This window comes from Urocampus carinirostris, chromosome 11 (genome assembly GCF_059441175.1).
Source record: "Urocampus carinirostris isolate Australia breed hairy pipefish chromosome 11, RoL_Ucar_1.0, whole genome shotgun sequence".
NCBI classification, from domain to species: Eukaryota; Metazoa; Chordata; class Actinopteri; order Syngnathiformes; family Syngnathidae; genus Urocampus; species Urocampus carinirostris.
The window spans coordinates 14554855-14611259 of NC_142359.1; the positions used below are offsets into that span (position 1 = coordinate 14554855).

The window sequence follows — 56405 nt, forward strand, 5'->3', positions numbered from 1 at the left end:
TCTAAACTTAAAACTCACTTCTACTCCATTGCATACGAATAACCTACTCCTCTTGTCGGTTGAAAATAGTTTGTGTAATATAGTGTAACAATCTGTGAAGCCCTTTGAGACTCTTCGTGATTTAGGGCTATACAAATAAAAATGACTTGACTTGACTTTTTAGCAAGGCTGCCATTGATGGTTAGAAACGTCAGAGATCTGTTTTAGCTGGGCTGACATTGACTGCTATGGATGTCAAGCATCAATTCAAGCTAGGACGCCATTGGAAGCTATAAACGTCAAAGACCCATTTTAGCAAGGCTGCCATTGACGGTTAGAGACGTCAAAGATCCGTTTTAGCTGGACTGACATTGACTGCTATAGACGCCAAGCATCAGTTCAAGCTTGAACGCCATTAACAGCTATAGATGTCAAAGACTTATTTTAGCAAGGCTGCCATTGACGGTTAGAGACGTCAAAGATCCATTTTAGCTGGGCTGACATTGACTGCTATAGACGCCAAGCATCAGTTCAAGCTAGGCAGACATTGACAGCTATAGACGTCAAAGACCCGTTTTAGCAAGGCTGCCATTGACGGCCAGAGATGTCAGAGATCTGTTTTAGCTGGGCTGACATTGACTGCTATAGACGCTAAAGTAAGTATCTGTTCAAGCTAGGACAGCATTGACAGCTATAAAAGTAGCTATAGATGTCAAAGACCCATTTTAGCAAGGCTGCCATTGACAGAGATGTCAGAGATCTGTTTTAGCTGGGCTGACATAGGCTGCCATTGACGGTTAGAGACATCAAAGATCCGTTTTAGCTGGGCTGACCTTGAGTGCTATAGACGTCAAGTATCAGTTCAAGCTTGGCTGCCTTTGACAGTTAAGACGTCAAAGATCAGTTTTAGCTGGGCTGCCCATGACGACTATAGACGTCAGATATCCATTTGGACAGGGTTGCCATACACAACTATCGACCTCAAGCATCGATTCAAGCTAGGTTGCCATTGACGGGTACAGACGTCAAAGCGGTCATCTTGGGACCAAGATGTTGCAGGTTCAATTCCCTGCTCCTCTGAGTTAAATGTTGAAGTGTCCTTGGGCAAGACACTAAACCCCCATGGCTGCCTCTGGCTGTCGGTGTGAAGTAGATTGTCAAGCGCTTTGAAATTCTTCAGTGACTGATTAAAAGCGCTATACAAAACCAGTCCATTTACTAAAAAGTAATTTTGACTGGGTTGCCATTCACAGCTACAGACCTTGATCATCCATTCAAGCTAGGTTTTCATCGACGGCTATGGACGTCCAAGATCCATTTAGACCGGGTTGCTATAGCCGTCAAGCATCCATATAAGCCAGATTTCAGACGGCAAGTAATTATTCTATTGTGCTTCTCTCAGCGTTATCTCGCGGGCCAGATTAAAACCCCCGGCAGGCCTGACCCGGCCCACGGGCCGAATGTTTGACACCCCTGCTTTAAGATGTTCTCCAGTGCAGAAAAACGTATAAAAAAAAATAATGTACCGCATTTTTCTGACTATGAGGCGCACTGGAATATAAGACTCACTTTAGAATTTCCGGCAAATTTTTGTCTTATTAGTCCAGAAAATACGGTATATTAAAATATCTTGGGAGTGGAATAGTATCGGTGCCAGTCTTTGCATTCTTTCTATGTAGTTCTATGTACATATCAACAAACTTTTTTAATTTCTTTCATTTTTATTACAAACTCAGGGGATGCTTCAGTCTTGTATATAACTTCCATCACAGCCAACATTTTATAAGTGACACGAAAAAAATAGATATAAAAAAAATAATAAGATAAAAGTAATGAGGAAGTTCTTATTTGGAGATGTCAACATAACCACAATTTGTACAGAGAAACAAGCTTTTAGCAACGGGGAATAAAATGAAATGTGTTTGCATAAGTGTACACACCCTTGTAAGACACAGAATTAGCCAAACTCTTTACAAGTTGTTACATCAGAACACATTAGCCGCCGTTTTAATTGCTTCTAGTGATCACCGGTGAGGCGCAGGCAGGGGAGGCAGGTGAGGCTGTGACTCACATGTAATCATGGGAATATAACGTTAAAAATATTTCTGGCGGCATGGACTTTTTTTCACAATTGAGGATTACCTATACAGTGGTACCTCTACTTAAAAATATCTCTACATACAAAAGTTTCAGGTTACGAAGTACCTGAACAGGAAAATATCGCCTCAAGTTACAAAGGTGTTTCAAGATACAAAGTCGAAAATGCAGTACGTGCTGGCATTCGCCGCACCCAAGTTCTACCCGGCAATCCCGCCATGCTCTTCGTGTCCCCTTCCTGCTTTGTAAACAGACTCCTGTATGCTACTGCTATGAAGGGCTATTCTATAAAAGTGAACAAGAAGAAAAGAAGTGGACAAGGAGATGGAAGAGGAAGACACCTATTCTGGCCATTGAAACAAAGCAAGAGATAATAGAAACGTATGAAAACACAGCGCTGTGCAGCAGGAGTTCAGAGACGACAAGGGGGTGGATGCAACCATCATTCCATCAGCCCAAATTAAAATCTTTTTGGCAAATTTCCATGAAGTCTCAGAATTTGTGGAAAAGAATCACCCAGAAATAGTGTTGACCGGTCGGGCAATCGCTCATTATAACGTCTACCTCGCAAATTTCCAACGGATTGTCAAAAGCTGGCAAAAGCAGATGTCATTGGATCAGTTTTTCACAAAACGGCAGGCAAAAAACACTACTGAGGACCAGTAAACAAAGAGGCCAGTTAAAAGGTAAATTCATATTTGTAATATTTCCTTTATTATTTATTATGTGCCTCTCGTTCTATGTTAATCTAATTTTAATATGTATTTGTTTAATGTTCTGAGGCCCTTTTATGATTTATTAAAAAATATATACTTTATTGGGGCTTGGAACAAAGTAGCGCATGTACATTCAAAAGGTGTCTCAACCTACAAATGTTTTAGGTTACAAAGCTACTCCCAGAATGGATTAAATTCCTAAGTAGAGGTACCACTGTACTATATATTGATGCTTTTATTAAAAAGGAGCAGCGCATATACTTCGCTTTTAAGTTTAGAAAATAAACGTTTTTTCTATGCTACAGTTTATGTATTGTTTTCTTGCTCTGTTGGTCAAATAACGATTCATTTATTCGTAAATTGGACCGTGCCCTCCCCGGACACAAACCTCACAGCACGTCACCGATGATCACTATATCAAGTTCAGATGTTCCACTAGATTTTTCATGATCTTTCTTTAGCGGAGTTTAATATGCATGATAAAATAATAGTGGAACTGATGCACTGACATACAGTGTGACTACCATGTCCATAATAGCTACTGTGCAACAGATAGGTACCTTAAAACAAAGCACGTACACACACACTCAAAGTTTAACGAAACGTCATTTAACCAGAAACACAAATATAAACTCTAAGGGATAGCTTAAAGGGACAGCGTGTAATATTTAGTGCCTCCTCGTGGTCCAAAAAACTTTCAGATAAAAAAACATTGATTTGAAAAATACATGGACTATCGTACCAATGTTGTTTAAAGACAGTCCCGTTCCGTTTCATGACAATTTAGTGGTTAAATATTACACAATGTACCTTTAAGAGTAGACACACATCCATAAAAGGATTAAAAACCAAATTAATCATCATAAATTTACTCAATACTCGATCAAGGAGATGCTACTCACCCGTCATGCAGAACTGACCGTCACCTACTACAGCCATGCTAGTCACACTGTGCCCCAGTGCATCATTCCTGCCATATTTTAATTAAGCATATTATAGTATGTCACAAAAGTGAGTACCCCCATCACATTTCTGCATAGATTTCATAATGTTTAATTAAACAACACTGAAGAAACATCGCTTTGATACAATAAAAGGTAGTCTGTGTAAAGCTTATATGGCATTATAAATCTATTCCCCCCCCTCAAAACTTAAAATATAGCCATTAGCAGCTAAACCCCTGGTAACAAAAGTGAGTACACACTGAAGTGAAAGTTCCTGAAGTTCATTATTTTGTGTGGCTACCATTATTTTGCAGAACCACTTTAATCCTCCTAGCCATGGATTTCGCCAGAGCCTCACAAATTGCCACTGCAATGCTCTTCCACTCCTCCGTGAGCTTGGGGTACATTCAAGATCTTGTGCTTCTTCACCTGCCTCTTGAGGATGCCCCAAAGATGTTCTATTTGAATTAGATCTGGAGACATGCTTGGCCAGTTCATCCCCTTTACCCTTATCCCCTTTAGTAAACCGTTGGTCATCTTAGAGGTTTGTTTGGGGTCATTGTCAGGCTGGAACAAGTTTCTGGAGGGAGGGGATCATTCTCTGTTCCAGTATTTCACAGTACATCCTTGAGTTTGTGTTTTCCTGAATGAATTGCAACTCCCCAATTCTAGTTGAACTCATGTAGCCCCAAACCATGACATTCCCAACACCATGCTTGACATTAGGCACGACACAAACACGTTTGTACTTCTCACCTGGTTGCCACCACACATGCTTCACACTATCTGAGCCAAATAAATTCATCTTTGTCTCATCAAACCAGAGGATAAATTTCCAGTAAGTTGTGGTCTTTGTTGGCATACTTACTTTTATTGTGTCAAAGCGATGTTTCTTCAGTGATTTTCTATTAAACATTATAATTAAACCTCTGCAGAAATGTGGAGTGTACTCACATTTGTGACATACTGCACACTCCATTACATTTGTGTTACCAAATGTCTTGAACGGGAGTGTTTATACATTTGTTGTGGTTTTGTATATCATCTGCAAGCCTCAAATCTTAAAAGTAAGCATGAAAAGAAGAGACAGTGACTTCAGCACATACCCTGGAAACTTATTTGTTTGATCCTCGCTATTACATGTAATAAAAAGGAACAAATAGGAGGAAACATTTACAAAAATAACTCAAAAATATGTAGGAGGAGGGGTTGTTGGCTACTACTCATGCATTTGCAAAACCATCAGAGACATTCATAAGGAGCTTTGCTGTAAAAAGAGCGCTATCCAACTGTACACTGTGTTAATGATTGATGCACGCTGCCTGAAATTTGCATGCAGCTCTGAGCAGGAGTCTGCTGTTGGAATGAGGTGTGTTATTGCAAAGTGCCTAGCAAAGATATTGATACCCCCCCAAGTTCTTTATGTCCTCACACAAAACATTTTCTAAGAATCAACAACATGTGAGACACAATGGTATAGTGGAACCAAATTATTTAGATTACATTACATTTTGTATTATACTCACAATGAAAAAGAGAAACAAAATGTAGTTGTTGCAAATTATCTGAGCTCGAAGTTCCCTGATCAGTTTTGAACGATCCAATGTTGACCTAAATGACTAACAATGACAAACAGAATGCACCCGTGTGCGAGTAAGTCCCAGTTTAAAGTCACCTGAACAGACAGCATTATGACATGTAGGTCAGGGATAAAGTTGAATGAGATACAAGATTTCTCACCATTTCCACATCTCCCTTAGCACTGTGTAAGTAATTATTTCAAAATGGAGAGCGCTAAGAAACACAGCAGACCTACCTGGTTGTGCCTTTCAACCTTTCCCCCAAACAAGGAGAAAAGTAATCAGAGAAACAACCAAGAGACCCAAGATCACATTGGATGACCTGCTGGCATACACAGCTGAGGTGGGACAATCTGTGCATAACAACTGTTAGTCTTACTGTGCATAAATCTGCCCTTTAAGGAAAAGTGGCTAGAAGAAAGCCCTTTCTAAAAGAAGACCTTGAAAAAGCCCGTCTAGTGTTTGCAAGAAGCCACATGGAATACACAAATAATATGTTGAAAAAGGTGTTCTGGTCAGAAGAGAGAAAAAAAGAAACCATTTTGAGCTGAGTGAAAAGAATTACGTTTGGTGTAACACTGCACATCACCCTGAAAAAAACACCGCCACTGTCAAACATGGTGGTGGCAGCATCATGGTCTGGGGTTGCTTTTCTTCAGCAGCGACTGTGAAGACCTTTAGAGTTGATGGGAAGATATGTGCGGCCAAATACATGGTGATGCCGGCAGAAAATCTGTTGGAGTCTGCGAGAGATCCGAGAATGGGGCGCAGGTTTACCTTCCAAAAGAACAATAACCCAAAACATGAACATACAATGGAATGTGTTAAAACTAACAATATAAATTTGTAAGAATGGCCAAGCTAAGTCCAGACCTCAATTCTATCGAGCATTTGAGGAAACATCTGTAAAATGCTGTACACAAACGATCACCATCAAACCTTAAGGAGCTTAAGCTGTTTTGCAAAGAAGAATGGGCAAACATTTCTGTTTCAAGATGTGCAATCCCCAAAAGGACCTGTGAATGTGACCACAGAAAAAGGAGGTTATATGAAGTAGTACCGCCAATATATTTGCAACGCCTACTATCCAACCATTTATTTGTTAGCACAATATAAAATGTTGAATACATTTGGTTTAAATACACGATTATGTCTCACATGTTGATTCTTAGAAAAAAAAATCATCTGAGTTTATCTGAGTTTGAAGCCTGAAATACGGCAATATGTCAAAAAGTTCTTGGGGGGGGGGCAATACTTTTGGAAGGCACCGTATGTAAGACTCCATAAAGGAGCCTTATTGAGGAGTATCATGGTTTCAGACTTATTAGGTAAACTGCATGTGTGTGTGTGCATGTCTGTGTAAGGGCCACACTAAAAAGAAGCAAAAATATATATATTTATTACAAAAGAATGAAGTCATGATGTAATGTGTCATTTTACTCAATAAAGAGCCAAAATACTCAGAACAAAAACCTCATGAAAATAAACCAAAGTAAAATTGCGCGGATGATTAGGTCATGAATAATACAGAATAAACTTAAGGAAGAAGTTGGGTGAAACTTGTATTTTGGGGTGGACTAAAGTTAGATAAACTGATTCCTATTAGAGTGGGTAATGGTTATAGGAGAACAAACTAAAACTCTTATTAAGGGGAAAAAAGAGAAAATAGTTTTCATAAGGGATTACAATTTAATTTTCTTTGGTAGAAAAGTAATACATTTTAAGATGAAAAGTTTTTCAGTAAATTACAGACTCATTTTATTATTTTAAATATACAACTTAGATGAAAAACATGGGAATAGTAATATGAAAATCAATGATTTGAAGTAATTAAGAATACAATCAAATGTGTTTGTAGTAAATGTCAAAAATGATGAAAAATAATACATTTTGAGGATATAAATCAAGTAACACTAAAGCTGTTAAAAACGCTTTTGAGTTGTAAGCTTTAAATGTTGGTTCAATCAAAAATGAAAGAACCTTTCAGGTTAAAAATTTGAAAATTTGAGTAAACGCTTTAACATTTAACTTGGATAGCATCATACCTCTCAACCTCAGCCAATTTCTCCCTTTGATCATTCAACTCGGCATCTATTCACTCACAGCAAGACTGGCTATGTAGAATAAAAATAAAGATTATTTGTGTAAATACAAGTTTATGTTATTAATCAAATAACCAGCACAAACAATTCTTTCAACAACGTTCTTCTTACAGGATATTATTTGCTAGCGTAACGGGTCAATATTAGCAATCTACGTCGTCGGCTGCTCCTAGTGACCGAGACGATCTGGATAAAAGCCCAAATGGGCAAGATGACATCAGTCTAACAGAAAAAGAGTTTTTATACAGCATACAGAATTTGAAATGATTAGGGAAAATCGTATGAGATAAGGGGAATATAAAGTACATATTATTTGACAGTTATGCAGCATATAATTAAGAAAAAGATGGTAGTAAGAGCCTTACTTTTGCAGGATAAAAATCCCAAACTTGAGAGCAGGAAGTAAATCCTGAGAGAGTTTTGTCCTATTTTTACACAGTCAGCCTGATGAGGAAATTACATGTAGGTTTCAGGGGGGACTCTCGAGATCAAAATAAAAAATAACACCTTCACTCTTGTTTTGTTTCTTTCTTGTGTGGCTCGAATACTGGTTTGTGTTTGCGAGTGTCCACCGGGAGGGTTAACCTAGTCGTCAATACAGATGACCTCGCCGCCACGTTGCTCCCGTCTCAGATCTCCTTCCCGTTCTTTCTTGACCGACAATGGGGGAACGTTGAGGACTGGGGGAGAGAAGCATACGGGAGTTGGAATTCAGCAGCCGATACTTCATTCAAGTGATGACGAATGCCCTGTGAAGTCCCTTTAATTCAAGTCAAGTCATTATAGCCTTTAGACATTTTGTGAATAAGGGATAGACAAATACATGTGACTTGACTTGATACTGTATTCTGGTTATGTACAGTTTCTACTTTAGATGCTCTTGACTTAGTCATCCTGTTAATCTGTTAGTAATCAACACAAGGATACTGTTGGAAGTGTGAATTTCCCAACGGGGATGAATAAAGTATCTATCTATCTATCTAATAATATAGGTCTTTAACTCAAGTTCTAAAGTTTGTGGTCTGTGCAGCTCTTTGAGTCTTCTTGTGATTACCGTAAATTTCGGATTATAAGCCGCTACTTTTTTGCCAAACGTTCAACCCTGCGGCTCTTTCAGTGATGCGGCCAATTTATGTAATTTTTCTAACGGCCGCCAGCGGCGCTCGAGTACAAAAGGTAAGATTTAGACCGGTGGAAGATATGCGCCAAGGAAGACTGCAACTTCTTGGCTTATGCATACAGTGGAACCTCGGTTCTCAACCATAATCCGTTCCAGAACCCTGTTCGAAAACCGATTTGTTCGATCACCGAAATCATTTTTCCCATTAAAAATAATGTAAATCGTTTTAATCTGTTCCAACACCCTGAATGTTTACCTTGAATGTTTAACGTAAACATAAAGCTAACCCAGGCTAATCGTACGTTCGCGTTATCATAATCTTCCGTACGAAAGATTACGCTAACATGAACATGTAAAAAAAAAAAAGGCTAAAACACTTCGTACACCTATATTAAAAGCGAAAGCAAAACGAAACAAGTTATATTATTATTATCATTAAAGCTTTGAAAACTCTCTCGGTGTACCGCCTTTTTGTAAATATGTGTAACCATGTATAATATGTATTTGCAACTGTATATTTTTGTAATGTATTTATTTCAGACACTTATTCTGATATGTTTTGCACGGGCGAATAAAAAAGAAGGGGCGAAGACGGGAAGTGGGCACCGGTAAAGGTGAGTGTTTGTGGACGCGGCGGACAATAGTGGATATATATTCTTCCCACCCTTACCTTTGGAAATATACACTTTTTTCCTTGGATTACTTTCAACGGGACCCGGAATCTGCAGGTCTGCATCAAACCTTAAGTATCGGTAACATTTTCCGTTCATTTTGCCGGCTGTGATTTTTGGACTGTGTACTTTTATGAAGGACATTCAGTTTCAATCGCGGGACTTAAAGTCAGGTTTGGGTTAATTTTTGTGTTTCTGTTACATTTTTTTAATGTGGGCGCATGCGGCTTATATACAGGTGCGGCTTGTGTAAATACAAAATCGGTTTTCCTCTTAAAATGTGGTGGGTGCGGCTTATAATCAGGTGCGCTCTATAGTCCGGAATTTACGGTGAATAAACATGACATGACATGACATGTTGAATGTCGTGAAAAAAATGTCAGGTCTGGTCCATAGTCCAGAAAATGTTGCTGACCATTGCCGTAGCAGAGACCCCGATAGCACTCCGGTGGCCATAATGTCCGCACGCTTCCCACGTCGGCCGTCCACGCTCGGGGAGTGCGAGGTTCAGTTGAGAGCGCCTTTTCCAAACAAAAGCCAGGAATAGACGACGGGTGCGCTCGCACAGCGGCTCAAATGTCATAACAGCGCTTCCAGATCAGTCCTGCGATAAGGAGGCGAGACTAACTCCATTTGTGGCGTTTCGCCAACTTGGGGCCGTCGCCGGGAATGGAAAGAGAGAAGGGGGGAGAATCGCGCCAGAAGGAAAACAAACGGAGGTGACCAACGGGTGAAGGAGGACCACAAGGAGTGCTACTTGCCCGCCAGAGGGCACGCGATCAACTATGCCCCTCAAGAGGTTTCATTGTTTGGCGATCTTTGAGGGCCAAAAGATTGAAAAGGGTCCGGCTCACCCGGGACAAGAGTGAGGGTCAGGCGCTGAAGCAATGACTTGACGGATGGCCAGAGCAAAACTGAGCCACGGATTAAGGTCATTTGTCAAAAAGGGGGGTAGTAGAGTATTTTTCCGAACTTTGACACACAATTAGCTCAGGATTGTTCTGGAGTGACTCACAACTGCGCCAGATGAAGCAAGTCAGTCCCGATAGATAATAAAAAGCTCTCCTCGGTAGGTCCCGCCTGCTATCGGAGCAACAAAAACGTTGCCATCTTGGCCGATCCAGGCAGCGTCTCAGCTAGCCCGAGTGTAGCCGTGCCAAATTCTATTCTGGACCCGGCCTTTGTGTGTGTGCAACTTCAGAGCGGAGAGTGGCTCCAGCTGGGTTTTCATAAATCCGCACGCCGCTGGACTTTCTCAATCGAGAAGGAGAGCAGGAAATCAGAGGTTGGAAGTGATTTGCACGGGTGTCTGAGCGCCACTTTGACACGCGTCCATGACGCAGCAGCAGCAGAAGCAGAAGCAGCGGCAGCATTCTTTGGGCTTTTTGCTCTCCGCCAAATCCCTAGCAGGAAATCTGCTTCTTTAACAAATGAAAAAAAAATGAAAAAGTAGACGAGACACTGCCTGGTCTCCGGAATCACCGAAGGGCCGAAAATTAACAGGGAGAAACGGACGGTGCTAATGCAGAACGGGCCCGTATGTTCGATTATCCTTCACAACAGAAACAACAAGCACGAGGCTATTCTTTATAAAATGTAACCTAATGAAATGAAGGTTGCTTGGGCAAAATTGAGACGGCGTTCAAACTACAATTCAGGGGCCATTTGCAGCCAGTTCACCAAATTTTAGTGGCCCATGGCACATGCTAAGAATAACATACCGTTTGTCATGAGCCAGGAACATTTTTTAAAATGATGGATGCGATTGATGAAGGAATTTGGAACTTTGTTACTCTCTGCCGCCATCTCCTGGCTTAAAGTCATGATTGCAGCCTTCGTCAGCACATTCATGATGCGCGTGCAAGTACGCGCATTTCTTAGACGTACACGACTAAACTCTTTGGTTTTCATCTTTCTCGGGGGCTTGGATTGTTGATTGGACTGTACGTCAAAAAGGCCTCTAATTACTTTCACCATTTTCCTGCTAAACTTACAAATAAAAACAAAAAACTCTGCGGTGAAGAGAATGACATCACTCTTCAGCACTCCTCTCTGCCCCATTCCTCAAAACTAAGGTGTTCCACCCCGAACAGCACTGATGAAAGTATCATAAAATAAGTTAGGCGCAGTGGAAAATAAAGCATAATGGCTCTCAGTTGGAGATTGTTAACACATACTTAAATATATAATTTTGTAACTTTTAAGGACATCTGAAACTGCACACCCCAACTTTAAAAATGAAAAGTTTTAAATCCAAACCTTTATTTTTATAAATTGGACAGTTCTGGATAAAAAATGGGTAAGGATGTTGATGTTGTTTTTTGTTCTGTCCTGTACTGTTTTTTGATGACAAGCGCACTCGGAAATGACAAAGAACTTGTGTGTACCAGGTTGTCTTGCAGAATATACTTATCGCAATTATGGTGACTTCACAGATAAAGACAAAAAACGGAGCAGTGCATAGCACTGGCAAATGGACGGACCTCGATTCTTCGCATTTGCTTTATTTTAATGAACCAGATCCCAAACTAAATGCCATCCTGATGCTTTTTCTCCCAGCAACTTTTTAACAACCATATCTGATCAGAGCATGACAATGAAATTTTGGCTACAAGCCCGAGTCTTTGTTGTCGACGGAGCTCGGCGTTCCCGTACAACTTTGGTCCTTGTCATTTATGTGCTCAGTCAGCAGATCAGTGAAGTCGTTTGCGAGATTCTGTGTGGGCTCCAGACGGTACGCTTGTGCATGCGTGCGTGTCGAGACGGAGGAGTGGAAGACTGCGGAGGAATGAGGGAGTATCACGTCAAAGCGAGGGGAAAGCCTCCTTGAGTCTGCCGGTGGATGAAGAATTGATCCGAGGGGAACCGGGAAGGGGGGATAAAACCCGAAGGAAATCAGGACTTTATGACTGTTACTGTCTAAATTCTTGTCAATCTGCAATCGCGCCGACATCTAATCTGGTCTGGCGTCCATGTTTTTTTGGCACTTCCTGAACACAGGTGGTTGGTGCCTCTTTTCCACAACTTAATCACAGGCTTGCGGCCTCTCTCGCCTGGTATTCCCCAAGGTGCGGACCTGATAGTCTGTCATGGTTTTTTGGGGCGCCCGTTGCGCGGCAGGTTCTCCACAGTGTTACTGAACCGATACTTGACGATGATGCTGTGCACAGTGGACTTGGGCATGCGCAGCTCCAGGCCGATGGCCCCCTCCGACTTGCCGTCTTTCCACAGGTCTACCACCCGCTGCCGCTGCACCACATCATGCTCCTTGGTCTTCTGGCACACACCGGCTGGCCCCCCGCCGGCTCCCCACGTGGCTCCACTGGAGGCTTCTGTGGGGGCAGACAAGCAGCAGACTGTAGTGGAGGCTTGCAGGAGGGGGCACGATAATGTGACACTTTACTGGTCCCCCGCATGGGGGATTTAGTCGATCAGAAGGCGGCTACTGGAGCTGGCGGGGAGGGGGTCGATGATCCTGCAGGTGTTTTTAGCGCATTTCTCGGCTGGCGAGTCCAGTTCGTGAAGGAGAGATGGATTCATAGTCGACAGTGTGCGGTTCGAGACAGTCATGACAGTGTGCATAGTTTTGCCTTGCCACGACAGCCACAAGCAACAATACTCGAGTCAGAATATGTAAGGGATATTTAGCTTGGGGGCAAAACGCTGAACTTAATTTGAACTTTTTTAAGTTTCTTAATGTAAAAAATGTGGCAAATAGTTGAGCTATGATCATTTGTTTCGAAGCATGAGTCAAGATTTTGTACTTAATGCTGACCAGGTAAATATGTCATGACTGTGGCTTTCTGTGACTTTTCCAGCTTGTTAACCGAATACCCGCGAGAACATTTTCGAGAGAGCCCATTTTAATACAAGTCCTAACCATCCCAACGGTTCTTTTTAGAGTTGGCCCCAAAGGCCAGTCTAAAAGTTGGCTGTTGCAGCCGTCTGAAGATAGCTCGAAAAAATGGATGTCTACACCCTATGTCCCAAACTCATCGTGAGCTTGCAAAGTTGGTCACACACAAGAACGCCGATTTTAGGAGTTCAAGAGGTTCATGATCGCTCCTTCACTCATGTGGACCCCCTGAAAACCAGAACATCAGTTCCCAACAATCAAAATGGGAATAAATTTGACTTTTATGCAGTCGAGTGAGTGGGGGCTAAAGGGGGAGATCACATGGGAACATCTCGGTGGACAGGGCTATTATTGGAGCTCTGAGGTGGCCAAGTCTTTGGATTATGTTGTTTTGAACTCGGTCTATGTCGCCAGCCAGATCGTTCACTTACTCTCTGGTCAGGACCCCAATCAGGGGGCGGCAATGTGGCTTCGTATAGGGAGTAGCACGCAGACCCGAGATCCAGCAGGGCAACTCACGGCTATTTCCGTCACGCATTTACGCGAGCAGAGAGCCTCTGCGGTTGGCGTCCCTCTCAAAATACCTCCTGCGTGTTTTCTTGGCGTGGCCAGGGGATAATGACATTTTCGCCGGTGGAACGTGCAATGCCTTTGACAGATGTTTCAGTCTCCGGTTACAGCAAGACGGCGCTATACGCTCGAGCCATTGGGGAAAGACCAGGTTTTTGCAGTTATCTCTGCCCCATCTCCGCTGGCTAAACTTCTCAACGCACACACATGCTGGCCAGCCGCAAAGCGCGTCTGGCAAGCACATGCCACGGCGAATATCAATTCAATTCGCAAGCGGCTGCTGGAGGCGGCGGGTCGTACGTCTCGGCCAAAACGCAATTCCACATTTTCAGACCCAAATGAGTCGTCAGACAAGTCTGACATTTTGTTAAAAGAACCTTAATATAGATGCAGTGTCTGCTAATGTCTATTTCAGGTGTCTGTCTGGGCTCCAACTGAAGAAACCCCCCACACAGAGTATGTTGTGGACTTAAAAGTCTGAGCTGAGCCTCATATTTAAGTATCACGTTGACATTGCATTTTTCCATTTCCCTCCACAACAACAGGGGTGGAATTCTTCAAATGAAATCTTTAAATAGAAGCTGGATGGCTTTTTTTTTCTCCAGAGTCATCAGCGCAGGGCCATCGGATAATCAAGTCCAGAACTGGAACGCAAAGAGCAAATCCACCACCAAGCAGTCACTGCTTTAAGTGTTCTGTTTATCGTCCGTCTGGATCCAACAAAAGATGCACGGACATTGCACCAGATTGTCCAGAAACCCATCATTCATTCTTAGTGCCACAGATATGAACAGCAAGGGCTCGAAGAACAAACAGACTAAACCGCTTGTATACAAGGTTTCCCACAGTGCTTTGAAGGCCTGGTGGGCTGCCAGGCTTTTCTTAAGACAGAAACCGAGATGGGGAACAAACTTTGATGCAAAGAAAATGAGTTGCTAATTTAAAAACCTCAAAAAGCCAACCAAAAAAGGTTTACATTATGAATGACTTTAACAAAATAAAAGGCTTTAAAATGATGCGATTGTGATGAAATGTAGTAAAGGGTAAGCGCGCAGCCCCATGGTGCGGATGTCCAGGGTTCAAGTCCAGCTACCGCAGCATCCCTGTGTGGAGTTTGCATGTTCTTCCCGTGCCTGCGTGGGCTTTCTCCGGGTACTCGAGTTTCCTCCCAAATTCAAAAAACATGTCATGGTCAGTCCAAATGGTCTCTAGGAGTAAATAAGCGAGTGAGTTGTGTGTCTCTCTGTGCCCTGCGACTGGCCGGCAACAGGTTCAGGGAGTCCTCTGCCCACTGCCCGAAGATAACTGGAATGGGCTCTAGCAACCCCGCGACCCTAGTGTGGATAAGCTGCACAAAAAATGGATGGATGGATGGAAATGCAGCAAAATTGAGCATGAAAATATGGCTGCGGCAATTAGAAGCCACTTAAATGGCACCAGAACCACTGCTAAACAGGAAGTAGCGTCAGTTTTCGCAAATAATAGAAGATGCATGTCACATGTCCCAAATGTTTTCAAGAATTAAGTCAGGGGTCCGAACCTTTTCTGTACCACAGACGAGTCTTATGTCTGACAATATTCTTGAGGCCCGGCCCAGTAATAACATTAGTGACAATAATAATAACAATAAAAAAATATTAATAACCCTAAATCCACTGTGTTATCACTAGACAAGTAGGGACGTAGATGCCATAAGAAAAGGCATTAGGTTTTATCTTATTAGTAAACTATTTTTAGTCACGGTGCCGTCCTGAAAGATATAAATAAATGCAAAAAAGCACGATGAGGGAAAAAAATCTTTGGTATATGAATTGGACATTATATACATAGTAAATTTTATTTTGGTATTGTGTTCGTAGTTTACGTTGTCAATAAATGATTTTAACCATGGCCCCACATATTAAAAAACGTGGTACTGTGAGTAAAAAAAGATAAAATCTATGGCCTTTTCCCATGTCATCTACATCCGTAGTGGTCAGGTGGATAAAAATTAGCGAGATCCGGGTTTGATTCCCATTGCATTCTATGTTGTACAAATATGTTCAGCAATATCTTTCGACTGATCAATCTTTGCACAAATACGGTAATATACTACCGCAAAACCTCGCTTATAGCACGCATCCAAACTTTTGGATTTAGACACGTTATACACAGATAAATATGGTATAAGCAAAAACTAAGGCAACTTTTTTTCTTTCTGTGCGGCCCTGTACTAAATACCCATGGCCCTGTACCAGTCCAAGGCCCGGATGTTGCAGATCACTGAGTTAAGTAACTCATCGAGGGACTCCGTTGCTTATGTTCAGTCTATTTGATCAATAAAATAGAGCTCACTGACCTGATATGAAAGACCCGGGCGGCATTTGACTGTAGTTGGCCCCGGCCATAAGCAGGGTGCCAGGGGGAGGCGTGGTGAATGGTGAACCGTAGTTCTGAGGTGTAGCGTAGGGTCCAGGAGGGATCGGCTGCACCGAGGAAAAGTATGAATTAGGCAGAGTGTAACCTACGTCAAAAATGAATTAAAAAATAAATAAACAAAAGGATCATTCAACATTTGAATAAAATATTCTTATTTGATGGGAAACACATTGTGATAAATATATGATTGAAAAAATAAATTAGCAATTTAAATAATTTATTTGAATTATTAGACAAGGATTTGTTTTCCCCTGTTTCAATAAAGTTTTGTAAAAAAAAAAAAAGATCATAAAACTCACATAATCGATAACACTTGTTAATACTAACAGCGCCATTGCTCAGGAGGTAGAGCGCTCGTCTTGGGATCAAGAGGTCGCAGGTTTGATTCCCAGCTCCTCCGTGTTATATATTACAGTGTCCTTGGGCAAGACACTAAATCCCTAATGACCCCAAAAAGCAGGTAGGCGCCTTGCATGGCTGACCACCTATTGGTGAGTGTGTGTGTGAAACACCTTGTAAAGCGCTTTAGGAGGTCTTCATTGACTTGAAAAGTGCTATATAAATGCAGACCATTTATGTGTTATAAATCTTTCCCTATTGCTCACTGCGGGAAGAACATGCATGCCAGCGTAGATGACAGGCCCTGAGATTAGCAATAGCAATTGTTAGCAAGACATTGCTTGGAAAATCAAATCTCTCATTTTCTTCGTTTTGACTCACAATGGATGAGAAACCCAAACTAGCCGTTTTTTTTATTCCATCCTAGGAAAATCCCTTGATTCCTTGGACAGTTGTAAATCTTGGTGACCTGAGTGGCGGGCTACCAAGAATCCAACAAGGATCTGATTCATCATAAAGCTTCACATTAAGGTCACAGTGTGAATTAGTATATTGGGATTGAATTCTGACACAAAATTAGACATAGGATGATTTAAAAATCTACCCGTAAGTACAAATGTAAATTTTGTGACTAATAATAGGTTATCAACTTTAAAATTAAACCAGACTTAGAATTTCGCATTCAGCAACTTATAATGATGTCAAATGTTGTTTATTGTCTTAAATATTGTTCGTTAGATTACTGGCTTTTGTTCAAACATTTTTCATGTTGGTTCCTCTAAAAATGTACCACTCATTAGACCTTTTAATGGCCAAATACAAACAACTTTTAAGTACCATTTAAAGAAGTACCGGTAATCCGATGGGAATCACGTATTTCGCAGAGCCACACAAATATCTGCAAATCACATATGCGATTTTTAAACTTACGTATGCCTTTATCAAGACATATTATTTTCAGATCTTGAGTAAACAGCAAATATATTTGTTTTTGAGACAAATCTCTCCTCATACGGGCATTGGGTGAAAATGACAGTAATATGTACCTTACATTTTCAGTTGCAGGAAGTTCTTCCCATCACAATTTACCACTTGGCAAAGCTACCCTAATTTTTTCCATAATTTATACCTAATCCTTGCACTATTACACATTTCATAGTGCTCTGTTTGGATTTAGTATGCACCTGTCCTTTTGGACATGACCCATAGGGGGCTATTACGCTTAATAGGACAATGCCATGCAAGCTAATGCCAGCTGCCGTTAATCACAAGGGAAGAAGAAATGCAATGGCAAGAAAAATAAAAGCCACCCGAGAGCAGTGTCGGCATCTTTTTTAAGCAGACTTGTTGCTTAACACGGCAACAATTTCAAGCATTTACAAGCACTATGCCCAAAGAGTGAGCACCTTTTAATCATTGTAAACTCATTAAAATTCAAGCATTTTCAAGGATTTCAAGAACCTGTACGAACCTTGAACCTAAAACTAGTCCAGCAGCTTTTCCTCCCTCTGCCTGACAGCATATGTGCTACACGAGGCAAGCTGGCATTTTTTAAGCGGGGGAGAAAAAAAAAAATCAGCGGCGAGTGCACTGAGAATAACATTGTAAAGTGCTTAAAGATGGTGAGGAGAATCTGCTGACTAAGCAGTTGTGGAGTGAAATAGCGCAGGTTGATGGGGTCTGTGTTTTCACTGGCTGCCCTCCATCATTTTTCCACTGGCAGCCTACATGAGTTGGAGAGTGTTTGCGTTTCTGAGGGGATGAGAGGTGGCTTACTAGGGGGGCGTGCGTCTCCGAGCCCTTGCTCGCCAACCGGCTCAGGATGCTCCTCTCGGACATTTGCAGGCGAGCAGCGATGGGCGGCACCCGGGATAGCGTGGCCGGCAACCGGGTCACATCGGCCTTCATGTCGCTCAGCAGCTCCTCCAACTGGTTAAGCACTAGAAGAACGACAACGAATGACTCTGCTGCTCCCGGCTAATAATGTCTTCCAGGTGGAATTGTCTTCGCTTTGTTTTGCTTGGACTCTGATCCTACAATTAGCCTCATTTTCCATGGGTCCAATTCCAGTCAAGCGTATTTGGCTCATCTACAATGATATAATTTGATTCAAGGACTAAGATCTTTTTTAACAGTATGACTTTGTGCAGAGAATACCGAATGAGTGACTATGAAGAAGCCACTGACTTTAAATGTATTCCCAGTTTCTTAAGCATTCAAAATGTGAGGAAATAGTTCATGTTTTTTGCATAGAATCTATAGATATTTCATCGCTATATTCCAATTATTTTCTGGGATAATTTTGAAAACAGCATTTTTTCGTCTTTGACCTGAACTTTGATGTAATTGAAGGAACACAGGGACACTATACTTATCAGTGAAACATCACAATCAGTCTGAAACAAGATACCTGAAAACTATAAAGCCAGCATAACTCCCCATTACATCTCCTGGCCGTCTTCAAATACTTGAATATCAATGAAAACGGCTTTGTTACATCAAGGACAATCCATAGAATCCAAGAGTGTATAATATTTACTCCAAAACACACAATAATGCCGACAGAAAAATAGAATTTCAGCCTGAAAACATTTCTGCTCTGTTAGACGTTTCTTCTGTAAACTAATTTTTTTCGCTGCAAAACTCCCTTTTATAAAAAACGGAAATCTATACCCGATATGGTTTTTAGCTCTCCCCTTTTGATTGACACCGTTCTAGGCCATTAGCAGGCTTTATTTCACGGTCCACAGCCCACGTTGACCTATGCAGGCCTCTTTGGTCAAACGGATATCGGCTCCAAAATGTCCGAATATCTTCAGCCAGTAATCGAACTATGATTGACTCATTGTTTAGCCATTTAAATTTAAACATAATTGTATGTCATTTTCCAGGGATGTATTCAAATCCTAGCTGTGTTTTAAATTTGCAAACGTTTCAGTGTAATAAAATACAGTTTAGTTTAAGAACATGATCAAATTTGACAATGTGCCAGGTAATGCTTCAAGCTATTGTTCTCACCTGTTTTCCAGGTAAGATGCCCATGCTACAATCATCTTCAGGCATTTAATTGCAAAACAAAGTTCAGGCGAGAATAAAAACCTCAAATTTCTGTGTGTTCCAAATCAGATTATTTAATATTAGTAGCAATTGTGGTGATGATTTCAGTTTGGGACAAAACTGGCCAAACACATAGAGCCGCCAACAGGGGGCTAACAGGGACCACAAGACTGGGCAACCAAAAAACACGCAATGAGCAGCAAGGCAAACCGGGAACCAACAACAAAAAGTGACAATGGCGACAGCAATAAATGTAAAGCCGGACGGGAATAAAAAAGGGACACAGCAAAACTGCCACTAACGCCAGGCTAGTTAGCCAAACAACACACGGTGGGCAGCCATTGAGCACCAACCGCGAGCAAACAAAACAGGAAAGCCCTCCTCAGCCCCAACGCTAACAGGGAGCTAGCCAGACAAAACTATACAAACACGCAAAACACGTGGCAAAAACGAAAAGCCACAATCGCCTACCTCTAAGCAGAAATGAGCAATATGCAATTCCTGTTAACAACAATTGTTGTCTGTTTCGGAGCTGGTCTCACATGTTGTGTTAATGGGATTCGCCACTTTGAAAGTGCTGTGTTCCTTCAATGTTGTCACAGCTCTACAGCAAACAAGGCAGATGGGTCAACTTTGAGACTAAATTTTTCGAGTTGTCCAGCGCTTGGAATATTTTGCAACATGTTTGCATCAATGTGGGGAGGAACACTATAGTTTTTGTGTCTAATTGAAAACCAAAATATTTGGGGTTAAATTCAACTTGGTGGCACTGACCTTTGTGCAGGACTGCGTTTGCCGGCTTGTTGCCTGCCAGCGACTCTTTACTGAGGTGCTGGTGCGACTCGGCCAGGCACTCAATTTCGGTGAAGCGCGCGTTCAGTGCCATGGCGGGATGGCTGGGGTCCTGAGTCATATTCAGGTAGGCAGCACGCCGCAGCTGCTCCTCGATCACCAGCGCTTGCTCCAAAAGCTAGGGGTAAAATAAGAGCAGAGAAGGACATCTTAAATACCATGACCAAGTCCTGCTTGATGTGTTTTTTGTTGGGGTTTTTTTACCCCTATTTTTGGTATGAACTCTTTAAAAGCAGTTTAGCGCAAGCATCTTGGAGAGCATCCATTTACAATGGTAAAGGCCATTCCAGTTGCTCATGGCTCAGGTAATAACCAAGAATGAGTGGGTCTAGCGAACATCACTTTATCCTAATCAAAAAACTGTTGAGACATGATGTTGCTACACGAATAAGTCTTAAGTCATTTTTTGTCAGCAGGAAGGCAAAGTGACCGCTCCAGAACTAGAAAACACTGCTGAGCTTATGAGATGGTAAGCAGTATTAAGTTCCTGGGTGTGCATCGGCAAGGACCTGTCCTGGAGTCATAACATCACCGTCTTTGGCCAAAAAAGCCCATCAATGCCTTGTACTTTCTTCACAAACTTAGAAGCAAAAGTGTACTGAGCCCCATTATGCTCTCATCCGACAGAAGCAACATTGAGAGCATTCTGACCATCAGTATCACTGCGTGGTATGGGGCCTCCAACCTGTCCTGCCGAAAGAATGCTGCGCATCTTGAGAACAGCAGAACAAGTCATTGGTGTCCCCTTCTCGCCTCTCCTGGACATCTACAACTCCTGCTTCACCCTACAAAGCCACCAGGATAGCAGGCGAGTCCACCCACCCATCTCACAGCCTCTTCAACCTGCTAATGTAATCATGTACAACCAATGGCTGTGTTCTCGTTTTCCCGCGTCCCTGCGTCCTAGACGCATCATTTTTGCTGGGGACGCTTTTGGTCAAATCAACGTGCGTCCCCGGGACGCAACGTTTTTGACACCAAATTGTCATTATTACCCGATTACTTTTTTTTTTTTTAAACAAAGATTTACCGCACTCCAAACTTTTCGTCAGGCAGATCCGCCATCCGCCATTGTTGTTTTGGTCTCGCGCCGATCTCGGCAAACGAGATCTCGTTGCTTCGAGATGACGTCATTGTTGTGGCGGTTGTTGAGTGAAAGAGAAGTATGCCTCCGAAAAAACAGTTGGTATTAGGTGAAAATCAACAAAAAATTGGTAATTTCTTCAGTGTTGGTAAAAAGTCGAAACATAACACAGAAAGTGGTAACAACAGCAAAAATTCCGGCACGAAAAAACGGCGGAGGAATTCTTCAGAAGACCGCGAAGGCAAGGAAAACACGTGTTTTGAACCGAACGATTCGACGAAAGAAAATAGACAAAAGAATACTAGCAAGAAAAGGACTTTTATGCCAAAATGGACTAAATTATAGTCCTTGTTACGCTATGAGGAGGGTGATAATGGATTGGACTTTGAGAAGGCATTACAACTATGGCGGGACAGCAAACCACGAAGAATATATGAACTGAAAAAAATTGAAGTGATAACTGCTTTGTATTACCAATTAACTGTGATGATTAAAAATGCATGAATATATAAATATTTCAGCAATATTATTTTGTATAGTGTACAATATTGTGAACTGAAAAATCTGAACTGATAACTGCTTTGTATTACCAATTAACTGTGATGATTAAAACTGAATGAAAATAGATTCATATAATTATTCCAGCAATAACATTTTGCATAATGTACAATATTGTTGTGAACTGAAAAATCTGGAAGTGATAACTGATTTGTATTACCAATAAACTGTGATGATTAAAACTGAATGAATATATAGATTTATATTATATATTTGTCGCCGATTTACAATTTCAACCGCGATAACACTAAATTTTGGGGACCCATAGATCTCTGTTGTAACCCATGGATTTTTGAGCATGCAAGTCCCCAGGACACATCACTTTTCAGAGGTAAAATGAACACTTCAATGGCATTTCACAAATACTGCTGTGATTAGAATAGTGGGAGCAACTCAAATGAATGGATTGACTGCACCTTCCTACCTCAGGTAGAATGCCCCCCTTGTTTTTTACGTTTAAAAAAAAAAACATTTATTATATCTTTTTAGAGCAATGAGTAAAGAGCCGACAGTGACCATAAATGAGGATGTTGGAAGCTCTGAAACACGTGAGGCACTCAAAAACAGGATGAGAAAGGCTGCAGTCAGCACTCTGACAAGGGCAAGATGTGGGCCTTGGGGCAATTGGGTCAGGTGATCAATGACCACTAAGTGTTTATTATTGAGTGTCTTTTTTCATGAAACATCAGGCTCAATCCCGAGGTTGACAAAGAATGATATGCACATTTGGATTTTGCACAGTATGAATTCTTGCTTTTTAGTAGGGGATATCTTCGGTTCATAATTTGCAAACTGGAGAACCTTATAATTACTTTTTATGAGTTTGGACTAAGGTTTCAACACATATGACATTTTTATGAGAACATTCTTCAAATGCATTGTAAACACATATAAAGTCCAAAAAAGTTGCATAAAATGAGTATGTAATGAATATGTTGCAATATTTATGGTTAAACGCTGAGGATGTTTTTACATCCTACGCTGTCTTACCTTAAAACGTCGAGCCAAAAACTTGTTCTTCATCTCTAGGAAGTTCCCTTTGTTGGCCTGCGACTTAAATGGCTCATTGATGATGGCAAAGGGTAGATCGTTTTGGATGTCTTGCCACCGCGCGTAACCGTGGCTGATGCCGAGGTCAAGGAAAGCCAGCAAAAATTATGACATTTGGACCTAGACGAATACCCGACATTTTTTGGGAGTTTCCTCCAAAAAATGGCTTTCAAATATGCTAGGACGATCGAAAGCCTATCTGGAATTTTCCAAGATGCCAAATTTACTGCATATGAGTTTGGTTTATGGTTGATGGAATTCATGAAACACAAGAACTCTGAGTGTGCGGCTTCATAAAACTAGATTTATGTCATTGATACACAGCCCTGACTCACAAAATAGCGAGGACAACATGTACTTTAATGGTTTAGTTTGCTGTTAAAAACAAGCACACCAGGGGAACAGGAAGGGGGCCGGGTTAGTGCGCCGCCAAGCCAAGGATACACGACAATTCCTGCCAGGAGCCAGTAATCGTGACGGCGGTGCCAGATCTCATTCATCTTTCCAGAGGAGATGGCGGCCCGTTCCTCGTTCTGCCAAAGGGTGTGCAGCTCTGTAGGGGACAAGGAAACGCGAACTGATGTCATCCTTTTACACATACCATGGTACGTCTACTTAAAAATGTCTCTACGTACCGAAGTTTCAGATTACAAAAGTACCTGAACGGGAAAATATTGCCTCTAGTTACAAAAGCGTTTTTGACTACAAAGTATGCGCTGCCATTCCGTGCATAATATTTTACTATTTTTTTTATAATAATCATTAGAACAACAAAAAATCTGAGAAGCCGTTTAGGATCCAGGAAGGCCGTGTTTCTAAATTGAGCTGTCCTCTTGACCGCAATCAGTAGGGGGTGGTGATGCTTCACAATCTAACATAGCAGGTGTTTCGGCGTCATTTTCGCTGACTTTTAAAAAACAATATTCTTCATTTACAGCGTGGCATATAGAGTCAGACTGCCGAGAAACATGGCATTGGTAACAATTTCTAGCATTTTCAAGCACATTACCCAAAATTCAAATATTTTCCTGACCTTAAAATTATCAAGGATTTCAAGGACCCGTACGAACCCTGTTAGTTATATCTTTCAGGACGACCTAAGTACTTCCTATACTACCTATTACGGACTTTAGCGATACACTACGGACCGGTTTAATGTCTGTCAATAATCTCGAAGCCTGCCCATAATATCAACAATTTGATACGTGACTTAAAATAGTGTGATGATAAGACAAAACCTAATGCCTTTTCTTGTGTCATCAGTATGGATAGGCTCAAGCGCACTGCCTGCTGTGTTCAGAGTTCGATTCCCATTGTATCTAATGTCAATTAATTCACAAATACGATACTTTTTATTTTCCCTTGCCCGTACTGAACAGTAGTTTTAATTGAAATAAATGAAAAAATATCACAAAGATTATTTTTGGGGGGTTATCATCTGGTGCACCTTATAGTGCGGAAAATATGGTACTTGATGTTGGTTTCACAATGATGGATTTCATCACTTTTGCGCATACCGATGTGTGTTGTGTTTCCGGTACTTTTTGCGGCGGTCATACATCTGATTTAGGAAAAGTATAATGCTTAAACTGTACATCACCACAACCATCTATCAAGGCTGTATTTCTAGCTTCACTTGGACATGAGATGACTGACCTGTGAAACCGCCGTCAGCAATGTTAAACATGAAGCGAGGCCGCTCGGCAGGCGGCCTGCCATTCCCTTTTCCAAGCTCAGCCTTTGTCTCTCGGACTTCTTTCCCAGCATCCTTTTCAATTTTTGTCTCCTCTGTTCACAACGAGTATACGTCAGGTGGCGTTTAGTGGGGGGAAAAAAATTAAATGGAAAAAAAAAAGCTGACTGTGGATCTACCTTTCTTGGTCTCCGTTGTCTCCTTTGGGTCTTCTTCTTCCAGCTTTTCTGTTTCTATATGCTGCTCCTCTTCTGCCTTCTCGCCATCTGAGACATTCCCGATAAGTACAATAAAGGCAAATGGCTTAACAAATTTAGAAACAGCCAATAAATTAGTTAGTGAAGAAAACCTATATAGTGGATTAGTGTACCTTCCTTTTCTTCTTGAGCCTGCCTGTCATGCTCAGGTGTTACTTTCATCTTATCAGGCTCATTTGTTTCCAGTGATAAGGGTTCACTTGGCTTATCCACCTCATCTTTAGGCGATTCGTTGCCTTCGCCTATTTTACTGTCAAGGCCTTTGTCTTTGACATCTTTGCCACCTTTGCCTTCGCTGTTTGTGCTGTCGGCATCTTTACCCTCCACTTTTGGACTGGGTGGAGACAGTCTTTGTGGTGTAGAAGGCTAAAATGACAGATACAAAGAAAATTACCCGAATGTATGCTGAAGGTGCTGCCCGGAATTTGAAAAAGTTCTTCTTGCTGGCTGACGGCATCTACTGCCTTAAGTAATCATTGCGTGACATGTGCAGGTACGTGCATTTCTTAGATGCGCTTGAATAAACACTTCTTGGGCGTGGATATTTGGCTTTGACTGTGTTTGAAACGGTCCTTTTCTTACTTTCACCATTTTCATACCGAAACCTGCGAGCACGAGCATGAAGTAACTATCCCCTTTCCTCCTTCCTAATGTGTTGCGAGTCCTGCTGATAAAAGAAAGATAAAAGCAGATAGGGATGGTGGGGAAAAAAATGTCTCTTTGAATCCAGCTCAAACGACGCACCCCATCTTTAACTGATGTTAACTTTGAGTATTATCAAATTCAAACGTGACGATTTCCACAATTTAAACTTTTATTTTGACAGTCCATTAGATGAGAAAAAGTCTTAAGTCATCTTAATTGATCAATTAAGCTTAACTAAGTGACATACCTTATAACTGATGTAGACAAATGGGCAATTTATGTATGTGTGTGCGTGTGTGTGTGTGTGTGTGTGTAGTATACAAATTATTAACCAACCAAAAGCATGTCTTTATCCAAACGTCACCAAAAATATCTAACTTGTTCCTCACCTCTTTGTTTTGCTCCTTACTGTCCTCTTTCTCCTTCTCCCCCTGGGCTTCGCCATCCTCCTTGATTTCCTTCTCGCCCTCCTTTCCATTCTTTTCTAGCTTGTCCGCTGGCGCGGGGGTCGCTATTTACAGTAACAAAATAAGATCACTGGTGGCCTCGGTTTACTTTTTGCGACCCAAATTTTTCATCACCTACCAGGCTTGGACGTGCACGGTGTGTTGTTATAGCTGGCGTCCGGCGTGGGCGTAGCAGTCTTGCCGGTGGGGGACGATGCCCTCGAAGATGATTTGTCCAAGCTGACCTCTGCCTTCAGCTCCGGCAAACTCCAACGCCCGTTGATGTGCTCGAATTCCTGAATCTGGAGCGCAAAATGACTCACAATTAAAACCCTGAATGAAAGAAGCTCTAAAAACCCCAGAACACTCAGTGGGAAATGCTAACGAGGCAGCAAATATATTGTGGTAGCTGTAAATCTTGGAGCAACACATGAAAGAACGCCACCTTCTTTTTGACGAGCGACATGACGCCGATTCGCGTGAGGACGGGCTGGCGACACAAGCCCTCCCTGGGGACGCCATCAGCAAATGTCTCAGCCCCGTCAGCGACTGGCTCGCACAAGTGACGCATGAAGAGCGATACGTATGCTCTGCCGGAATAAGCACCAGATGTGAGGTCCAATCGCTCTATTTGTTGTTTTTCTCCGTGAACTTACTTGAATTCTTTCTCAGTCTTGCCTCTGAGGTCTCTGACCAGCCACTGGGAAGAGAAGGCGTCCTGAGACGGCATCCCCCAGCGCATCACAGCGTTGAGGAAAGCCTTTCGCTGGCGTGTGTTGAAGCCAAGAACCTAACCACAGAAGGATTTTCATACAATACATGACTTCCTGGTCCTGCTGCTTTTGTTCACAGGCTATATCGACAAGCTTTTCACAGCACTAACATACATAAACACGCTCAGTTTTAGTCTAAAGATTATCTCCTATACCTCAAGGTTGCCGCCCACTCTGGCTAGAAGAGGAGGGAGCGGTTTGTCCTTCTCGTTCCTTAACTGGCGGCGAGATTGTCTTCGTCCTGCAAAGTTTCAAAAACAAAACAAAAGCTACCATAAATATTCAAAAATTATACAGTCTGGATCTCTTATCACACAGTTGACTTTCAAAATGATTTTCACGTAATCGTGATAATGATAATAAAGAGCCTCTTGGCCAGGGAATATGAGAGAATCTTAAAGGTTTTTTATTCTCATTCCTTCCACTCGGAGATGGCGTCTCAAACACGCTTTGTATACTTTGGCAAAAGCCTTTGCGTGAGTGTGCCAGGCAACTGGATCTGATGAATAAAAATTGGGTTTATTGAAATGATATTTGCAGGGGATAAGAACCAAAAAATAGCTTCCCCTAAAACGCTGATAGATGAAATTTGAAGTATGTTGTACAAATAATCAGATGAAGAACACAGATATCCATGATTTCCAAAAAATAGATTTTAACAACCAGATCAATACCATCTGTCAACAATTGAATGTATTGTTTAAGCCGGGACTTTTTTCGCAAGCTTTCAACCCAGCAGCTTATGCAATGATGCGACTATTTAATGCATATTTTTCAAGGGCCCCCCCAAGCAGTAAATGTAGGAGTGAGACACGTGAAATATATGTGTCAGGGAAGACGCAAGTTTAATATAACTTCACGCTTTGTGCATGAATACAACTAGGGCTAGCTAACATGTTAGGAATCATTTTACGAGTCTGTTTATTTGTCAACGGAAGCAATGTGGCGAAACAAATGGATTACAAGAAGCAACGTCCAACAAAGCAGAAATGTTAAAGGCAGATTCCTATTTATCTGTTGACATTATCGTATGTTTTGGAGTAAATATTTTACACGGTTGGATTCTATGAATTGTCCTTGATGTAACAAAGCCATTTTCACGAACATTCAAAGAAGTTAAAGACAGCCGCGGGGACGTAATGGTGAGTTACTTCTGGTATATAGTTTTTGGGTATCTTGTTTCAGACAGATCCTGATGTTTCTCTGATGAGTATATTTTAAAATTGCCATCATATCTCTAAATTCCGAGGGTTTAAACTGTCCAATGATAAGTGGCATGACGTATTTCAGTGACTGATGACATTGTACAGTAGAGTAGTGCACTGGTATTTTTTGTTTTTGTTTTTTCCAATGGGCCAGATACTTCTGGGTGATGCTCGTTCTTCTCCTGACCAATCAAAGAGGTGGGCATGTCACTGTGTAATAGCGAGCGCATCTAACAAGATTTGCAAGATTGCTAAAAAGGATAATGGCTGAAGGAGCAAAAGACTGGGGGGAAAATATTCCCCCCCAAAAAATACTACTGTATATGATTAGCCAAGTCTTTTTAAGTCTTGAAACTTTTAATTCTCTTTTATTGTTAAGTCTAACGGATCAGTGTGTAAGAACACATGTAAAAGGGTTGGTTTTAAAGCTCAGAAGAAGGATGCCTCTCGTCTGAATGAACTGGTGAGGAAGGTGGGCTCTGTTGAGGGCACAAACCTGGACGGCCTGACAACTGTGGCTGAGAGGCGGGCACTGAATAAGCTGCTGTCAATCATGGACAACTCACTACATCCACTACACAGCATCATTTGCACACAGAAGAGCAGCGTCAGTGACAGAATGCTGTCGCTGTCTTGGTCCATGGACAGACTGAGGAGATCATTTCTCCCTCATGCCATGAGGCTCTCTAACATTACATGAACATGCAAACTCCTCACAGGAAGGTTTAATCCCATGACCTCAGAACTGTGCCGCACATGCGCTAACCACTGCGCTGCCGTGGTGCCCAATGTTAAATATACGAATCGATATGGTGTTGAAAGCACGTGGGGAGGGTTCAACGAATTCTTTATTTTTGATTAGGTCATTCTCTATAACCTATCCCAGGTGTGGCCTGTAGTAAGCAATGAGATGACTTTATGACTTACCTTCCGGACGGTCGTCAAAGTCCTCATCCTCCTCCTCAGAGCCCACAGAGTACTCAGACTGGTTGTCGGACATGTCAGCATGCCACTCTGAAAAGACTAATGGCACTAAGGAACGTCCAGCAGGAGCAAAAACCAAAATCCCGGGTAAAATATCATTATGGAGATACCTTGATCTTCTTGTGCAGCATCATTGTAGTTGACGGGCTTGCGGTTCCTCTTGCCTTTGCCCAATTTGCTGGCCAGGTCCTCCTGCTGCTGCTCATAGTGATGGCGCAAAAGCTTCTCCCAATAGTCGGGATCCACGTTCTCTTCCTGCTTGATGATCTCACGCTCAATCTCGTCGATCTGGAGGCCAAAAATTTAGGTGGAGTACTATGTAGACATATAATATGTTACATGAGAAGCATGTGGCATATTTTTTGTTTTACAGACGCTCCCCTACTTACAACCATTCGACTTACGTAAACAGACATTGACATTGCTGTAAGTTAGATTTTGTATTGTGTACACCTTTTTCCGAGTACAGGACATTTGTAGTGCTTCTTTCCGCCGCTACCGGCGTGTGGTGGCGCTGTGAGAGGTCAACCAGCATCCACACCAAAGAAGAAATCCGGCTTCTACTTCCTAGTTTGTGTGTAATCATACAGTGCTACGTGTGCTGAATCTCTAGTGCACGAAAAACTTGGACGTATTTATTGTTTAACATTTCGAGCATCCATTTAATATGGTTGGTGTAAAGTGTAAAGAAGAGGCGAGCTGTTTCTTTTGAAACGAAAGTGGAACAAGAAACATTGAAGCGGTTCAGAAAATGGTTGGAACACTTTTTTTCGGCCACTTTTTTCCACGCAGGAGGACCTCTTGAATCGCATCTTCCAAAAGTAAGTTGAACTCAACTTTATCTTTATCGAGCAAATTATTTCATGAAATGTTTATTTTTTAGTACAAAACAGTACATGTTACTTATACAAGCCCTAAATATACTTATATAAACCTTAAACATACAAAATATAGCACTGAAGCAACTTACGAATAAATTCAACTTACGAACGATCGTCCGATCGTAAGTGGGAGCAGTGTCGTACAACCACGAAGATGTACAAAGGGACGTTCAAAACCTGTTATTCATTTATTTTTTTGCTGAGGATAAAGACCATATGCCTTTGACCATCCATCATTAGATATAAATTCAACTTACGAACGATCGTCCGATCGTAAGTGGGAGCAGTGTCGTACAACCAGGATGATGTACAAAGGGACGTTCACAACCTGTTATTTTTTTGCTGAGGATAAAGACCATATGCCTTTGACCATCCATCATTAGATATAAATTAAACTTACTAACGATCGTCCGATCGTAAGTGGGAGCAGTGTTGTACAACCAGGAAGATGTACAAAGGGACGTTCACAACCTGTTATTTTTTTGCTGAGGATAAAGACCATATGCCTTTGACCATCCATCATTAGATATCCGTGTTGTTTTCTGTTTGTTCAAGTATAAATCGCTGGATACTTAGTTGTGAGTGTGATTTTGTTGAATATGATTTTATACATGCGGGATGTGTCAACAAACAGGATAGAAACAGTAATCCCTTGCTACTTTGCGCTTCAGTTATCCCTGGTTCACTGCTTCGCGGATTTTTAATTGAATTGTCTTCATTGTCATTGATATCAACCTATCGTGCATTGTGTTCTGAGCAGACAGCAGACAGCAAATGCAATCAGGAGGGGTGGGGCAGTAAAAAGAGAGAAGCGGCGCGCCAAAAGACCCGGAGTACGCCGCCATGGCTGGGACTGTAATGGGCAGGTGTATGGTGTCAGTCAAACATCGGGGCAGGCGCACAAATCAATGCGGCCGCCAAAACAAACTGCGAAGTATGGCGACAGCTTTTAACGGCCTGTTACATTGAAAAAAAAATCATGAATTAAATCAGTTTCAGGGATAGTCAGGAGAGTGTAAAGAAGTGATCACCAGCGGGTGCTCCGCTGATTGTTATTGGGGCAACATTGGGAGAAAAGGCAATATCAAGGGTGCAGGCCAAATTAAACGGCTAAGCTACGTAACAACGTTCATAAGCTTCTCCTGCGGACCCTGTATCTCACTAACGCCAGATCCATTACCCATGAAAGGGATGACCTGGAGTTACAACTCACGGGAAACCGCTACATACCTGACGGTTGTATTTTAACAGTTCCAGAGACCTGGCTCAACTTGAGGTTACGCAATGCTAGCATGCAACTAGCCAGCTGTTCTCTAAATCGCTTTCTTGCACTGAAAGGAGAAGCCCACCAATTTTGTTGTACTTTTGTATCATGACAATAAAGATCATCTATTCAACTGCAATTCTGTGCCCCCGTGTTTGTTTTGTTACGGTTGTATACTCTCAGTCTGTAAGGATGTCATCTCAAGATAGGTTTGAGAGGGCGTCGCTAATTCGCAGATTTTCATGTTTTACGAGGGGTTCTGGTCCCTATCAACCGTGATAACCGATGGATTACTGTATGACATGCAATTAAAGGAAGGCAATGGAGGAGAGAAGAGAGGGCATCATTGCACATCTCTGTTCTCCATTAACAAGCTCTTTGCCCTCAAGCTAATGGTTTCACACTTCACACCGAAATGCAGATGTTTCTTCGCTAGGAGCGGATTAAAGCAGCGGCCGTCAATGTATTTATACAGCTCAGAGGAGAAATGCGAGCGTGAGTTATCACCCCAGTTATCTGCGGCGCTATTTTGCTTCTCTCGGCTCATTATTTCACTGCTTTTTGGCGTAAACCAAGATGAATGTCGCAGAGCTGCCAATTCTTTTTTTTCCCGTTCCCAGCAAAAGTCCAAAAAAGGTAAAGCTGGAAGTTGATTAAAAAAAAAAATCTTTCCTCAGTCTCTTACCTTGTCCTCCTCTCGGACCATGTACTGAGCCACTTTAAAGGAGCTGAGGTACTCGTTCATGTTCTGGACGTCAGAGTCGTCGGTGGCGTCCTGGCTTCTGTCAAGGAGCCTTTCGATAGCCTTGCTGTCGTAGTGGATCACGTTACCCTCGTCTTCAACTTTATCCCCTGAGGAGTTCTTTATACCTGTCAAGAAAAATTAAAAAGTCATTCTTTTTACACAGAACCACCTTTTTTTCTAAAAAAAGGGAGAAGTTTTTGCAGGTAATATTGCTTTGGTGCTTTTATTTCTTCCTTAAATAAAATTTAAGAGGACATATAAAATTACTGATGTTGATGAAAATCCATGTTTATAAAATCCAACATGTAAACACTCGAAGACAGAGTGAAACTTAAATCCCTATTTTTAGTATACACAAATCAAGTATGTGCAAACTCCCAACAAATATTCAACAGTTGTTTCTTTAGAGAGCAGGGGAATCCATAACTTCTAGGTCAGATATTCTCACACTACATTGAAAAGCCATTGTGCCACCCGAAAAGGTATTCACTCATGGAAAAAATTAGATGCTGCCTTTAAAAATGTGCCTAATTTATATCAATTTTAAAAAATCATATACTATCCTGTACCTATTTTAGATCATTATACGAAAAAAGATGAATTTATTGAATTTCTTTGAGTATTATCAGTGTCTGTAATAACGTTCATCTTTTACGTCTGGCGTACAATTTACACAATGTCTGGCCGACAACTTTTTCAAGAAAAACAAAACAAAAAAACCCCGAAAGATTTATTTGCAAATCAAACGTTTGCTTTATTTCGATTTCGAAATCTTCGTTCGGTTTGGAAATTTCGGAATTTCGGTTCGTTAGACAATTTGCGTACTCGGCAGCCAATCAGAAGCCTGCATTGAATCACTTCGTGCTTCCGGACTTTCCCGAGCGTTATAAGGTCGTGCATTTGCATATCATTTTCCAAAGTAGACGCACAGAGAACACAAGAAAATTGGAGAAGTGGTTAGGAATCAAGCCAAAACCCCAGCCCCAGAGGAAATATTCAAAAGAAGCGAACAAAATTGATGACACTACAAAACGTAAACCTACAATAAAAGCATCGTGGAAAGAGGAGTTCACGTGGCTTGTAGCAGACGACGCAACGCAAACATTGCATGAATGAAGATGAGTAAATACAGGTACATACTGATGGCCGATGGAAAACAGCGGTGTCATATACATGCAATGAATGTCATAAGTAGATTCATAATAAACTTAATTTTAAAGTGTTCGGTTATATTTTCTGATAATTAATCCTTAATACTTTGCAACAATGTTTTTTTTTTGCGCTGAGTCGTCTTACTGTGTTTCAAATTGTGAAAAACTCTGAAAAGTTGCCTGCCCTGGTGTCCGGTAACTTTTTGTCATGAGTTTCCGACACTGGTATTATACATTATAGTCATATACTATTATACGTTTGAAATGTCAATTGTATTTTTTGTTTTGTTGTTTGGAGTTTGAATACTTCTTCCCTGCAAGAAAAAAATGGATAGGTTAGCTTAGGTTCTAGGCTTCACCCTTTGTGCACATCTTATGTATTGTATAATTGCATTGTACAGTTTATGCAAATAGTTTATTGTTTCATTTTGTTAATTAATGGTTGAGCCACAAACAAATACTATTTTGATTTTTTTATATAAACCCCACAAAACAGTGTACAAAATAAAATTGACGGAAAATAAAACAAAATATTGGGAAATTTTCACGTTTTGATGTCTTGTTGTTTTTCATAAAAATAAGAGAAAATCTGACCTGCGCAAACAAAACTCATCACAGCTGTTTTCAGTCACCTTCTCCTTCATCTTTGAAGAGCTCCTCTGTTCCAAACTTGAGGATGTCATCAAGTTCCTGCTTGGTCATGGAGCCGGCTTTGGATCCCAGGCCAGGCCGGACCACCAGATGGGTCAGCATCATCTTCCTTTTGGCTACCTGCGTGATGCGCTCCTCCACGCTGGCCCGTGTCACGAACCGGTAGATCATCACTTTGTTGGCCTGCCCGATGCGGTGGGCCCGACTGAAGGCCTGAAAAGCGGGCGAAAACGCTTTTGAGGAGAGCGAACGGGCAATGGAACGCAACCAAACGGCCACCGGTGAGCAATTACCTGTATGTCATTGTGAGGGTTCCAGTCTGAGTCGAAGATGACGACGGTATCCGCTGTGGCCAAGTTGATGCCTAAACCACCGGCTCGGGTGGAGAGCAGGAAACAAAACTGACAAGCGCCTGGAGCTGTAAACAGAAAATCAGCGTTGGATCTTGATAGTCAGGTCACTTTTATGTGCATAGCCCTCAATCCAAATGTTGATTGTATCGAGAACAAGACTTGGAAAAATATTACTCATTGTTTTTCTTTCAAATTCAAATTTTTTTCCAATAACAGAGCAGACCCACATCATCTAAGTCAGGGCTGTCAAACTCATTTGAGCTGAGGGCCACATGAAAAAAAAATCTCACAGGTGTCAGACTAGTAGGTTTAAGAGAAAGAGAGAGAGGGACAAAGAGAGAGAAAGAGAGAGAAGGAAAGAGAGTGGTGAAAAGAGAAAACTAGGGAGATAAGAGTTAGAGAGAGAAAGAAGATAAGAGAGACAGAAAAAGGTACGAAGAGTGAGAGAAATAGTGAGAGCGGAACAAAGGGAGAAAAACATGAAAAAAAAATATAAAGAGACAAAAAAGAAAGAGTAAAAAAAAGAGAAAAGCATGAATAAGAGAGGGATTAAAGGAATGAGAGAAGAGTGAGAAAGAGTGAGCATGAGAAAGAGTGAGAGAAAGAAAGGCAGTGAGAAATAGAGAAAGTGAGAAAAAAGAAGGAAAAAGCAAAAAAGAAAAGGAGAAAGAGAAAAAGAGAGATAAATAGAAATTAAGGGTGAGAAATGGAGAGAGAGGGCAAGAAAGATGGAAAAAAGAAAAACAGAAAGAGAGGGAGTAAGAGAGAGAGAGAAAAGAATAGAGAGAAAGAAAGAGAGGAATAGATAGCGACCAAGAGAGAGAGAGAGAGTGAATAGAATAGAATATACCTTTATTGTCATTGTTACAAAATAGGTTAACATATTGTGACAACGAATTTGGGCATGACACTCCAGTCTCACACATTCACAGTGAGATAAAAAAGCCAAGAAGATAAAAGAACAGAGAAGATAAGGTTATAAAACAAGGAGGATAAGGTTATAGTTATAATTTACACAATATTTACACAAGAAATGTCGGCATGTAGGATGTTACATACAGTTTGGTATCAAATGGGAGAAAGGGAGAGAAGATGAGAAAAATAGAAAGAAAAATAAAAGAGAGAGAAAGAAATACTACTCCAGTTGCTTTGCGAGTGGTGCCTGGCTTGGGTGACATCAAGTGGACATATTTAAAACAGCAGCTCATTTTTTCAGGTCGCAGCGGTGAGAGTGAGGAATCCTAACCACTCGACCATTGGAAATGTAGATGGCAAAGGAAAATTGGATTTTATTGCATCATCACACTATTTTTACCCACAGTGCCACGTTATAAAATGTTGTAATGGAGCATGATGGGAAATACTTCAGCAAAACAACGTTAAGTGGTTCTGTGAGTAAAAATAGTGTGGTGATGATGAGATAAATCTTATGCTTTTTGCTAAGTCATCCAGGTCCTTAGTAGTCTAGCGATTACACAGTGTATTAAGGCGTATCATATTCATTATTTTTGTTATTATTACTAATATTGCGAGAATATTGTCGAATATTGAAGGACTCCAAGGTACAGGGGAAGTTTCGGAAATACAATGTTGACAAACTGAGCCTTAATTCTTGCAAAGTGAAACCAACCAATTGTAGTGATGATGTGACTTTAATCAAAAATAGATCCATCTCATATTCATGTGGCATTTATCATTATTCATACTCACCATTAAAGCGATCAATGGCTTCCTGCCTAAGTGCTCCAGTGATGCCGCCGTCAATCCTTTCGTACTTATAACCTTCGTAATCAAGGAAGTCTTCCAGCAAGTCCAGCATTTTGGTCATCTAAAGACAGACCCGTATCACCGAACGCATCTCCAGCAGCCACCCCAAATTCTTCCTGGATGTACCTGTGAGAAGACCAGCACTCTGTGTCCCTGCTCCTTCAGTTTCCGCAGCATCTTCTGCATCAGTGTCAGTTTCCCGGAGGCTTTAGTAAGAGCGGACCCTTCGTATGCACCGTTGGGCATTTTCGGCGCCTCCTGGAAGAGGGAAGGAGCAATTTAGTAAAGATTGTGACAAATACAAGGTGCTTCCCTACCATTGATGCGACGGGGAAGAGGTAGGGATGGTTGCAGCACTTTTTAAGGTCCATCATGATGTTGAGCAGAGAGACCTGGTTACCTCCACCTTTTGAATTAAGTGCCTCAAAATTCTTAGTAAGAATCAGCTTGTAGTATTTTCTATGTTTAAAGAGAGAAAAGGGAGGAGGATAACTTTCAGTGCTTTGGTTTTCTTGACCCATATACATTGGGTTCGGAGCCCAGAAGATGCAATCCACTACGATCACAGTTCCACACTATTACAATCAATGATATCAACTGACTCTTGAACTAAACATTGAACAAAGATGATTTCAAGAGCTTGTACTTCTGCATGGGGCTGAGCTCCACCCGCACGATCAGTTCAGTCTTGGCCGGCATGTTCTTAAAGACGTCAGCCTTGAGCCGCCGCAGCATGTGAGGCCCCAGCAGGTCATGCAGTTTTTTGATCTGGTCCTCTTTGGATATGTCAGCAAACTCCTCCAGGAAGCCATCCAGATTGCTGTGCAATGGCAGACCATATATACATCACCGTTTAACAGATAATTGGCATCCGATTTTTCAATCACATAGTAAGGCAACTTTTGGTACTCACTTGAAGCGGTTCGGTGTGAGGAAATTGAGCAGGTGGAAAAGCTCCTCCAGGTTGTTTTGTAGTGGAGTTCCCGTAAGCAGCAGCTTGTGGTCAATCTTGTAGTCGTTGAGGCGCCGGAAAAACTGTCAAGCGAAAGTGTGTCGTAACACAACGCAGCCACTAGAGAGCAGGCTCTAAAAGCTCAGGAGCAGTTCAACAGGGTCGGCAGTCAAGTTTTATTTTTAGACCACAGGGCCTTTTGTTCTTAGAAGTTATGGCTTTGTTCTCCTAAAATTGTAACTTGTAAACAAAAATTCAATTATGAAAACATAATTTTTCCCCAAAACATAAAAAAAAAAAAAAAAAACTGAATATTCTGTAATGATGCAAATTAGAGGAAGATGACAACAAGTAGTAGTGTAGTGACCAGATGATAGATAGATAGATAGATAGATAGATAGATAGATAGATAGATAGATAGATAGATAGATAGATAGATAGATAGATAGATAGATAGATAGATAGATAGATAGATAGATACTTTATTCATCCCCGCAGGGAAATTCACATAAGCACAGAGTTTGTGTGACGTCACGCGCATCCCTGAATGTAAACAGGCCATATTAGATGGGTCCAACGGACGTGGTTTTAGGTCGTCAAAGCTGTACCCTATTTAGTTGTATGTTCAAATGAAAGTTAAAGGTGTCGTTTTAGTGACGTGACCTTTTTTTTGTTGATGAAAGTACCGTAATTCGGTAAGTGGAGTGCAGAGACAGAACCTCAATCAGTGCGACTTCCGGCACGCGCCATACAGCCTAGCAGAAAAAAGTGCATTATTTCTTGGCTGAAATGAACTCTAAGAAAGAACCCTAGTGTCCCTGAAAGCCAGGTCGAAAGCGAACACCCTTATTTGGTGAGTGGAGGGTAGAGAGACACCCTGAATTAACGCAAAGAGACCTCAGGTGATGGCAAGCTAAAAGCCCTCAGAGATTGCCGCATTCGAACCCTAAGTCACATGCATTTGTCTAGTGTGTATGGGTCTTGTTTGTAAATCACTAATTATTTTTTGTCGTGACTTAGCCTTGACAGATAAACAAGAGGTTTGATCTCCATATTTCTAAGGTCAATCATAATAATAATGAGGTAAACTTTGACCCATCCATTACGGACACCATTATTCAGCGCGATAAGAACTATCAATTTGCAAATTCACTTGTTATTCTTTACAAGCCAAAACAATTTTAAAAACGCCTTATCACCATTTTACCATCTCAGGTCAAGTCCTGTTTATTTGTGACACCCTTAATCACAAGGAGTCTCCAAGGGCTGCACAGACCACAGATTATTGCAAACTACAGACTTTTATCAAACCATTCCCTGATCTCAAACCTACATGAGGGCAAGGAAAAACTCCAAAACCTCAACATGAGGAAAATGAAGAAACCTTGAGAAAAGACCGGACATGAGGTATTCATTCCCCCTTCCAGCATGACCTGGCTTCAATGGATGTTGCATTTACAAACAATAAAAAATAAATAGATATAAAATAATGAAAGTATAATATAAAATAAAAAATAAAATAAAAAGCATGACCAAGTTACAATTTATGTAGCATTAACAAACAATAACTCATATTGAGTTAATCTTGTATTTTTATATTTTTGATATTCTTTTATGTCTCATCTCATCTCATCTCATCAGCTGCACCGCTTATCCTCAGTAGGGTCGCGGTAGTGCTGTAGCCCATCCCAGCAATCATCGGGCAGTGGGCAGGGGACACCCTGAACTGGTTGCCAGCCAATCGCAGGGCACACAGGGACAGACAACTCATTCGCTCATTCACACCTAGGGACAATTTGGACCAGCCAATTCACCTGAAATGCATGTTTTTGGAACGTGGGAGGAAACCGGAGTGCCCGGAGGAAACCCACGCAAGCACGGGGAGAACATACAAACTCCGCACAGGAAGTCTGGAGCTGGATTTGAACCCACGACAGGTTCCCATGACATGAACTGTGCCGCACAAGCGCTAACCACTGCACCGCCGTGCTGCCATTCTTTTATGTATTCATGAATATAGTTTCTTAGATTTATTACGCTGGCAACTGAGTGGACAGCAAAGTAAGAGTTTCATGGTGCAGGGAATCGTGGTTCTTTACTGTGCATATGACAAAAAACACTTTAAATCTTGAATTTTGAATCTCAATACACAGATATTCTCAACGTGAAATATAGGTCATTCATAAGCTTTAGAATAGAAGTGTGTTTTAAGTCGAGGCATTAACTGTTTTTTTCCAAATTGCGCCACTTTTTAATTTGATCTTTGTTGGTTTTGCCATCTGTACCTTGGATTGGTTATTTTTAAGGCGATGAGCCTCGTCCACGACCAGGCATGCCCAATTGATGGACTTGAGCGCTGTCTGGTCAATGGTCACCAGCTCGTAGGAGGTCAGAAGCACATGGAACTTTATCGGTGTCTCTCTCTGAAGAAAGCAAGTGAAAAAGATGGGCATTTGCGCATGTACCAAGGATGGTTGGGCTGAAACTTGCCTTACCCTCATCTTGAAAGCCTTCTTGCTGGCTTTGATAGGCGAGTCGTCCAAGAAGAACTCGTTCTCCCGGATGATGGCTCGGCTGTCCTTGTCGCCAGTGTAGGTGACCACATAGAAGTCGGGCGCCCACATCTCAAACTCCCGTTCCCAGTTGATGATGGTGGAGAGAGGGGCGCTGACCAAGAAGGGACCCTTGGTGTGGCCCTAACACACACAAAGAAAAGAAAATACTCAGACAAAAAAACATCAACACATTTTTTTCTTTATTGGACCCATCTTCTTTTATTTAGTTTAAAAAGTTAACAGTAAGCATTTCTAAGAATATAACCTTTGTCACAATAGCAAAATATTTTAAAGGAGCTGTTCAGAATTTGAAACTTTGTTACTCTCTGCTGCCATCTACGGGTTTGTGTAAGCCCATTTATGATGCACATGTAAGTACATGCATTTTGTAGACGTGCTTGAATAAACTTCTTTTTTTTTCATCTTTCTTGGGGTTTTGGTTGGCGTTTGGACTCTACTTGAGGCGTGCCTTTTCTTACTTTCACCATTTTCATGCTACACTGACAAATACATATTTTAAAAAACCTAAGCAGACGAACATGACATCACTCGACATAACAGTGGAAAATAAAGTACAAGAGTTTTTCAAACTCAGTTGGGCATTGTAACCACATACTTAATAGTCAAACGACGCACCCCACTTTATTGAAATAATTAGAATGGTCTTTATTGTCATTGTTTAGTGTAGATTGTTCACAACAAAATCAGATGTGGCACTCGTGGATAAACATCTCATTAAAAACTTTGACTTAAGAAATACAATAAAGACAATATTTAGAAACCAAAGCTTGTAGACTGGCCTAAGTTGGAAGTGCATCATAACACATTGCAATCAAAACAGTGGAGGGACATTTAGCAGCAACATTGTGCACATATAAGAATAAAGAATAAGATATGAATACTGTGTATATGTTTTACACATAGGCAAAATGTTTTAGTTTCAAAGGACCTGCACGATCTGCCAGAGGGCATCAGCTCAAAAAGATGGTTGCTGGGGTAAAAAGAGTCCTGAATAATGTTTGCTGCGGTAGCACAAGCTGGTAATGTCCTCCAGATTGGGAAGAGAGCAGCCAGCGATTTTCTGAGCTGTGTTGATGAACCTCTTTAATATTTAGTTAAATTTTCCTCTATCATAGTTAAAAAGCCTGGTTGACTAAATCTCTACCTGTGCCTCAAATTGAAAATTTGAACATGAACATTTCTTCTAAGACTAGTTTATTACTCAAAATAACTTTGCAATACTGTTACATTTACCCACCCCATCTCTTTTTGCAACATCAGTCTTTTGATATATTAGTATATTCTACCCCTAAAATGCGAATTTAATTACAGTGATAACAATGGTGCAATGGTATAATTATACAATGAAAAATACAAATTAAGCTTAGTTGCATTGTCCTAGAAAAAAAGATGCTGCTTTACTCATGAGAGTGCAATTTTGTGTATAGAAAACATAACACGGTCTCTGATGTTTTATTTTTTCCTTCCCAAGATACATTTGAATATAAAATCTCATCTCATCTCATCTCATTAGCCGTACCGCTTATCCTCATGAGGGTCGCGGGGGGGGGGGGGCTGGAGCCCATCCCAGCCATCTCCGGGCAGTGGGCAGGGGACACCCTGAACTGGTTGCCAGCCAGTCGCAGGGCATACAGGGACAGACAGCTCATTCGCTCATTCACACCTAGGGACAATTTGGACCGGCCAATTCACCTGAAATGCATGTTTTTGGAATGTGGGAGGAAACCGGAGTGCCCGGAGGAAACCCACGCAAGCACGGGGAGAACATACAAACTCTGCACAGGAAGTCTGGAGCTGGATTTGAACCCACGACAGGTTCCCGAGACATTTAACTGTGCCGCACAAGCGCTAACCACTGCGCCGCCGTGCTGCCCCATTTGAATATAAAATAAGTTAATTCTCTTATTGTTGCAATTGTTCTTTTTACACAGAAACCATTTAACCTGACAAGAAGAAATTGTTGCAAAGTGTAACTGGATGCTAAGTACCTCTTTAAAGAGCGAGTAGAGAAAGACAATGGTCTGGATGGTCTTGCCTAGACCCATCTCGTCCGCCAAAATGGTATCAGTGCCTTGAGCCCAGGAAAACCGAAGCCAGTTGAGACCCTCCATCTGATAGAGGTGCAGCGTGCCACCTGTCGACGTCACAAAGTCGGGCTGATCTTCGTATTTTATCGTCGGCTGTAAAAGACGGGCAGGTTTTAGAATTTACCATGACAAGCCTCAGGTCTACTGATGAGAATGCGACAAGAACTCACGTCAGTGACAGGAGATGCAGAGGAAGACTCATCTTCGCCCTCATCAATCTTGCTTCTCATCCTCCGGGGCCGGTCGGGGTCTTCCTTGGTGATAGTGTCCCTACATAAATGTCGTTAGCCGAGTTTGGACTTCCTCTCACTAAGGAGTCAAAGGGTGTACCTGTGTCTCCAGTAGTTTTCCTTGTAGATGGCAAAGTCAGGGATGTCCATGTGGTCTTGCTCCCAGGTGCACTGGTCATAGGTAAGGTCTCTCCACTTTACCAGGTAGTGGTATGTCTCTTTCTTATCCACACTGGCACACAGAACCGCATACAATGTTTAAAAATAATAAGGCGTACACATTGAAGACAGGTGTAACCAGGGTTAAAATGCCCAACAGAGTTTTCTCACACCCCCACGAGTCACTGGATTGTCCCTGGCACTGAGTTGTATGAAAGAAACAGGTGAAAAATAAGCCTTAGCTAAGTGGTTATCTTACCTGTGGTTGATGATGCGATGGATCATCATCCACTCGGGCTTGATGCCGTATTTGTAGTACTTGTCTTCCATGGCGGCATACTCCGGGTCTTTGGCGCGCCGCTTCTCACTTTTTCCCACCCCGCCCTCGTCCTCGCCGCTGGAGCCATAGTCCAAACCGGGCGGCTCATCCATGTCAGTCTTCCTTTGGTAGTTTCGGTACATAACTGAGTGGAAGATCTCCAACTGGAGGGTTGAGAAGATGTCGTTTGTTTTATTTCAAATAACTGAATTAAATTCACAAACTTTTAGGTCACATTTTATTTCACCTGCAGCTCAGTGATCCACGTGCAATGCCAGTAGGACTGTCCTGCCAGCTTGACGAAGAACTCACGCTCAGCTCGGCCCTTCATGGGTGGCGGAGCCATTGGTGACAATTGGTGGGGCAGTGAATCCGGACCTGAAGGAGCTTCCGGGTCTGGGACAGGGGCTGGAAGCGGGGGCTCCCCCCACTGCCAATGAAGGATCTTTTGCACACGTCCATTGATGGGCGGGCACTAGCAATGGAATACAGTGAGGGAGTCCGTGTGAAATGTGTGGACACTGCAGTGAGTGCGTGGGGCAACAGACAGGAGGCTGACACGATTATATTTAAAAATATTCCCAATTTTTTTTTCAATTAGGCACAGAACATGTAGTTTTCCTCCCCACAATAATGCTAATATGTTGCAAAATATTCCACGTGCAACAGACTCGAGGAATTGTATTTCAAGGTTGACCCATCTGGCTTGTTTCCTCTAGAGCTGTGATACCATTGAAGGACACAACACTTTCAAAATGGTGAATCCCATTAACACAACATGTGAAGCAAGTCTGAAACAAACAGCGATTGTAGTAAAAAGCCGCTCATTTCTGCTTGGAAATATTAGAACTTTGCTTAGCCTGTCGCTGGAGGCTTTGTGACTGTTTTGACGGAGTTGCGTGCTTAGACCTCCAAAAGCTCCGTGGGGTGACATTACCTGCCATCATTTATGTAAGTTCCTTGTTTTAAGTAGGCAATCGTGGCTTTTCGTTTGTGTTTTTCGCCGCATGTGTCAGGGCGTGTGTTGGCCCAGGTAGCTCCCAGTTAGTGCCGGGGCTACCGAGTGCTTTTCTGTTTTGTTTGCTCCTGTTGTATGGCCGGGTAGCCTGGCGTTAGCGCTGGTTTTGCTGTTTTCCTTGATTTATTCCCGGCCGGCTTCGCATTTGTCACTGTTGAAGCTTCTTATTGTTTTTATTTATTTTACGAGGCTGCCTTTCATCGTGCCTTTTGGTGGCTCTCTGTGTGATGTTTTGGCCAGTTAGACCCTTTTTAACTGTTTCCTCTTTGTTGTACCATTACTGCATCCACCTGCGACACAACGCCAACGCATTTTCCACAAAAACGACTAAAACTTTGCATTACACATAGTAACCTCTTCGACCTAATAACACATAAACAATATGGCGACTGGCTTGCTAGGCTGTGTTTCTCCGATGACATCACAGCTCACGATGACAAAAGCAAGACACGCCGTTTTCAAAGTGCATTATCTCGGGAAAAAAATAAAAACTATGACATATATATACCGTAAATTCCGGACTATAAGCCGCTACCTGGAGTATAAAAGGTAAGATTAAGACCAGTAGAATATGCGGGCCAATAAAGACGGTAACCTCTAAGTTTAGGCATACATTGTCTGAACATTTATGGTACGTTCCGGTAATGAGGAAGACACCCTCGATGGCAATAGTTATGAGGAGGAAGTTGAGGACGATCTACCGTGAATTTTTGGTTTGAACAAATTTATTGACACTAATAACAGCAAACAAACAATGTGAGGTTTGAACAACCCTTCTCGATAATCTTAACAGCAATCAAGCACATTTACAATTTCGTTATGTCTGGCAGTATGACGTTTTAACATTTTTTTCTGACATTTTTGACATCTTCGTTAGTGTCAACAGATCCGTCCAGGCCAAAATTGATTGTTTTTTGGTCCGAACAAATCATTTTTCACAATTAGGGGATGCTTATTATTTTTAACAGTCACGTTTGATACATAGCGAGCGTGATCCTAACTAGCGTGTTGGTACCTTTCAAAGGCACGGTTTGGGATGAAATTTTATTATTAAAGCTTTGAAAACTCTCTCGGTGTACTGTCTTTCTTCGTAAATATGTGTAACCATGTATAATATGTATTTGCAACTGTATATTTTTGTAATGTATTTATTTTAGAGATTTATTCTGTTATGTGTTCTACGGACGAATCAAAAAGTAGGGGCGGAGCAAACGCGGGCTGATGGGAAATGGGGTAATGCTGAGTTACCGGTAGATCTGTCGTCGCAGCGGACAATAGTGCATAAATATTTTTCCCACCCCTTAACTTTGGAAATATACATTTTGTTTCCTTGGATTACTTTCAACTGGACCCGGACTTTACAAGTCTGCATCATACCTTAATTACGGGTATCATTTTCCATTCATATTGATGAATGTGAATCTAGAAATTTGTTCTATCTTTGTTGTCAGATTCGTGGAATTTACAGCCTGGTCTAGTTAAAACTTGCGATTGTATCACAAATTTTAGTGGGGGCGCACGCGGCTTAAACATGGGTGCGGCTTGTGTAAGTACAAAAGTGGCAGATCACCTAATAAGTGGTGGGTGCGGCTTATAATCAGGTGCACTCTGTAGTCCGGGATTTACGGTAGATCTTATGAAAAACACATACAAATTCCTCACATTTTACATGTTGAATGATTGGGGAATACCTTTAAATTTGATGCCTTCAGAGAGAAGCAGAGGACGTGCGAAGCGAGTGAGAAAGCGAGCGAGTGTCAGAGGAACTAACCGTGCAACGTGGACACAACCAATGTCCATTTGGGATCTCTGGCAGTGGCGGGTTTAGGCAGTGGATGTGGTAGGAGGATGTGCAGGTGTCACAGCACAAAAGTTCCCCCCCATCTTTACACACCCGGCAAAATTCCATGTGGTCGTCATCCTCCTCCAACCCCGCCCCAATCTCCGACAAGGCCACCTCCTCCACGTCCTCCTCGAAGTCCTCAAAGTCCTCATCTTTCGCTTCCCACTGGATTCCCTCTTTTTCCTAGGAGAAGTACGGAGAAGGTCAAAGTCTAAGCCTGATCAAAACAAGGGCCCTTTCAATTCATTTGATGATGTCGGACTGAATATTAACATAAAATGATCAGCTAAAGTTGTGTCGATAAAACTGACATGCTCTTACATTGATTTGATTTTTCAGTCATTCGTTTTCCAAACCCTTATCCTAACAAAGTTGGAGCCCATCCAAGCTGATGCCGCCCGGTGGGCAAGGGACACACCCTAGACTAGCTGCCAGACAATTGCATTGCTCCCAGAGAGAGCCAAACATTCAATCACACACCCAATCGTAGGGAGAATTCTGAATTGCCAAGCATATTTCCATGCATGATTTTGTGGGAGGAAACTGGAGTGCCCATGGAAAGCACAGAGAACATCCAGACGCTGTTAATTCAGAAATGATCCCTGTGGGCTCAATTACAAAGTAATTTCTACAGAAACAGCAAACACTGTTTACTATCTATGGACAAGAAGTAAAGGATTATCACAGCTGACATGAGCTAATCTGCGTGAATCACCCTCATCATTCATGACATCCTCCCTTTTTCTTCACATATTTGATCATAATTTATCATGCACAGCATTGAAAAAAATGTCACTTGGACACAATGAGAAGTAGTAGTGAAGAGCTTTTAAGCCTTATGCTAAAGTGTTGCTAATTGCTGGATGTAAACAACTCAAAGGACAACCAATAGGATTGGGAAACCCAGGCAACAAAAATAGGCAACCCCCTTGCTCAAATGCTCAATGTGACAACAGTCGTGTAGCTATTATTTTCTATCACTTTGGCAAGCAAAATTCGCTTCCAATCATTTCAGATTGTAATGATGCTGATGGGTGGTTAGCGCATGTGCGGCACAGTTCATGTCTTGGGAACCTCCTACGTGGGTTCAAATCCAACTCCAGACTTCCTGTGCGGAGTTTGTATGTTCTTCCCGTGCTTGCGTGGGTTTCCTCCAGGCACTCCGGTTTCCTCCCACATTCCAAAAACATGCATTTCAGGTGGATTGGCCGGTCCAAATTGTCCCTAGGTGTGAATGAGCGAGTGAGTTGTCTGTCCCTGTGTGCCCTGCGATTGGCTGGCAACTATTTCAGGGTGTCCCCTGCCCACTGCCCGATGATTGCTGGGATGGGCTCCAGCACCCCCGCGACTCTACTGAGGATAAGCAGTGTAGCTAATGAGATGAGATGAGATGATGCTGATGGGTGGCCACAACATTTCCCTCATGACCTTTCTATTTTAACAATGCCGCAGGAGATTCAGGAAGTATGGAGTCATGCTTAGCCTTTTAATCATCTTTACCTTCTAAAGCTTCAGCAAGGCACTTATACGTTTATCCTGTATGCCTAAATCCATATTAGGATTCGAGGCATTCCTCAAGCTATGCGATGCCAAGTTGGCGGTCAACAAGATCCACTTGTCTGTGCTCCTGAACCACACACACTTGACGTTGTATGAACCTAAAAATGTTCATCCAACCAAGTTGATCATGTGTGCAGGTGTAAGGACAAATAAATGACAGCATGAACTTTTATTTTCACCTTGGTGTGTCTTCACTTTTGTTGCAAAGAGGTCCGCAATAAATGCCTACGTTTTGGGGGAACACTAAATTCACACTACCATCCACTTAAAGCTTTGAACTGACTTCCTTTTTCCATCAAGGTGCAATTCATTCATGGTTGAAACGCAAAAAGATCAAGTAAAATAGGGGTCAGAAACCAATGGCTTGAGAACCTGGTATGGCTATTTTCACAAGTACATTTGGCTCGACAATAAAATATGGCCTATGCAAATTGTCTTTGTGTCTTACAATTTTGGTATATGCAAAGTCGCGCTGCAATTATAATGATTTGGTTCAGAATATATATGGCACAGTTTCAACTACAGTCTACAGTCATGGTGTTACGCCAACAGACCCTGTTTTGCCAGCACGTCTATATAGAATCTTGTATATGGGTCTCATTAAACAATGTATGTTCACTTTCGAGACACTTTATTAAAGAACAAACTGCAAACACCCAAAAAAGGCAGCGAAGCATCAAGAGCATTTTGATTGGGTGAGCGCTAGGGGTGGGCGAATGCACAAATACCGCTCCAGTCTCTCTTGCCCAGAGCACTCTGCACGGAAAAATATGTACGTGTATGTCTCATTTGCAGTGTTTTGTGACATTTTCACAAAAGAACTCTGCTGGCACCTTGTCTTATTTTGTCCAAGGAGCGAGTTTGGTGGTGTGTTGATTTTTGTCTTGAAAAATATGTTGCGGCTCTCTAGAAAAAAATCCAAATTGTAAAATTGCTACTGAATTGTAAGGGTGTTCTGTCTTGATTGAGCAATTTATAACCAAACGTATTCACAAGAAAGGCCAGAATGAACGCTATCTATCCAGTCACCGGGGAGTTGAGAGTTGGGATGATTAACCGTATATCCTTAAAGTTGAGGTTTTTGAGTTTTTCCTTGCCTTCGTGTAGGTTTTAGATCAGAGGACAGTGTAATGATAGTCTGTAGTTTGCAATAATTTGTGGTCTGTGCAGCCCTTTGAGACTCTTTGTGATTGAGGGCGTCACAAAAAAACATGTTTTGACTTAAAGCAAACATTCCTCATTTGGATTCAAGTCCAAACACAAAAGACTCACACAGTGTGGGCAACTCCACTTGCCCTCTGGAGCCTTTTCCAGCTCAGGTTCCAGACACACCAGGTGGTACGCTCTGGGGCAAGTGTCACAAAGGATGATCTCTCCACCCTGCTGGCACACCTCACAGTAGTCCTGGTGGTCCGTCTCGTAGCCGTCGCCCTCCTCCTCACCTGGAACTGGGAGTTTTCGCAAATGAGCGGCGTTCCATCACCACGGCTACGATCCACGCTTACTTTTCTTCTTCTTCTTGGCCGGCCGCCCACGTTTATTCTTCTTGACGCGCCCGGAGCTGTCGGAGCGAACGGAAGAACTGTGCACGCTGGAGTCCTCCTGCTCCGATTCGTCCTCTTCCCCGTCGTCGCTCTGGAGAAGGCGGTGACAGTTTAGCCCACCTGCGACAATCACCTGATGAATTTGCACTCACGGAACAGCTTTTCTTTCTTTTTGCACACACTGGGGAAAACTTGAGACGAACGGCTGCCATCTTTTTTGCCCTGGCTGCAGCCAAAGCCTTCTTCTTGTCGTGGACTCGAGGATTTTTATTCCGCTTCTTGTACCCTGGGCCTGCACAACCAAAAACTCAATAATATTCTGTGTTTTCCGCAGTATGAGGCGCACCTAATTATAAGGCACACCAAAGAATTGTCTTTTGTAATGTTTTTTTTCTCATATAATTAAGGCCAACCGGACTTTAAGGCGCATAAAATATTTGTGCATTGATTGTTCAGTTCAGAATATATCTCTGATCACAACTGCATAACATTGGTTGCAACTGGAATCGAACCTGGATTGCCACAGGGAGCGCGCTGGATCCTATCCAATAGCTCACTAGGGATACAGACAACACATCTCATCATCACACAACTTTTAGTCAAGGTACCAAATTGTTGATGTTATTATTGGGCCGGGCCGAGAGAATACTGTCAGACGTTGAACCGGTCCGTGGTCCCTCTAAATGCCGTGACTTGTTCTCAAAAACGGCTCTGAACGTTGACAAATGTCATATCATCCAGAGTGACGCAGTAAAAAACTTAGGTGTCATATTTGACCCCGATCTGTCCTTTCAAACACACGTTAAGAATATTACTAGAACAGCTTTCTTCCATCTTCGCAACATTGCTAAAATTCGGCCTATGCTGTCTCAGTCGGATGCGGAGATTATAATTCATGCCTTTGTTACCTCCCGTCTCTATCACTGTAATGCACTACTCTGCGGTCTCCCGTAGTCCAAAATCAAGAGCCTGCAGCTGGTACAAAAAGCTGCTGTGAGGCTTTTAGCTAATACAAGAAAGTTTAATCACATTCCCCCGATTTTAGCTAACCTGCATTGGCTCCCTGTTAGCTTAAGATGTGATTTTAAGGTTCTCTTGGTATTATACAAAACCATGCATGGACTTGCTCCCTCATTTCTTTCAGATTTAATTCCCCCCTATGTTCCGGTCCGGAGCCTCCGCTCTGAAAATGCTGGTCTACTAGTGATCCCAAGAGCCAAGAAGAGATCCGCAGGTTCGAGAGTGCTCTTCCCCCTGAGATTCGATTTGCAACCTCAGTGGAAATGTTTAAATCTAAGCTTAAAACACACTTCTATTCTATAGCATATGAATAACCTATATTCTATGTTGACAACATCTGTGTATCTGTGTATTATTTGTCCTCATGTGGGTTTTAGATCAGGTGATGGTGTAATAATAGTCAGTGGTTTGCAATAATCTGTGGTTTGTGCAGCCCTTTGAGACTCTTTGTGATTAAGGGCTATACAAATAAACATGACTTGACTTGACACAAAAATGGTTGGATACTACTCAAATACAGTATTGTATCGCCGACTCACTTTACAGAGTTCATAAGATTCTGAACTGAAATAACAGAAAGGCATTGTGGGAAGTAATATGCTTGTTCTGAACTGAATAAAAAGAAACGGATTGTGAAAAGAAATATGGTCGTCCTGAAAGATATAAATAAACAAATGGCTGCATGCATTTAAAACGTTTGTCCCTTACAATGCTCAGTTTGAGCTGAGAAAAAGCTAAGATTAATTTTATACCAATTTTTCATCACTTCCTGTATGAAATAAGACCTGTATTCCGAGCGGTCTAGTAAATAGGATCCGACACTCCCCCTGCCGCAATCTGGGTTCAAATCATTCAAACCCACGCAAGCATGGGAAGAACATGCAAACTCCACACAGGAAGTTCGATCTCATGACCTCAGAACTGTGCCGCACACGTGATAACCACTGTTTCACCGTACTGCCCAGTTCAATTCATGTTGCATCTAAATGTTCGAGATTGGAAATAACCATCCATGTCCCTAGTAGATTAGGGGTTATGATTTAGTGCACATACCATTGCTATCCAGTTCAATTCCCGTAGCCACCATTGTTGGCAATCATTGCCAGCGATAAGATTATTATTGCACAAATATGGTAAGACATTTCCAAATTTGTCTGCATATAAGGCACTCCGGATTGGAGAAGCTCATTCATATTCCTGGCCAATTTGGGGTTTATAGGTGCGCCTCATAGTCCGAGAAATACGGTACTTACACAGTCATTTTGTCAATCCCAGAACCGTGTGATTTAATATGGACCAAAGACTGACCTTTCCCTTCTTTCGTCTTTGCCTTCCGGACAGGTGGGGGCTGTGGCGGTGTAGGCACAGGTGCAGGAACAGGCGCAGGAACAGGCACAGGCGGAGGTGAGGCAGTCGCCGCGGAGACCTGCTCGGCGACAGCGATGGCGGCCGCGGCTGCAGCAGCAGCCACCGCGGCAGGGTTTCCTTTGAAGGGGTTATTGAAACTAAACTCCCTCCACTTGGCCCCCAAGATGGTCATCATCTTGGACATCGGGATTTTCGGGTTCTTCTTGGCTATCATGGGCCTGGCAGGAGGACACTTAAGAATTGGAATTTGCCAAGTGTTGGACTGAAACACAGCTAGCCAGGGGGGACTCGAATAACCTCCTACCTCATAAATTGACTGAAGGCCTTGTAGTTGGTAAGCTCCCTGTAGTCTTCTTCAGTGAAGGTATGATCAACATCCTCCAGACCCCACTCCTTTGCCAGCTGGGCTGAGGTCTTCTGCTCCACAGGTTGCTGTAGAGAAGCATTACAACCAAAACCAACACCTTCATACACACGCAACATCTTTGGAACATTTTTCAAGCATGTGTATTCGACTCTACCCTTGTTGTCTCCTCTTGACTGCTGTCACGATCCTCGTCATCATTTCTCTTCCTCTTAGTTTTCTTCTCCTTCTTTTCTTTGTGCTTCTTTTTCTTTTTCTTCTCACCAGAGCCATAGCCGCTGGCGACGCTGTCCGAGTGCTCGCCAAAGTCTCTCTCCTGCACCGAGTCATGCTCTACATCACTGTCCTGAACAGACGGTGCAAGCGTTAGGAGCAGGCGACAAACTCAAGCGTGGTATATGGAAACACAGTTCAACTTACAAACTTTTTGCACTTTTTCACCCTTGGGGCTTTCCCCTCTTTGTCTTTCTTCTTGGCGTCCTTCTTTTTCTTCGGGCGTCCTTTCTTTTTACAAAGGACTTCTCTGTCAGACGTGTCCCCCTGTTCTTCTAAAGAGAAAGACAATCTATAAAATTGGATGAACCATACTTTGTCCACTCCAACACATCTCCGAACACGTTTGATTCAACAGTGAAAATAACAGCATGTTTCGGAAAGTAGTACCAAAGTAAAAAACCCACACAAGCCTGAGAAAAACACACATTTCTACCCAGAAAGGCTAGGAACCCATTTAAAATGTGAATCAAGAACATGTTAAGCACTAAAATGAATGGCTTTTACCTCAGCGTATTTGTTGGTTCCGGATATTGAGATAGCAGGTTTCAAAATAAAGGCTGAAAACAGACGAGCAGTTCCTTTGAAGGTTTGTATTACAGAATATATTCCGGCCACAAATGAACTCAAACACAATATACAAAAAGGGCCGCTGATTGAAAATCTAATACGAATCAAACATGCAGTTGAATAAAGCGCTATTCTACTGATGACCGCCCAGTCATCCATCCATTATCTGCACCGCTTATCCTCAGTAGGGTCACGGGGGTGCTGGAGCCCATGCCAGCCGTCTTCGGTGCAGTGGGCAGGGGACACCCTGAACTGGTTTCCAGTCAGTCGCAGGGCACACAGGGACAGAAAATCCGCTCGCTCATTCACACCTAGGGACAATTTGGACTGGCCAATTAACCTGACATGCATGTTTTAGGAATGTGGGAGGAAACCGGAGTGCCCGGAGGAAACCCATGCAAGCATGGGGAGAACATGCAAACTCCACACAGGAGGTTCGATCTCGTGACCTCAGAACTGTGCCGCACACGCGCTAACCACTGCGTCGCCGTGCTGCCCCCCCCCACCCAGTCATTTTTGGGGAAATGTTGCTCATGCTGCTCAACCCTTAATGAAGAAATCAATTATACTAGTTTTTGTCTGTTTAAACACCTTTTCATGAAACTGAAATTGATGTTTACTTTCATTGTGTATCCCATTAAAACGAATAAGGTTATATGGTAAACTAAAATACAACTGAAGTGAAGGATTTTATACATTTGACTATAAAGGATTTTATACGATCGAATACAAATTACATTTAATGCAGGGCACCCTGGTAGAAAATGTTTACAAGAACGGTGGGAACAGGATGTGAGGCTGATAAGATAATCAGCACATCCAGACGCAGAAAGGCCCTGATGATGTAGAAACGCTCTGTGTTGTTTTGAGTATTCCAGACATCTCGACGCTCTTCCACAAGATGGTGAAGCCCATGGGGGGGGCTTCCTTGGCACGCCCATGGGAGGAGTAGGCACGCCATTATGCGGGGAGAAGATGGCCAATAGGAGAATGCTAAAGGACTTCAGAAAAAAAGCTTCACCTGGACTAAAACTAATCACTAATTAGGCTGTTTTCGATGGAGTACACTTAGGTAAATTGTTAATGAAATTAAATCTGTCCCCGTGTGAACATTTTCTTTCCTGTTCATCTTTTCCCTCAAGAAAGGAGCGCGCATATTTTATTGGGTGAATGTAGGTTGTGTTTGGTTAATGGAGTCAGATAACTCATTCGAACAATTTGGTAAACGGTACATTTTGATAATTAATTCCCAAAAAAATGAAGTTACATAATTACGACTGAATAAAAGAAGTTACGAATGAATAAAGTTTATAATCATGACTAAGTTTGGGCAGTGACATATTTCAAAATAACACTTTTCAAACTTACTTGCTCGAAACTCTTGTCCAATATATCTTCAAGATATCTTGTTTATTTTTCAACTTTAGTAACCATCTCGAGAGAAAACTGCTTGGAATGAGTATTTTGCGAAATAAGAAAAAAGCGGACCTGTTTTTGATACAGGGCTAAATTTCGAAAAACTTGAATTGCGCTCACTGTTTACCTCCACATCGAGCCGCTTCCGGGCGGTCGGTGTGCGAACGCCGCCAAAAGGACGCCGATGGGCGGTCATTGCGCTCACTCTAGCTCGGGGACTTGGAGGCCCCGCAGTGGAAGCAGGGCGATGAGGCGAGACGCGACGTCACGGGGGGGACTCAATTCAAGCCGTGGAGGTCACAAGCGGGTTAAGCACCTCACCAGGGGACCTCGTTTATCACTCTGACACGGCGGCTTGCGCTTGAGTGAATCTTTGTTTTAAACATTAGAAAGACACTGCCGGGTAAAGATTTTAGTGGGGCGACGTTCGCGAACAAAACGGCTAAAGGAACAGACTCTTGAAAGTAAATGACGGAAGCCGGCTCCCCACTAATCAAGAGCCGGTTCCCTCTTCCCTCGTGATTTGTCCATATGCAGTATTTTCACAGATTCTGTGTTGTTGACATGGAAATCTGTTGAGTATATAGAAGGTTCAAATTGTTTTTTTTTTGTTTGCTTTTTAAAACATACAAAACGTTTAAAGTTTATTCTTGTATTTTACTCTTTATTTACAGTTGCACTTAAGAGTCACTATCTTCATTATTTATGTTTTGGTCCCTGGATTTTCAAAGAACTGGGTAACCGCAGTTGCTTTGTATAAAAGGTTTAAGGTTTGAAAAATAAATGACATTCGAATGCTATTTTTTTGTTTTATTATTTTCTTGCATAGTGTTACATTTTTATTGGTAATAAACCAACGAAAGGGAACCCCCCAAACTGACTTCTTCTTTTTTCTTTCCTTTTTCCTTTTCTTAAAATACTTTTTCTTCTTTTGTTTTTTTTCCTTTGAAATTTTTATTCATTTTTATTTGATTTCTTGTTTTCTATGTTCATATTTTATCTTTTGTTTCATTTTTTCTGTTTTTCTTACCGCTTAATTCTTGCTATTTTCCCTTTTCTCTCTCTCCCTTTTCTCTTATTCTTTTTCTCTTTTTCTTTGTTTTTTCCTAGCTTTTGTCTTACTTTCTTCTATTTTCTCTCACCCTTTTGCTTTTTTGTTTGCTTTTCCCACAGACTTTTATTATTTTTTTGCTTTTCTTCTGTATACTTTTTTTTAAATTATATTTTTGTATTTTGTTTTCTTTTCCCCCAGCATTTTGCTTAATATTTCTTGTTTTTTTTAAATAGCTTTTAACTTTTTTTCTAGATTTGTCTTCCTCTCCTTTTCTCAGCTTTATAATTGTTTTCTTGCTCTTTATTTTCAATTCTCATGTTTCTTTGTTCTCATTTAAAAAAAAAATCTACTTTTGTTTCCTTTTTCGGTGTTTCTTACTTCTTAATTCTTGTTATTTTCCCCTTTCTCTTTTTTCTTTTTCTTTGTTTTTTCTAGCTTTTGTCTTAGTTTCTTCTTTTTCCTCCCACCCTTTTGTTTTTTGTTTGTTTTTCCCACAGATTTTTAAGTATTTTTTGCTTATCTTTTTTCCTCTTTCTTTGTTTACTTTTCTTTAATTTTTTTAGTATGTTGTTTTATTTTTCTCCTGCTTTTGCTTAATATTTTGTATTTTTTTAAAGCTTTTAACTTATTTTTCTAGATTTTTTTTCTTTCTTTTTTTCTTCCTTTCTTTTTTTCTCAGCTTTATAATCATTTTTCTTGCTCTTTATTTTCAATTATCATGTTTCTATTAATTAATTATGTGATTTTTTGTTTTGTTTTTTGGTTTCTATATCTTTTACCCTTTTCTTAAGTAATTTCGTGTAACATAATCAATGGTACCATCTAAATTGAATCTAAATCTCTGATATACTACTTTATAAATTCAGGAGGGGTGTTTATGTTAGTATGTGAATCGTTGGCTCCAAAATGGCCAAACCAATTTGCATGAAAATGTACACAGTTGTACTTTAGACCTCCGGGCGTGTCTTTAGCTGTGGTTATGTCACGGCAACCTCCGATTTATACGAACAAAATCAATGAAACACATGCTTTCGTTTCGTCTGCTATCATGAGGTCTCTACTGCACTCTGGCGGTCAAATCGGCACTACAGCTCCTTAGCACCCTTTACTCCAAGCAGTTGAATCCAATCCTCTATCCTATAGTACAGTATATGGACTAAAGCAAGAAAAACAACTGAAGAGTTTGGGAGCCGAAAGAGTCGTCTCTCTTCAGTGAGCCAAACCCCAGAGAGCCGGTTCTTGAAAAAGAGCCGGGATTCCCATCACTACTGCGAATTGCTTGTACTTTCCCCCAGAAACAGAAGGTTTTGCAACTCCCTTGGAAATAAATGTGAAAATAAAGACGTTAATTTAGCCTAAAATTAATATATTTAAAAAAAAAAACTGCAGCCCCCTCGCTTTGGTACATAGATTCGCCTTTCTGTTTAACCCGCACGCGTTTGAACGCATCACGCCAAATGTCCTGGAATGCTGTCATTCCTGTGACACGCGTGTCACCGAGGAGGGTGGGGGGTGAGCAAGATGACACTTTGGCCCTGGACACAAACTTCCCGTCCCGAGCGGACCTTTGAACGCATCACGGCGCTTCAAACGTCTCCTCCTGCAGCTGAATACTTGGCGAACCGAGTGTTGTTTTCATCCGGGACGCCTTCACGTACCTGGGGCAGCTGCAGTTATCCGAGGCGCCGCGGGGGAATCGATGAAGTCTTCGCTGTGGCGATCTCCGTCGTCCTCTTCTTCCTCAAAATCCGAAAACGCCGTGCCTTCGTCTTCCTCGCAGGCCCGCGCAGGATAGGACATGGTAGTCCTCTCATTGGGATCCCGTCCTTGCTCACAAAAAAAACAAAAAAAAAAAACAGTATCGTGCTGTTTATTTAATATTCAAATCGGGGGGAAAGCGTTGGGGGGCGGGGGTGCATATTACACTAGGCAGCGAGCAACAAAGATGGCCGCCCTCTTATATTTATTTTTTAACAACCCCCTCGCCCCCCACCTCCCTACGCAACCCCCCCAATATGAAAAAAAAATCCCCTCACATAAAAAATGGCTGACTATATTATTTCAGCGGACCCCCCTCCTCCCCCCTCCATGCTTTTCACTAAGTGCCCCCTCCTCTCTTCAAAAATGTGAACATTGTTGCACCTAAATACAACCATGGGGCGGTTGCATGCCAATTACATTGTTTCTATTTGTTTTATCCCCCCCTCCCGGACAAAACTGCACCCCCCCCCCCCCCCCCGCTCT

At 41.9% G+C, this 56405-nt stretch overlaps 1 protein-coding gene across 4 annotated transcripts; it reads right to left on the reverse strand.

Moving 5' to 3' along the window:
- Positions 1-11454: 11454 nt before the first annotated feature.
- Positions 11455-56040, reverse strand: chd3 (chromodomain helicase DNA binding protein 3). 4 transcript variants are annotated; one of them, XM_088348496.1, is made up of 40 exons: positions 55820-56040; positions 51269-51393; positions 51006-51194; positions 50789-50916; positions 50425-50702; positions 48249-48388; positions 48058-48187; positions 47825-48000; positions 44921-45175; positions 42379-42606; positions 42072-42295; positions 41754-41885; positions 41594-41693; positions 41325-41516; positions 39256-39456; positions 39046-39183; positions 36722-36843; positions 36455-36628; positions 36126-36267; positions 35935-36066; positions 35752-35869; positions 33982-34106; positions 33670-33901; positions 31827-32011; positions 29107-29284; positions 28940-29035; positions 26963-27048; positions 26691-26824; positions 26480-26624; positions 26174-26336; positions 25978-26099; positions 25057-25309; positions 24866-24952; positions 24650-24781; positions 23438-23546; positions 22934-23066; positions 20224-20419; positions 18169-18332; positions 15974-16100; positions 11455-12541 (listed from the first exon to the last, which is right to left on the reverse strand). In XM_088348496.1, the coding sequence occupies exons 1-40, from the start codon at positions 55959-55961 to the stop codon at positions 12297-12299; spliced, it is 6378 nt and encodes a 2125-aa protein (XP_088204622.1). In that variant the 5' UTR covers positions 55962-56040; the 3' UTR covers positions 11455-12296. The 4 variants fall into 4 exon arrangements, with proteins under 4 accessions (XP_088204622.1, XP_088204621.1, XP_088204624.1 ...); XM_088348495.1 differs by having other exon boundaries at positions 51269-51396; XM_088348498.1 differs by having other exon boundaries at positions 28940-29026; positions 55820-56039.
- Between the last annotated feature and the right edge of the window lie 365 nt (positions 56041-56405).

Excerpts from the sequence above, each read along its gene's own strand:
- chd3 (XM_088348495.1), bottom strand. The coding sequence starts at position 55,961 with ATGTCCTATCCTGCGCGGGCCTGCGAGGAAGACGAAGGCACGGCGTTT. Across the intron at positions 45,176-47,824 it reads AGTGGAGTTGCCCACACTGT|GAAAAAGAGGGAATCCAGTG; the intron begins GTGAGTCTTTTG and ends TACTTCTCCTAG. Across the intron at positions 26,100-26,173 it reads ACCGTGCACGTCCAAGCCTG|CGACCCCCGCGCCAGCGGAC; the intron begins GTAGGTGATGAA and ends TACTGTAAATAG.